Source organism: Manis pentadactyla, chromosome 16, assembly GCF_030020395.1.
Source record: "Manis pentadactyla isolate mManPen7 chromosome 16, mManPen7.hap1, whole genome shotgun sequence".
Classification (NCBI taxonomy): domain Eukaryota; kingdom Metazoa; phylum Chordata; class Mammalia; order Pholidota; family Manidae; genus Manis; species Manis pentadactyla.
Window position 1 is genome coordinate 52,859,602 of NC_080034.1, and position 71,468 is coordinate 52,931,069.

Consider the following 71,468-nt stretch of genomic DNA (forward strand, 5'->3'; position numbering starts at 1 on the left):
CCATGTTTTCTTCCGCCTGCTACTTCTATAGCTTTTCTTCTTCCTTCCTAATTACAACCCTTAAATAGAATTCGTGCCTCATATCAAATTTACCAAGTATCGTAATTCTTCCAAGTGGTAAAGATACCTCAAGACAAATGCTGGGCATAGAAGCCACAGGGCATAAATATGCAAAGAAGTAAAAAGCTAACCTTTTCAAACAATAAGGCTTCTCTCTCACTTACCAACTTTACATTTTCCTGTATGGCCCCGGAAGATGACTGGTTAGCCAGAGACGGGTAAGATTCCTCAAGGGAGGAACAACCTAAGACAGACACAGTCGCAGGGGGGCCATCAGGTGAGAAATTGGGGATCAACAGAGGTGAGGCTTAGAACCTCACCCCCCCTGTTCTGAGAGAAATCTTCTGCATCCGTGGATATTTTATTGCCCCGGTCTAGCTTGGATTAACACATAGTCTACAGGCACACACCTGATCATCTACATTTGCTCTCTTACAACACGAAACTATGTTTTCTACCTTTATCTTGTATCTACCTACCACTTCAGCATTTTATTAAAAAAAATAATAATAATAATAAGAGAGAAATGTGGTATCCACATATAAATCAAGTATAAAAACCAAATGAGTATTCATATTTGAACTGACTGTTTAGAGTTCATAATGCATGAGCAAAACCGAAAGTTTCTGTGATGACTGCCCTTGTACTGTTCACTATGTAACTTATTCATTATGTAAGAATTTGTTCTCCATGTAAGAACTTGTTTGTTATGCCTCAGAAGATTGGAGACTGATGAAAATTAGGCTTGGGGTGTATTAATGATTGTGCATTGAGCATTGACTCCCCTATACAGAATTTTATTGTCGTTAACAACCATTTGATCAATAAATATGAGAGATGCCCTCACAAAAAAAAAAAAAAAAAAGTATACACTTCCAATGGTAAAATAATAAGTAACCGGGATGTAATATATAGCATAAGGAATATAGTCAAGATATTGTAACAGCTTGGTAGGGTGATAGCTGGAACCTAGAATTATGTATATAAATGTTTTATCACTGTGTTGTACACTTGAATCTAATGTAATGTAATACTGTGCGTCAAGTACCCTTCAATAAAAAATAATTATTAAAAAAAAATAATTATCTGTGTTTTATTTATCATACTGCAATATGATATAGACGTTGAACAGCTTTCAGATTTATAACATAGTTAAGTCTTAAGATTTAAAATTAAATTATTAATTGCTTGAGCCCTATTTAGGAAGATAATTAACAAGATAAATTAAAGAACCTCCATATTTTTCCTTCATTGCTTATACAACTCAAAATATTTCCAATTAGTTCCACTTTAGTAAGCAAATACGTCCAAATTGCAAAAGATCCAACTTTTGAAAAAGGAGGTAAACAGCTGTCAAGGAAACATTTCCTGATTTTGTTGCTAGGGAAGATGATTCAGCTCTTGGAATTGTATGGATTTGGGGGACTCTATTAATTTTAGTGATCTGGAGCTTTGGAAATGTCATAGGCAGGGCTACGGTAGAACAAACACAATAATTGGGGTGTATTCAGGCATAGAAACAAGTGTAAGGGAATGACTGAGCTCACTACCTGGTCCAGAATCTAAATTTCTTTACTAACAAGGAAAAAGTTATTTAGAAGTACCTAATTGTTTTGACATTGTTCAAAATACACATTTTTTTTTTTACCTATGGTGTCAATTCTTGAGATTTGTCTCAAGTTCTGTTTCAAGCCAATCAGATTCTATATTAAAAATAATAAATTCTAAATAAATTACTGGTCCCTTTATGCCTACAATTACAATAAAGCTGAGTTTTCCACACTTAAGGCACTGTGAAAAATCTTCTCAATTAATAAAAGGTAATAAAAGTTCCTGGGCTGTTTGAATTAACAATAATACTCAAAATCTTTTCTTCTATTATTTACAATACTAATGGAAAAATCTTACCAAACATTAAGGCAATAGCAACAATTTTTACCAAGAAAAATTATAACTGATATTTAATAACTTTATGCTACCTAGAAACATCATATAATCAAGTTTTAAAAATAAGCAATGAATTTTAAAATAACTGCTAAGGAAACAACATCTACTGCACTGAAATGGGGCCTAAAATCTATTTTTAAATAAACAGGGAACAATTGTAAATCCTCCTTTGCCAAGCTAGCAATGCAGAAATGAGTATTAAAGTTAATATTATGCATAACTCCCTAAACAATAACACAAAATAGAGCTCATGATTTTCATGTGTATTTCTTACTCCAAGAAAAAAGATGAACAGTTCATTGTGAGAGATTTAGAGCAATACAAAAGAAACTTCTTGTAACTTAGTTATTACCAATACAATCATACCTTTGTATAAATTAATCAAAGGCAATATTTTCTAAAAGACTATAAACTAACAGGCATTTAGACTCTTCCAGTTCCTTCAATTTTAGACAAAAAGTTATCAAAAATGATCTACAAGTGAAGAAATCAGACAATTAGAAATTAGAGCAGAGGTTGTCAGAGTGTGGGGTCCCCACACATCACTTGGGGACTTGTTAAAAATACAAGTTCTCACCCACCCCATCTCTTGACATGCTGTGTCAGAGGGGAGTGGGGTCAGCAACCTGTGCTTTAACAAGCTCTCTGGTAATTCCAATGCACACTACAATTTGGGAACCACTGGGCTAAATAAAAACAATCCAAAATTATTTTATAAAGACTATCCTACAGGACAATAGCCCAAAACAGAGTTAGTTAGCACTGTTCAGCATAGAAACCCAAACAGATAGAAACAATGGATATTGAATAAATTGTTATTTTCCTAATGCGCAATATGATCAAAACCATTGTTGCATTAGCAGAATATTTTCTTTATTTTGTTGATTTTAGATTTGAAGCCTCAAAGTTTGTTCAGGTAATAAATGTTTTATTCCATCAAAATGATTGCTGCTTCACTATTAATAAAGTGATATGCAAATATACTGTCATCCTAAGCCTGTTTAGCTCTGCAAGGTGTTGTAGTACATGTATAACTTTTGAATTGGAATTCCTTTGAATGAGGGTCCATTTTGCTAATTACACCACTGGTCAAGCTCTTCACGCGGACCTTTTGCCTAATACATCTCCTTTAAATCAATGGTAACAACTCTTCAGCCCCAAGTGGGAGGACTCCTTTCTAATGCTTAACCAAAACAGCTATTTAATGATCAAGTACAGCCAGGTTTCTTTCATTCTTTCTAAAATTTGCCCTTATTCTTGCAAGTTAAAAACCTCTTGATCTGGGCCAGAAAAACACTTTAATAAAATTGTGGTCTCTAAAGTTGGAAGAAAATACTAGAACTTGAATAAGCATTTATTTTTTATCTTAAGAGAATAAGAAATAAAGCCTTACTAATGTTTAGTGCATGGCTTGACTCTGCCCCAACTTGGTCCATAGGTAATAAAGTCTGTATCATATATAGATAGGTGAGGGACTGTGAGGGGAAAGTAGGAATTCCACCACAAGGATCTGTGGCAGCACCTCACCCCCTCATTCACTTCCAGAGAGCTGCTGTGAATTACCAGTTTCCCAGTACTACTAGTTTAGCCAATTGAGAACTATCTTATGTAATGTTATATAAGCTACCCCTTACTAAATACACAAGTGTCTTAAGAAGATATCCTTTGTTATAGACTGAATTTGTCTCCCAAAATTCACATGTGGAAGTCCTATCCCGCAGAATCTCAGAACGTGACCTTCCTTGGAGCAGGATCTTTACAGAAGTAATCAGGTTGAAGTGAGCTCGTGAGGGTGGAGCCTCATCCCATATGCCTAATGTCCATATTAGAAGAGGAAATGTAAACTCACAAATGGACACAGAGGGAAGACCGTGTGCAGACACAAAGATCTACAGGCCAAGGACAGAGATCTCGGAAGGAGCCAGCCTGCCAACACTTTGATCTTGTTCTAGTCTCCAGAACTGTGAGACCGCAAATTTCCATTAGTTAAACCACTCAGTCTGTGGTATTTTTGCCACAGAAGCCTCAGCGAACTAGAGCATCCAGCCATAAACGAACCTCAGGTGGAAGAAAGACTATTTCTGACATCCTCCCAAGGGAATAACAAGAAAGTGGCAGGGCTGCTGCTTTCCCCAGCCAAGCTCTTTATTAGCCAGAATACAAGGTAAAAACAGCAGTGACCTAATCAGATCTGACCAAAAATGATACCCACCAAAATCAGAATTACAAGACAAAAAAAAGATTTAAAATACAGATGTTGAAAATATGGATGACTCTGAGTAAATTCTTGAATCTCCAAAAACCTGTGTGTGTCCCTCTGCAGGAGAAGCAAGATCCTCCCGTCTAATGAGACCGCCTCTACCCTGCCTGGCTCTGTAATGTCCTTTATGAGTAAGTCTCCTGGCAGCTGTCCTCCTGTCCCTGGCCTCTGTCACACCCCTAAACCTATACAGATTCAGATCCCATGATTCCCCTTGGGAGCCAATTAACAGAACAGCTCCAGGACAGAGTTTCACATCAGAAGGAATGCCTGGTTTGTGGGTGCTCTGAATCCCCGTGGAATGGGTGGGAACAAGGATTCTCAAGAGGCTAGGCCAGAAGGGAGGAGGGTAATTAGTTGGAGCTGAGTCATCCGTATGGTGAATGCACTGACCTACCTGCTGTTCCAGGTGCCAGGTGCTGACAGTCCTTGTAGCCAGAGGATTCTCGCTGCTCACTCATTGGCCTGACTAAAGCATGAACCCAGTGGTGGTCTCAACCAATGAAGCTGAGATGCCAGAAATTGCTGTTATAATGTAGAGGACGGGACCTGAGGACTTACAGAGATGGGACTGGGTAGTGGACTTCCTCAGGGTGACCCCACGGCCTCAGGGAGCCCAGAGGCTGCACCTTGCCTGGAGCCTTGGGAGCCAGCAGAGTAAGGGAGACATCTGCAGCCATGGGAAGTGTGGTTGTCCTCTGGCGTCCCCTGTGGTGGGAGGTGGGATTTGTATTCCAATTCTACAGCTCACCAGCCTAGCAAACCCTGAACTGCTTCAGGTTTCCGTTTCTGTTTGCTCACCTTTAATTTCAGAGGGTGAAAGCGCTCTGCAGGATGTGTTGGAATGTACTCTGGGTTTGCTTTAGTCAGATTCGGGAAGGCACACAGACACCAAAATGATTGTAATGAAGGGAGAAGTGTACACTCACAGAGGTGCACCAAGAGATCCCCGAGCCCATGCTCACGTTCAGGCAGGTGTTCAGCATAAACCACATTGTTTGTACAAACAGCTTAGGCACACTGGGCCACTCTTGTCACCTAAGTGGGAACGCTCCTGAAATCTAAATTCTCAGATGCCACCCAAGGGCCAACCTAGCAAGCAGGCTTTATCAAGGGCTGCAGTTTAGGCTGGCTACAGTCATTCCTGCACACCCTGAGATGCCACAGGTTGTATTCAGGGTCAGGCAAGCTCCCCAAAAGATGGGGATACTGCAGACAATGGGGGTCTTGGAATCATTCTTCTGGAGCCATATCTGCCCCATCATGCAGCCACCTCCATGCCTGACGGATACCTTATTCTTACTTGGAGAGAGCAGAAGTAAAGAGGAAAAATTAGGGTAGAAACAGAGAAGGAGCAGACTTGTTGTTCAGAGCCCAGCCCAGTATTAGAAGTGTTGATGAGTAAAATAGAGAAGGTGATTGGGGGTGGGGGTGGGAGTTGCCTGGCAAGGCTGTGGTGCTGGGTCTCTCCTGGCCTCGTAATGCAGGAGATGTTTTCCTGCACATGCCTCAGACAGGTTATGGTGATGTAGGCGATATGTAGCTGTATTTGTGCAATGACCAGTCACTTTCATGATATACACTCTTTGAAACAATGTAGCAAAATGGCACCAGTGGCATATATGAAATGGTCCCTGGGACCTGAATATTACCTCCCAGTTATGTCGCTTGCAACCCTGTAAGATGACAGTGCCAGAGCTTCAGGGTGACTTGGTTGGGGTTATAGGAGACATGAAAGTCCCCATTTGGAGCTTCCCATGACTTTAAGGACCTGGCCCAGATTGGCAGGATTGTGTGCCCCTCAGCCTGGTGCACCTCTCATGAGGACACTGGGCCCTGGAGAACGTGTTCATAAAATATACTCCAGCCTTACGTCTGTTTACATCTTTGATAAAAATATGTATTTTGAGTTAGTCACATGACTTTTAACACATATAAGATGCATAGTTGGGTGGTCATTTTCTCCACAAACCCCATAGGTGATGACACCTGGGAAGGCAGGATCTGGGGAGGCCCCCCATTGAGATCCGGCTGAACCTGGAAGTCAATCAGTAGGTGAAGATATTGAAATAAAATTGACCACCACTTGGAGGCAGCAATGAGATTTCCAAATCTGGCTGCAGTCAATTAAAAGGATTAAGAAGAAATAAAGGATTAAAAGAAATAGTTTACAGTATTGCTCACTAAGGAACCATGCCTTTGTGTGTGCATTTTCTTCTCCCGACAATATAAAAACCTCTCTGTCTCACATACAAATAAACAAATACTTCCAACTAGAATAGACCTTCTTCTTTGAAGTAAAATAGTCTTTCAGATTCCACAGATCAGTAAAATATCTTTTAAAAATTAAGTAGAGGGGCCTGTCATATACTGTATCAATGATTTCATTAAAACAACACAAAAAATAAAAAGTAAAAAAGTTGGAAGGCCAACATCAATATGATAAACAGCAAATTGATTTTATCATGAAAAACTTACTACATTATACTTATACTTTATAAGTATGAGATGTAAACCCAACCCAAATAAGCTTTGGAAGGCGGGAGAGTGCTTGGCACCAGATCCAAATTTTGCCTTCACTATTTTACCTGCCAAAGGCCCAGTTACCACCAACTCATGAGTCAGTCCATCATCCACAGCAACCCTGAGAGTTATTTACTTAGTCAGCTCTAGGGACACTGGTGGGTTTACAGCTTCTCTAGGGACAAAAAAAAAAAGGTACCTAAAGACCCCTAGAGGCCCTGGGATAACTAAAAAACTCACAGAATGAGTTTGAAATACCACATGCTTACTTGGAAAGGAAGTCACTGTTATCTTATAAACCACATGAGTGCCCAACTACCAACAATTAGTAACTTATTAAACCATTTTCTAATTTTGAAAACTCCAGGGTTTCCTATGCAGTGTAGCATAATGGAAAAGGACTTTAGAGCCAGAGACTTGGGAAGGAGCTGTGTTGCCATCCCTTCCAAGGTCCCCAACCTTCTTGTCATTTAAGCTGAGTCTCAGTTTGCTCATCTGTGTAATGGTGGGGAGTTGATGTACAAAAGAGTTAAGCGGACGTGTAATAAAAGTATCTGCCATAATGTCTGGCAATGATATTAGAGTACAAACATGCGATTGTTTTTGAAAACATGGGACTGGAAACACAAACTCTACTTTATGCAGCAAATAGAATCGCTGCTCGCCCTCTCGCCTCTGCTCAAGACAAATGCCTGGGTCCAGACAGTGTAGTTCCAGAAAACCAGACACGCGAAAAAGTTACTGATGGGGACATTTATGTATTTATTTATTATGTCGTCTGGCTGGCCAATACCATTTGAACATCCTTTCCATGTTTGAGGAAACAACTCAGGAAACTGACTTCCCCAGGCTTCTCTGCAGGCAGATAAGCTCCACCAATCAGATTCCTCGGTGAGAATTCGCTTTAGCAGTACACAGCTGAGGACGCTAGCTTTGTGCAGAACCGCCTTTGCTTGGTGGCCAAGGCATCCAGCCTTCCAGAATCCAAGCCTGGATTTCCAGGATGCAGAAAAGGCTCCAATGCCAGAGTCCATTTATGCTGACTGGCTGGCAGCAGAGCAGGCGTAGCAGCCACGCTCAGTAGTGACCCTGACGGCGAAGGACAGTTTCCTCATCAAGCCAGTTCTGCCATATGGCTTGGAACACTGTTCATGGAAGTTGAGCCTCAAACCAGATTCCTAATCATTCTCTGACCCAATAGCATTATAATTAGGTCTTTTTTTCTGCCTAATTGGCCAGTCAGCTTTTGGTTTTGGCAAGAATCAAGACTAATGCAAATAAAATGACCTTTGTAAAATGCAAACTGATCGTGTTTAGTTTATCACAAGCACAAGTAACTAATAAATTCTGTTTCTTATGTACACACTTATACACAAGCAAAAGAGACCTCTGCCCTCAGCCCTGATCTCCAAGGACTGGTGATATTCCAAATGTCCTAAATATTCAAGAAAATTAAGTTATTAAAGAACATATGGTCATCCCCAGTGCTCTGCTCTGGCAAAACCCTAAGCTCTGCCCTCATAAGCAACACCTCCCAGGCACCAAGGAAATGTTTCTTCAAGTTTTTTCAAATGCATTGAAGAATGCCAAATGCCATGAAGTTTTCTGTACCTCTGCCAATATTAGAGATGGACACAGCTTGGGATATGGGAAGCTGTCTTTACGGAAAATAAAAGACTAATTAACTTGTCCAATACTTAGTCTCAGATAGCATGAATCCATTAGATTCTTGTCGAACAAAGTATTTCCCAGTAGTCCCTCCATCCATTTTGTCATTTCTCTTTGTATCTAATTCACTGGCTTTGGAGATATAAGAAATTAGAGTGTTATTCATAATTGTTGTATATTGCATCTGAGGAATATTTTGCAGTATTAAAACATATTACATATTATTATCAAATATGTATATCTGAGACATAACATGTGAATCATGATTCTAATTTTTTATATTGACAACTATGTGGATGATAAACACTAAAACTGAAATCGTGTTTCAATATAAAAATATTTGTTATGATTGTATTAAATTTTTAAATACTAAATAAAAAGTCAACTTTAATTTTGATTTCAAATTTTTATTTTTATTTTTATTTGAACTGTAATTATTTTTTTCCAGAAATTTCAATATTTTAAAGAAAAACAAAAAAATCATTGAAACAATTTGTTTTAAAATTTTGTACATTTATGTTTTTGATGTAAATTATTCAACTTTTGTTCAATTTGAGTATGTTTTATTTTTTTATCCTTTCTATCTTTCCTAGCCTAAGAAAACAATGTGAAAAGCTTCATTATACCAATACAACTAGAGATTTTGCTGAAATGATGGAAAGAAATTAACTTTATAGAGTACATACAAATGTTTTAACTTAGAAGTCTCTTTTTAGTGTTCATGTAAACACTGCTGGCCCATGAACAGAGCCCAGATGTGCCCAACACTAATTGCACTCATTATCTTTAATATTTTGCCAAATTTTGGTCATGTAAAAACCATATATAACCATGAAAGACCATAGCTTTTACACATATTTCCTATTTTGTCAGTATGAAAGTATATTTGTCAAGTGTAAGAAGAAAAAATTGTTTCACCTCTACCCAACTTAGGTTCACTGGCTGGGGGTCCACAAATTATAGTGACCAAAGTAGGATTTATAAAAGAAAGCCAAACAGATGTTTATTAACATAAACATAGCACACACATGAATGAGTAATGCAAAGAAGGGGGCTTATATAGCATCTTAGCAAAGAACAGTAACTTTGTAGAGAGGTGGCAAGACAAAGGAAAAGGACTTTGAACTTTTAGGGGCAGCAAATTGTGGGAAGACAAATACGTGGGGAACTAATGGCAGATAAGAGCTAGTCTTAGCAAGTTGGTTACCTAAGTTCCTCTGATTCTGTCTCTGGGCTGATAAGGGTCTAGAGTTTCCTCTGTGAATTGACTTCTGCCCTTCCTGATTCAGCAAGGAGGGGGGACATCTTTACAAGTCTATGTCCTGCTTTTATGCAAATAGGGGAAGAGCACAGAACTTTTCTTATATCTGATTCTTCTCAATTACCTTCAGCTCAAAATAATCCTGATGCCAAAGTGGCATATTTTGGGCTGGCATATTCTGTTACCCTTCACTAGGAAGAAGGATAGAACATATTTTATTTGATAGTCTCTTAGCTTGATTTATAAATTCCAAATATTTGGATATGTTGGTAATGCGCATCCATTTGTTCTCTTGCTCGAATTCCTACAAATGTCAGAAGCATGACTGCTTTTAGGAGTAAGGAGCAGAACTGGTGTAACAAAAAATTAGATTATTTCCAAGGAGGAAAGACTTGAGATGGTCAGCGTGAATGCAGGAGAATAAAAAACAAAAAGGACAAAATTCATTCAAAAAGATGGAGTAGACAAGAAAAATAAATGTGATCCAATATACAGATAGTTGTCCCTGAAGCAAAAATTCAGCAAAGGGATAGAAACATTACCAAAAATACAGGGGGAAAATTCTCAGAATAAAAGAAACTTGGAGTCTACAGGTTGAAGACACATTTCTTCTTTAAGATTCATTCAGAATGAAGCATTGATCAGGAGAAACTGGTTATGTCTTAATCTTTCCTTGAATCTTTTAAGTCACCATTGCATTGTCCAGTGGCAATTGGACTGTCACACTCCTTCTTACTCTATCTTACAACTAGTTTCCTATTTTTCCTCCCTTTTAACTTGTTTCTTACCTTATATAAGATTGGGGAGGGGCTAACATATTTAATATTACATGTAATATAAGTAAACAGGCACAGAAAGAGTGTCCAAAGGCCTTTGCTGTGGCATAGAGAGTTCAGGTTCAGTCAAGGTTACTGATGAAGCTCAGAAACACCTCTCACTTCCAGTTTCAGGGAGATGTTCTTAAACTCTGAAGTTGCCAGAAATCTGACTTCCCTGTAAGAGAAGAGGAAGGAAATAGTAAGGAGAACCCTTCTATTTCTCTCAGGTTCCCACCTCAGCACATGGAAGGAACTTTCATTGAGACTTCCACCTCCTGGCAAAGTGCTAAGATAGAGCATCCCCTCCTTCCTCACCCTTCCAACTTACCTATATCATAGAACTGAAATGAATTTCTCATAGACTGCATATAGTTAGGTCATAGTGTGCTTAGACCAGATGTTGGCAAACAATGGCCCACAGGTCAAATCCAGCCCACCACCTGTTTTTGAAACAAACAAGAATATGTAACAATGATTACATGTGGCCCATAAAGAAAAAATATTTATTATGTCGTCTTTTAAAAAATGTGATCAACCCCAGGTTTTAATCATTTACATTTAATGTAATTTTGCTATGTTTGGATTTAGGGCTACCGTTTTATTATTTGCTTTCAGTTTGTTCCCTCTGTTTATCTTCTTTTCTTCCTCCTTTTGTGTTATTTGAATACTTTTTTGTTTTTATATTTTATCTAATGTGTTTTAAATATCTTTTTGGATAGCATGTTTATGGGTTGCTCTAGGCATTATAATATACATATTTAACTTTTCTAAATCTACTTATAATCAATATTTTAGCACTTCAAGTACAATGTAGAAAACTCATTACCTCTATTCTTGCCCCTTATTTTATAGTTATGTCATATATTTATAAATACTGAAAATTCTCCACCAGACAGTTATAATTTTTGCAGCCATTAAACATATTTTTTAAACTATTTTGTAACATTAAGCATATTTTAAAAATGTTTTTCAACCATCAAACATATTTTTAAAAATAAAGAGGAGAAGAAGAGTCTATCATATGTACCTATATATTTACTATTTCTGTCACTCTTCCTTCATCCCTGATGTGAATTCTACCTAGGAAGCTTCCTTTAGCAATTCTTTTAGAACAAATCTTCTGGTAACGTGGTCTGTTAGGATTCCTTCATCTGATAATGTTTTTATTTCAACTTTATTCCTGATGGATGTTTTGCTGAGTACAGAATTGTGTTGACAATCCAGGCTAGGACACCAGAGATGGAAAAAACTGTAAATTTAACATCAGTTCAGTTGTACTTTGAAGTTTCCTCTTCTTTGCTGATCTGCCTGCTACTATTCATTTTTCAGTCCCAAATACCTGCCTTGTGCATTCTGCCCAGATTTACAGCTGCATTGAGTTGGAAAGACAAGGTGGAGTGTATTTACTCCATCTTACTCAGAACCAGAATCCTCTCCTCACACCTTCCTACTCTTCCATTAGGGAGAGAAGCTAATCTGACTAATGGAAATTGATCTCTACTGGGCAATGTTTACTAGTAAATGGGGTCATTGTGTCAAAAGTCACACTCAGGCATGCTCCAGCTACTTTGCTCTCTCTTTGACCTGCCTGCACCCTGACAATGAGCCCTTTACCCTTCAGTCACCACCTGGTTAATACACAAAGGGCAGACCCAGGGCCTCTTCCAGAAACAGCTCTAGCCATCCTTCTCTTTTCTCCTGGTGACCCAAGTATGTGAGGCCTGCCCAGAGTTCTCACAATTGGTGGATTTCAGAGGGTCCGCTCTGTGAAACCAGTTCTGTTTGTGGAAGATCCCCAGGTCTACATGTGAAGAAAGAGTAGGAAGGCCCCACTTTGGCCCCAGGTCCAAGCATATTCTCCAATCAAACGTCAGTAAGTCCTGAACCCTGTAGGTTGTTTGGCCCCTTCCTGAAGCCTTAATTTGTTGATACTTCTTTTTTATTTGGCCATTAGATCTCTGTATCTAGTCTCTCCATTCATTAGACTCCTGTATTAGCCAAGATAAAAGACAGGAACTCTATTCTATCTGGTTTAAACAAATGCAGTGTATTGACATATAGAAATAAAAAAGTCAATTTCAGGCTAAGCCAGGACCAAAAGCATTTCTCTTCACTTTCCAGTCTGCTTCCTTCATAACGCTTCAGTCTCACACCACATGGTAGCCCCAGGAACCCTAGGTTCAAAACTTCCTACACCTAGATATCACAATACAATAAAACATTCTCCTTCCCGACAGCTCCTAGAAAAATCCCAGAATCAAAGCTCATTGACTGACTGGGTGCCATGCCATGCCTGTGGCTGGAGAAAGATTTGCCCACTAGGGCAAACTGCATGGATAGAAAGCAGGGAAGAGCGGCTCCCCGTGGAAAACTGGGGGGCTGAGACCAAAAGAAAAGAGATATCTTAGAAAGCAAGCAACACGTGCTTGTCCAACAGTCTTATCCAACCTTCATTGCAACTTAATGTTTATTATATTTCAACTATATGCCAGGCGCTGTGCTAAGCACTTTACATATATCACTGCATTTAATAGTGAGAATAATAACTTTTAAAACAACATGACAAGATACTCAACATCATTAGTCATAAGGGTAAAGCACATTAAAATCACAATGAGATACCATTCCATAAATATTGACAATACCAAAAGTTGACAATACAGAACTAAAATTCTCATCTATTGTTGGTGAGATTGTAAAGAGGTACAGTCACTGTGGAAAACAATTTGACAGATTTTGTAAAGTTAAGTGGCACTTGTCATACAATTCAGCAATTTGACTCCTAGATACTTTCCCAGGAGGATCATAGAGATGCTCTCATTGACCAAACACTACTCAGGCTCCCCTGAGCTTTTTTCCAATAAGGCCTGCTTTTTGGACTTCTGTGTCCCTCTCTGCATTGCCCAATTTTTAGCAGGGTTCCTAGTAAGTCAGTTTAACCAGGATCCCCCACCCTCCATATCTGTTCACCCTTGATACACGTCATTGGTTTCCTTATCCTCCACTGTTTTCCCGGTAATGTCTGCTCATCCTGGCCTGTCTTCAGCAAGAATCCTGTTACGTTGGTTTAGCCAGAATCCACCTTACTCCTGACGTTTCCTCTCAGAAGTTTCCCATCCACTGACCCCAGCCCTCCTCCTCAGCTAGGAATTCCCACCCTCCATGCTGTATTCTGAGTTGCCCAACCTCTCTCCCCAAGAGCAACATTCTGTCACAGTGTCCCTATACCTATTAAGATAGTACCCCCTCCCTTGAATAAAATCTTCCTTAATGTGTTTTAACAAGTGTCATTGTATAACTTTTTCCTTAACCAGGATAAGGACGTTATGTCCACACAAAGACTTCTACAAGAATGTTCACAAGAATGTTCATAATACCCTAATTTATAATAGCCAAAAAAACTGGAAACAAACCAAATGCCAACAATAGGAGAATGGATAACCCAACTGGGGCAGTCATACAATGGCGTACTTCCTAACGTAAAAAGGAACTAATTCCTTATACAAGACGGATGAATTTCACAGACACTATATGGAAGACACGAGACAGAAGGAAGTCAGATAAAAGACAATGTTCATTGTATTATACCATTTATATGAAGTTCAAGAACATACAAAACTAATCTGTGATGATTGAAATCAGGGAGGGGGAGGGGTTATCTAAAAAACTGGAAAGGGGCACAAAGGAACTTTTCTAAAGTGACAGGAATGTTCTGTATCTTGTTTGGGTGGTGGTTACACGAGTGTATACTCAATTGTTGAAAGTCCTCAAAATAAAGTTTAAGATCTGTGGGTTTTTATTATATGCAAATTATACTTCAACTTTAAAAAATTACAAAAAGCTATCATTAAACAAAATTTGTGCCATAGTGTAATCATTCCTCTAATGTTGGACTTTTTTTCCACTTTTCCACAACCTTATGATACAATGAATATCTTTGTGCATATATTAGGTTGATCCATATGAAATTACCCATCTTCAACATTTTGACCTATAAAAATGACAAGTTCATAAATCCCAATCTAATAGATTTTTAATATTTTAGATTATTCCCTTAGGTTAAATTTTCAGAGTTGGGTAACTTGAGTAATTTAACATAAAAAGCTGTTTGTATATATTGCTAAATTGCTTTCCCTACCAGTTCTACAAATACCTAACTCCTACTAATCTTTTATGAAAGTGTCTACTTGCACCTTACTATTTCTAATTATTTATATTTTGATAGCCATTTACATCTCTTACACAACTGTACGCACTCTCTTCTCTTCTACCAGCACTTTGTAGCTGTCTTATGGCTCATAACTTATTTTTCTTCCATCACGTATGTGCATACGTATTGGGTATTTAAGAAAACAACTGGATGACAAGAACAATCTCAGTGTTCTTTGTATCTCTTAACCTGGTGCCCTGTGCATTTCATTCATTCATTCAAGAAACGCCTACTGAGTTCACACAATGGACCGGTAACTAGGTAAGTAAAATGGCATTCAAAAAGTTCATTGAACTTAACACTAGTTTCGGATATCCTTTTATTGTATCAGCAGGTCTCATATAACGTGCATGCCCCACGTTTTAAATTCCCAGACTGAGACTTTCTCATTTTCATGGTGCACTAATCCGGAAACAAAAGCTCTGAAAGTTTAAAAGGTATTGACTGTGTGAGCGCTGGTCCCTCGGCCCTGTTAGTAATTCTTGAAAATGCACCTTGTGTATTTTTACTAAAGTCCGCCATACTTTGGGGGACTTCCGGACGGGAAAAGTTACTAAAATCAAGAGCAGCCTCGGGTTGCAGGTTTTTCACGGTATTCTGAAAGGCGCCAGGGTAATTAAGGTCATTTGAAAGACACCAGTGTAATGAATATGCAAATTTTGGCAGCGAACAGCTCATTTCAGCACTGGGCACGCCTATCGGTCCGCCCTGCTGCCCACAGAGCCTGAGGCAGAACCGCGCCGGTCCCCGGGCCCGGCGTCGCCAGTTAGGCGGCGTCCAGAACCCCGCCCCGCCCGGCGCGCGCCCGAGCCCCGCCCGCCGAGCAGGACAGGGCGGGCCCAGCGCCACCGCCCACGCGCGCTCCCGCCGTCGGACCCGGTCGGGACCGCGCGTGCTCGGGGCCGCGCGTGAGCAGTATAAGCGCGCGTCCAGGACAGTGACGGCCTCGGGGATGGACTGCGGCTCGGCGGCGGGCGAGAGGCAGAAGCACCCGCGGGGCCGCCGGCGCCTTCTGCTCTTCCCGTTTGCCGGCCTGTGCGGGAGCCCGGGCGGCCGCTACCTGTCTGCGCCCCCCGGAGGTCTGGGGGTGCTGCGCCGCGGCGGCGCGTCACGTGTCCGCCCGCTGCTCCTCCTGCTCTCGCCCCCGCCGCCCGCAGACTGGGGGCGCTCGCGCCCGGCGTCCTCCGCTGCCCCGGCCCGGCGCGGCGGCGCGTGGAGCTGCCCGCCGGGGCTGGTTCCGGGCGTCGCCTGTGCCGCCGGCTCTCCCCGCCCGATCCGCGGCCGGGTGTCCGCCCTCGCTTCCTCAAGGAGAGGTGAGGCCGGGCGGCCGGAGGAGGGGCTCGCCTCACGGGGCCGGAGGGGCTCGGGCGGGAACCTAAGGCGGTGCGGAGGCCCGGAGGGCGCGGCAGCCGAGGTCGCCGGGCGCCTCCGGGCGTGGGGGCGAAGGCCTGTCCGGTCCGCCGTCTGGGCCGCGGTAGCCCGGCCTTGTCGGTTGGGACGGCGGGACATACACGGAGTCCCCGCCGGGAGTGTGGCCGCCGGGGCGGGGAGGTGGCGCCGCCGCTAGGCGCCGGCGACCGGTTTCTGCCTTGTCAGGTGCGCGGCTGGGCGCGACGCGCGCGGAGGGGTGTGCACGGGGCTTGCGAGGTTGCGCAGCGCAGCTCTGGGAAACGGAGTGCTGGTTTTACAGTTTCCTTTCAAACGCTAGTGGGCTCATCAACTCATTCATTAAGCACTAGTGCCTATTCTGTGCCTGGCACTTTATAGAAACTCGGGCTGTATCAGTCAACAAATTCTTTTCCTTCTTGGAGCTGAAATCTAGCAAAGGAAGTGGTATATGAATATACAGATAGAGATGTAACATATATATACATAGGTAATGTACATAATCCATATACTATATACATAATATGATAAATATTATAGGGAAAAAGTAAGACTTAACGGGTAGGAAGTGTCATGGGCCTCCTGTTACGAATTTAGATATGGTTATCAGAATAGGTTTCATCGAGAAGGTAGCCTTGATAAAATTCTTGAAGTTAGTAAGGGCAGTCAGTGCCCTGAATGAAAATTAGAATTCGACACAGGGTCGATTTACTAGATAGAAATTGTTTATAAAAATATCATTTTGGGTGATCGTTATTAGCAGACTTGGCAGTAGTATCACGGGGTAGTCTGTACATATCCATCCATAGCCATCAGTAACTACACTGGTGGCTGTTTTACAGATTCTTTTTTTTCTCAATAGAAATACCCAGTAAATACTGGCTGCATCTGGAAGTTAAGAATGCCTTTGGCTGGGGGAGCAACGAGGCGAAGGAAGCTTTATTTACAAAGGGTGGGGAAGGAGGGGTGAACTGTCAGTGTCCTGAGTCAGAGATGGCGTCTGTCCCATGCTTTGCTTTTTGCTGCCTTTTTTGACAAGTTGGTAACTTGTGATTTCTTTTCCCCTCATAATTCAAGATGACGGGGCAAAAAGGGGAGAGTGTTCTTTCTCACCAGTTTTCGGATGTATCAGAAACATACTCCTGTGGAATTAGTCTCAAAGGATCTCATTCTTTTGAGTGAGCTTGGATGCATAAATATGGGGAAATACAGCCAAGCGCTTGTGCCCATTACCCATCAGTAAGTGGGTTATGTTCCTTTGTCTTCAGCCTACTGGTTGGTTTGGTGCCCAGGCCTGTTTAGACTTAAGGAGGTTCTGAAATAAGACGTTTGTACTTGGTTTCCTCCTCTGGCCAAGGCTAACTTTGGGCTGCTTTTGTGTGAGTTTTTAATGTCCCTTTGGTATGCTGATGTGTCCCCCCCCCCCCCCCCCCCCCCGCAAGGAGAATCACATGTCAAGCGCTTTCAGGTCACTTGGTTTACTTACTTCCTGGTGATTAGCGGGAATTCGTAGTTTTGGGGCCTCATTTGTTGTCACAGTAAAGGAGGAGAAATGAGTCAGAAGTGTTCTGATGCCAGAGTACTGCTGCCTCCCAGGCCTTACCCTTTGACATTGACCAAAGGGTAGATGCATCCACCTTGTCAGCAGATGTTGGAACGCCAGCCCTTTTCTCCCCTTTTCAGACAGCAATACCCTGTAGTCCCCCTTTATCTGCAGAAGATATGTTCCAAGCCTCCAGTGGATGCCTGAACCACAGGTAATACCTAACCCTATATATACTTTATTTCCTATACATGCATAGCTGTGGTTCCATTTAATCTATAAATTAGGCATAGTTAGAGATTGACAACTAGCAATAAAATAGAGTAATTATAACATCATACTGTAATAAAAGTTAGGTGAATGTGGCTTCTCTCTCAAAATGTTACTGTACTGTTCTCACCCTTATTGTGATGATGTGAGCCATGATGTAATGAAGCGAAGTGAATGGCCAAGACCTTGTGAAGCAGTCCTGGGCTGTTTTTGACCTGACAGAATGTCAGGAGGATCATCTGTTGGTAGATCTCCCTAGAAAGCAAAACATCTGGTGAGGGACACTACTGTATTTCTTTGAAATAAGCTTGCAATTGAAAAAAATTCCAATTGATTTTGGAAAAGAAAAAAACCTCCAGTAGGAAAAGAAACTAAACCTCTAAATTGGGATTAGCTCTTGCTTAGAAGTTGTCATGCCAGTTTGTTTTGGGGTATGTGTGCGTGAGGAAGGTGTTTTGTTTTAAATCATATGAATGATATTTTGTTAATAGAACAAGGAATTTGGGACTAGAATAATCCCATCGCTCCTCACAAGCCAGTTCTAGACCCAAATGTTTTTGAGCTCCCTAAATGTGGAACATCCAGAACGGTTGTAAGATGGATGGGGTGCCTGTAGGGAGTCCTTGAGAGCTGCTCTCATTTATTCATTCACCCTCCCCTGTTTCTTAGCTAGGTCTCTTCTGTGTCAGTAGACATAAGGGTCTTTTCTCATGCAGGTCAGTTTTTGTTCCAAGACTGAAAATAAAGGATGAAAAAAAGAGGTACCAGACTTAAGTGAGCTCATTTGCATAGAAAGGAAAGACCATAGGTGAAGAGGTGTAAGGAGATCATCTCAGAATTTCCTTCTAATCAGTCTCATGATCCAGATCTTAGAAGTCTTACAGTTGAGTATGTTTTTAAAAACTATTTTTGGCCTACAGTATGTCAGGCTCTCTGCTGCTAGATGCTAACAATACAGAAATCATCAAGACTGGCTGCTCCTGGGGAGCTGAACTAAAAAATATTACAGATATGGAAATAATATAGTAAATGCTCTGAAAGAGCTATGTGTACTGGGCTGAGTATATACAGATAGGGGGCGATAAAGGCTGCTTCTGACTCACAGACTCCAAGAAGGGACTAACATATGACACCAAAGCACAAAAGGGAAGGGGTGGAGGAGGGAGGGTGGAGAGGGAGGGAGAAGGGGACTGAGGGATGTTATGATTAGTACACTTGGTGTGGGGGAGGTCACAGGGAAGACAGTGTAGCACAGAGAAGACAAGTAGTGACTCTGTGGCATCTTACTACACTGATGAACAGTGACTGCAATGGAGTTTGGGGGGAACTCGATAATATAGGTGAATATAGTAACCACATTGTTTTTATTGTGAAACCTTCACAAGAGTGTATATCAATGATACCTTAATAAATGTATAAATAAATGAATAAAATAAAATAAAGGCTGCTCCTGCCCTGGGTGGAGATAGCAGAGAGAACCGTGCAGTGTAGCTTACTGTTCTTCCTGAACCATAGCTTAGCAAACTGTCAGATTAAATGAAGAGGGATAGAAAAGATACCTAAAATTCACAAGTTGAGAAAGGGGAGAAGGCCAAGCTTAAGGATGGAATACCTTGGTATGAAAGTGCAGGACACAGAATAGCTTAGGTGGCTAGAAAGAAAGCTGAAAGGGTAAGTGTGGGCTAAATTCGGACGAGCTTTGTATGCCTTGCCAAATATATAGCCTTGTACTGTAGGCTAGTGGTTCTTTAAATCTAAGAGCCCTTTTTCCATTAAGCACACACAAACATACAGTAGTTGCTACATTTTCTATTTTGCCAGTCTGCAAGCAGTGCTTGGTACAAAGTGATTATTGGATCTCATGCACTTACCTTGTTGCTAATTGTGACCACTGCCACCCTAGTGCTCTAAGTTGCTAGTAAGCTGGGAACCACTGCTATAGGCTTACAGAAGCACCAGATATGTAGGGTGCTGTCCATATCATGTTTTTGCTTAAAAATTTCATTTAAAGTGTTTAGTAATGAAGGGTTGAGAATAGGAGTCAGGTGAAGAATCTTTTACTCTGAAACCTACATAACATGAAAGAAATTTAAGACCTAAGTAAATGGAGAGGCATCCCTTGTTGACGGGTTGGAAGATTCTAATATTGTTAAGATGGCAGTAGTCTCCCAAATTAATCTACAAATGTCATGCAATCTCTGTCAAAGTTCCAGGTGGCTTCTCTGCAGAAAATTGATAAAGTGATCCTAAAATTTATTTGGAAATGCAAGGGACTCAGAATAACCAAAACAAGTTGAAAAAGAACAAAGTTGAAGACTCACTTCCTTGATGTCAAAACCCACTACAGAGCTGTAACTAATCATGGAAATGTGACACTGGCATAAGGACAGACATACAGGTCAACAGAATGGAATGGAGAACCCAGAGACAAACCCTTATACTTACAGTCAGTTTGACTTTTGACAGGAATCACAAGACAGTTTAAGGGAGAAAATAGTGCCAGACAACTAGACATCCACATGCCAAAGAATGAAGCTGAACCCCCCCATTTTGCACCACGTATAAAAATTCACTCAAATGGATCAAAGACCTAAATATAAGAGCTAAAACTATAAAACTCTTAGAAAAAAGCATAAGTATAAGTCTTTGTGTACTTGAATTAGACAGTGGTTTCTTAGATATGACACCAAAGCACAAGAAAAAAAGGAAAAAATAATTGGACTTCATTGAGATTAAAAGCTTTTGTGCTTCAAAAGGCATCATCAAGAAAATGAAAGGCAGCCTGCAGAATGAAGGAATAAGTTGCAAATTGTAAACATGGTGAAGAGGTTGTAGCTAAAATATGTAAAGAACTCTGACAACTCAGTAATAAATAGGCAACCCGATTTTTTTAAGTGGGCAATGGGTCTGAGTAGATATTTCTTCAGGAAGATATACAAATGGCCAATAAACCATGAAAAGATCAGGGAAGTGCAAATCAAAATACAATGAGATACCACTTTCCACCTACTAGGATGATTATAATAAAAGACATAGAGCTGAAGATATGGAGAAATTGGAACCCTCATACACTTTTTTGGGAATAAAAAATGGTGCAGCCACTTTGGAAAAGAGTCTGGCACAACTTCATAAGGCTGCACATAGAGTTATTATATGATACAGCAGTCCATGCCTAGGTATAAACCCGAGAATTGTAAACATGTCCACACAAAAACATGAACATGAATGTGTCTCGTGGCCTTATTTGTAACAGCCAAGAAATGGAAACAACTCAGGTGTCCTTCAACTGAGGAATAGGTTGAAACAAATAGTATATCCATACAATGCAATATTATCCAGCAATAAAAAGAAAAAAGGTGCTGACACATACTACAAGATGGATAAGCTTGAAAACGTGCAAGATTTTTCTCTAAGTGAAAGAAGCCAGTCACAAAACGCCATGTACCTTATGATTGTATTCATATGAAATGTGCAGAGCAGGCTAATCTACAAACAGGCGGTAAGTGGTTGCCTGGGGGAGAGGGAGCAGGGAGATGGGGCATGACAACTAAAGGCGATGAAAGGGTTTCTTTCTGGGATGACGAAAATGTTCTGAAATTGATTGTGGGGATGGTTGCACAACTCTGTAGATACACTGTATTGTACACATGAAATGAGTGAATTGTATGGTATGTGAATTATTAATCTTAATAAAGCTATTATAAAATACAGGTCTTTGAAGTATGCCTTACTGTGTCACTGTGCTGAGTTGCTTTTGTTTACCAGTAGGCCCTGTTCTGAACCTTATTTTGCTTTCTATTCTAGAGATAAGCCTCTCTGCTGGGAGCCTGCAGCTGGAGTACAAAGCAAGAGATTTCACCTCTTCTGGGAGTAGGAAGCTCTACTTTGACACTCATGCCTTAGTGTGTTTACTCGAAGAAAATGGTAATCTCTCAGACTAGGCACCTGGTCCATGGAAGAATGCTATAGATAATGATTTATCTAATTTCTCATATTTCTCTTTCCCTTTAAGTCTACAGGTCATCTTTTGGTCAATCCCATTTTTTAAGTCCTTACTTTTTGTTGAAGGACATTTTGCTTTATCAATATAGTTAAGACTTTTCACACACACTTTCTGTTTGTCCAAGTGAAGTGTATTTTTATAGTATTACTCTGGAAGTATAGCTATAGATAAAAATTTAGACACCTGTTGGCAAGACTGAGAAATGGTCCCTGTGGCAACTTTCAGGAGCATAAGAGTGATAGTTCCATTATGTGCATCTTGTGTACATTTAAAATTTTTAGGAAATTAAAATGGTGCTGAGCACCAATTATTGATAATTTCAACTTACTGTTTTCTTTTTTTAAATACTCAAACTAACATTTCCCCTTATTGCTGTTAAGTAATATAAAAGATTGCTCTGACATGTGACATATGTGTCTGTACTGTGACACATACATTTTCAAAATCAGAGCCTCAGAATAACAGTTACGCCTTTGAAAAAATCTGTTTTTACATTGTATATATATTAGCCAGCTGTACATGTGCATGTCTGAAAAGCTGCTCTCTGTGGCTTTGCCTCACAGGCCTGGGACAAGGTGATCGAGTGGATTCATCTGTCCTTATATGGGGGAGTTAGAAGCTCTGGGTGCAGCCCCTGCCAAGTTCCAGCTGTGAAGCCTGGATGGTCCTTTCTCCCTACTCTGTTTCTGTCTGCTCCTCGGTAGCATGGGCATGAAGAGAATCCCCAAAGGCCTTTGGAGTATTAAGAAAAATAATATACTTGAATGCACTCTGAAAAAACTGCCAGCTGCTGTATGATTTTTACAGCTTTTCTTCTTAAACTTGAAAAAATAGGCCTCTTCATCAAAATTTATTTTGGGGCATCTAAAGTTATTTTGATAAGCAGAATTATTCTTACTTTTTTTCTCTTTTTCTTTTTGTGGACCTTGTGTTCTTATATTCAAAGAAACCGGTTGTAAAAAGACATTATTAGCAATAATGGGGGCATTCAACATACACTAGGTGTTGGATATTAAGGGAACATCTTAATTTTGTTAAATGTGACAGTCAAGGTGGCTGCAGTGGACCCAAGATGGCCACAGATCCTCCCGCCACCCCCTTAAAATTGTATCATTTTTGACAAATAAAACTTGTATATGTTTAAGATGGTAAAGTGGAGGAACTAGGTCTTTGGAGGTTTGTTTTGTCTCCTTCAACTCTGTCTTTGTTTTTTTCTAGTTATAGCCCTATGCTTATTGTCCAAAATGTGTTGGTTATAATTTTATTCACACAAATTAAACCATCAACAGATTCTTCTGAAGTTCTTACAGATAGAAGTATTTAATATAATTACTTTCCAGTAATTCCAGCCCAACCCCACATTTTACATGAGGAAATGAGCTCAGAAGTGTCATAGCTGTTCAGAGTGACAGACACGTCAGCATGTGAGTCTCGTCTCCTCATCTTCCCACTGCACTAGGCTTTCCACCTGCTTCTGATGTCAGACATTGTGTACATTCGCATTTTCTCCCTTTTTTATGAAGGGATTTGATTTTAGGCATTTCATTAGAATTTACAGTGTGAAATGTAAGTTACTACCTAAAGTTATTAGAGTAACACTGTTGAATCTTTGTATAATTCAATTCAGCAATATTTATTGAGCATTGGAGAATATATTTTTTCTAATCTGGGCCCCCTCACTAGTGACTAAAGAGAACTATGGAAGAAAACCAAAAGAACTGACTTTGTCTCTTAACATTAAATAAGTTAACAGCTAAATTATTATTCATATAATACATGATTTGACTGATTTTTGCTGGATATAAAATAATTGAGCTTTCCCACTTAAGTGAATGATTTTTTACTAACATATACATTTTAAAATTAAGGAAGTCATAGCCATTATAAAAATTAACTTTGAAAAAAGTAAAAATTACCTAGAATCTTTGTTTGATTACAAAAGCAGTAAGTTTTATCCATGATTTTGAGTCTTGCTTTTTTTCCCCTGACCTTGCATTGCATTGCAGGCATCCCCTATGTCTTTAGACAGTCTCTGAAAATAGGATTTTTGACAGCTAGGAAGGACGTTAGCGATCAGCCAGCCCAACCCCACATTTTACATGAGGAAATGAGCTCAGATGTGTCATAGCTGTCTAGAGTGACAGACACGTCAACCTGTGAATCTCGTCTCTTCATCTTCCCAGCACACTAGGCTTTCCACCTGCTTCTGATGTCAGACATTCATCCCAGATGTGTACATTCGCATTTTCTCCCTTTCTATGAAGGGATTTTTTTTCTGGCAGAGTCTCCTGAGTGTAATCGTTTCTCTGTGTTCACTTAGGGTTTACTACTCAACAAGCGGAAATCATTGTATCTGCATTGGTCAAGACCATAGAGGCCAACATGGACATCGTCTACAAAGACATGGTCACCAAGATGCAGCAGGTCAGCTGTCAGAGCAAATTTTAAAGCTAAAGGTGGGATGCTATTTGTGATACAGTTTTCTTTTGAAAAACATGTAATTTTAACCATAGTCGAGAGGCAAATGGTTACAGTGGCATAAATATTTATTCAAAGCTATTTAGCCAACTATTGTAGAGTCCTTATGCTTGAAAACTTACTCAGCCTGGAAACTGACCACACTAGTCAATCCTACGTAATGAAATAGAGGTGTGGCCAGGATTACAGCAGTGTGTTTTTGAGCTACTGGCCCTCAGACTGCCACCCTTTCAGCTGTGATCCACTGGACAGTGACACTGGACTTGAGATTTTATTCTTTTCCTCGGAACCTCTTTTCTCATGCCCACAGCCTTCTAATTTCTCATTAAGCTGATCGAAGGTAGGGGCAGTGGGAGGGGGCCCTCCTTGGCTGGACTAGGTCATACGTTTTGTTCTTTTTCTAGGAGATCACTCTTCAGCAAATAATGTCTCAGATTGCTAATGTGAAAAAAGATATGATTATTTTGGAGAAGAGTGAATTTTCAGCCCTTAGAGCAGAAAATGAGGTAAAGAGCTGCTCATACTTATGAAATGCTTTCTATTAAGACATTGAGACATAATGTGCAGAAAGTGCACAAGTATTCATCTTGATGCATCTTGACACAATGTACCCTGCCAGTCAGATCAGGGAGGACATTACTAGCACTCCAGGCCTGCCTACGGCCCTTCTTGGAACCCCCTCCTCTGAGGAGACCGGTATCCTGGCTCACTTCAACATTGACTGGTTTTGAGTATTCCGGAACTTCAGCTGATGGGATCGTACAGTGTGTCTTAGAGCAGTAGATCATTCTTTTCCTTTGTCTATCATATGTGAAATACGCCACATTATTCTAGTACGGTGCACATTAGAATTGTTTCCAGTTTTGGGTTATGAATAAATGCGGCTCTAAAATATCCCTTAGTTTCAAGTATGGCAGATGGGACCAGCATTTAAATAAGTATTATCTTCGCATCTTACTTTTTGTTTTCAGTTCTATTTAAAGTTCCAAAACGTAAGTTCACTTACTGCCTGTTGATCTTAGTCTTATAAGAAAACTTTTAAGGGAAGATCCCTTCTCTTCATGAAAAAAGGTAAAGCTGAAAACTCTCAGCATTGTCCTTGAAGTCAGCTATTTGAGGGCAGAATCAGTTAAAAGAAAAATCGAAGGAGGTAGTTAAAGAAAGAGCCTCTGAAGGTAAATGTGTGTTAGAAACAGTCGTGCCGTCCTGGCTTCACACTCATTTTTCTGCTACCGAGACCTGCAGTTGATGTTGTATTCCCAGCGTAGCCAAGATCGCTGAGGGAGGGATTTGAAGAACTTATACATAGGTGCAGGTTCTAATATTTGTTACCAAGTTTTATATTTTTCTTCTAACCTTCTAAACATATCCTTGACTTGTTTCTTCTTAATGTGTTTTTAGAAAATAAAACTTGAACTACATCAGGTAAAACAACAAGTAATGGTAAGATCCTTGATCCTGTTTCTTGCTTGTTTGCAATTACATAAGCTTAGTAATAAATAAATGTCAGAGATACTTTATATGTTCTTAAAATTTTAATACTGTGTTAAATATTTCTGTAAGATGTCTCAAAAGTACACAGTGGGAGATTTAGCTAAGAATACAGCCAATTAGTAAACTACTGATACCTGTAACTAAATTCATTAAGAAAAATATGTTCCAGGAGGAATTAAGTCATTTTTAAATGGAAATTTTCTAAAGTAGCCATGTGGAACCCTTTGATTGTCTTAGAAGAGACTATCTTTAGAGAATGACACAGGGTGTTAAAATGCTTACGTGCCAGCTGTTTTATCTCTTTCTAAGTGGGAAGGACATGATGCTGAAAAGAAGAAAAGATTTTGCTGAGTGTCGGAAAGAAGGCTTTATTTAAACCAGAATGTAGTATTTTGCATCTTTGAGTTTATCTCTCCTTTGAGTCCCAGGAACAGCTTTATTCATAAATCCACAAGGAGATTATATTGTAAATTTTGAGGTTAAAAGCAACAGTAAAGCACTCGGGACCGACTTCAGCATAAAAGGGGGTTATTTGTGTACATGCCTAGCAAGTCTCAAGATGGAGCTGACCTAAGACGTGTCTGCTATGCCTGACTTTGTTCTTGTCCATTGCTGTCACCAATAAAGGCATGGAAGAACACACACACAAAAAAAACAAAAACAGAGTTGGACTGAGTCTGTGGTCAGACTGGGTCTTTTTTTTTTCATTGCTTCAGACCTTTCAAAATATTGCATGTGCAGGAAGAAATGTGAGAAACTCCTGTAAGCAGCTTGCTGAGTCCCAGGGGTGATACATCAACTCATTTATAAGGCAGAGAAAATGGCAGTGTTTCAGGATCTTTCAAAACTGGTTCATAAAGAACAGGAAGTAGGAGCCAGCTGATGGAGGAGAAATAGCAGCTATAGCATCATTTGCCCCTAGTTCCACTTCCCTGCGAGACCTGGCCCTGCCCCTTCCCCGGGCTGCCCCTGAGTTGGAAGCAATGGAGGCAGTGTTTCCAGGCTTCACATCCTCAGAAAGTCTGGGTTTCTTATTTTGGGTCTCTCTTTGTTGTTTGCCCTCTTACTAGGATGAAATGATCAAAGTCCGAACAGATACCAAATTAGACTTCAATCTAGAAAAGAGCAGAGTGAAAGAATTGGTATGTTACTTTACTGGTATGTTACTAATGGAGTATGAATTAATTTTTTTGCAGGATGGAAAGCTTGGTCCAGTCTGAGTTCATATATAGTTTCACAAGTGCTGTTAAATATTTGTATGTCATTACTAATTTATTTTTCTAAATATTTGTATGTCATTACTAGTTTATTTTTGGATTAGGGTATAAATTTAATACTTTCAAAAGTAACATTATAATTAAAATCTTTGTCAAATAAAGTTTAAATCATTTTTTGTCTCAGAGGTACTAAACTATATGTCACTTAGACTTAAAGAAATTAAACTCAAATCTTGATCTATTTAATACTGACTTAAACCTCCACAGCACCTGATTCTACAAAAGTTAAGTTGGTTATCTGACTTAATATTAAATTAATATTAAAATATATCCTGAAATACAAGATCAAAAAAATATTTGCATAGTTTTATTTTATTAGTAGAGAAATCTCAATGACTTTATTGCGTTTTCTTGAAACGCAAATTCTAAATGCCTCTACGTTAAATAGAAATTTTCAGGTAGGAAAAGTAGTGCTATACATTTGTTACCAAGAAGAGATCACAAAATGTTTGTTGTAAATAATTAGGCTGAGGGTATATATGCCTGAACAATAATTTGTAGGCTCATGCACAGGACCTAAGAAAGCTTTGGAAATACTGGTCTGCTAGCCTTGCTTTTTCAAAGATAATGCACATAAATACAATTATTTTCCCTCAGAGCTTCCACAGTAACACTTTTTTTTACTTTTTTTAACTGAACCATAATTGACATATTAGTTTCAGGTATACAACATAGCAATTCATTATTTGTATGTATTGCAAAATGATCACCACAGTAAGTCTAGTTAACATCCTACACTATAGATAGCTATAAATTTTTTATTCTTGTAAAGAACTTTTAAGATCTACTCAATGTTAGAAACTCTCAAATATGCAATACAGTATTATTACCTATAGTCACCATGCTGTACATTACACCCCCAGGACTTACTTATTTTATAACTGGAAGTGTGTACCTTTAGACCCTCTCCACACATTTCATCCACCCCCACGCCCACTTCTGGCAACCCCGCATCTGTTGTCTGTACTTATGAGCTTTGTTTCTTTGGTTTTTTTTTTAGATTCCATATATAAGTGATGTACAGTATTTGTCTTTCTCTTCTGATTTATTTCAGTTAACATAATGCCCTCAGGTTCCATCTGTGTTGTCACAAATGACAAGATTTCCTTCTTTTTTTATGGCTTAGTAGTAGTAGTGGTGGTAGTAGTAGTAGTAGTAGTAGTAGTAGTAGTAGTAGTAGTAGTAGTAGTAGTAGTAGTAGTAGTGTGTGTGTGTGTCACATTTTGTTTATGTGTTTATCCCTCAGTAGACATTCGGGTAGCTCCAGTGTCTTGGATCTTGTAAATAATGCTGCAGTAAGTATAGGGATACAGTAATTGTATGCTTCAGGTTCTCTGTTGGAAAAAACGTGTCAGCAGGGAAGGCAGTATAGCACAGAGAAGACAAGTAGTGACTCTGTAGCATCTTACTACTCTGACAGACTGTGACTGCAATGAGCTATGTAGAGGGGACTTGATAATATGGGTTAATGTAGTAACCACAACGTTGCTCATGTGAAACCTTCATAAGATTGTATATCGATACCTTAATAAAAAAAAAGATGTGTTGGGTTGCCTCTAGTGATGTTTAACCCATCTACATGTTCAGGCCTTATTTGGGTTTGATAATATTAATTAGATATCTTTTTTATTCTTGGCATAATATGAAATAGAGCAGAGAAAAGCATTTTTCACTAACAGAGAACTGGATATACAGTTGATGTTTGTTGTTCAAAACCATTATTATGCCCATATTATCTGTTCTCCTATTCACAAAACACTTTTCCACAGTGAAGATCAAACCACTTACTAGCACTAAAATAATCACTAGCATGTGACATGTAGAAACACTTTCAGCTACCTTTGTCCTTATAGGTGTATATTTAGCAAAAATTATGAATTCACTTGATTTAAGAAGATGCCTGTAGCTAACTAAGCTGGGAAGCATATATCTAGGAGATTCGGAAATAGGGAATGTGAACATGGATTAAAGCCAATGAATTACCAGCCGAGAAGTTGCTCTTGGTAATCCTAAACTTGAATTATTCTGAAGTGCAGGACAGTATAGTATATTGTTATGCAGCTAGCATGTATTAAACATGCATTGATAAAGATGAGTTATTTGACCCTCTCATACCCTTATATAATAAAGTTATAATATTGTTTCAATTAAATGAACTGTGGTAATTGTTTGAAAAGCAGGATGGCCTGTAAGCTGCTGTGGGGTGCAAGGAGATGGAGCCACATAGATGTGATGTTAAAAATCATAGCAGTGTTAGAATTTAGGCCTTTCTTTTCTCTTGGGACTGAATCAACATTGATGTTGTAAAGACGAGTTTGAAGGCTCACAGAAAATGCAGTTGCATCCTACCCTCTGGTGGTGATATGATGCATATAGCTCTCTGCTCATCTGAAACCCTGACACTTATAAAGAGAAAGATGAACATGCTTTGGTCCTAATACTAGTCCTTAGTTTGAGGTTTGAGGTTTTTTCATCCATTCTGTTACTTCTAAACAATGCTTAGAAGTAATGATAATCTACTCCCCTGGTAGTTCCAGGGGAAATTTTATAACCAGGAAGGTTCTAGATATTTCAGAGGCATTAATTTTCCCCCAGTACAATGTTAGTGAAGAATTTTTAATTACTCACTTAAATTACAAATTTGAATCTTCTCAGTTAAAAGCTAATACCCACCACTGAAGAGCTATGTCTGATTTTGGTTTCAATGTCAACCAAATTGCCTAAATATTTGCATAGACATTAATAGCCAAAGGCAGGATACCCTTTTAATTCTGTGTAGAACTAGTCAGTTCCTTTAGTAACACTGCATTGTGACTGAGCCCAAGTGTTTTTGTTTTGTTTTGTTTTTCAAATTAAAGCCAACAAGTGATGCTTTAGTGTAGTTGTAGCTACTGATTTACATTATGTTTTATAATCACAAGGCAATATCTGTGTCACAGAATAATATTCCTTGAAACTATTTTTTTCCCAATTTTATCTTTCCTATCTTTTGTCTAAGCCCCAAGTAGTGACCAGTTTTGTTTGTAGTTACAGTGGAATAACCCCTAAATTAAACTGTTTCCTACTCTTTTCAACACTCCAAAGCCAAAAAGCACTTGACTCAGCCTCCATCTAAATTGGCCCCAGGGAATGAATGCTATTTTAACAGTGAGAGGAACCTAGACTTCGCAGAGAAGAGATGCGGAGATAAACATGTAGCACAAAGGTGAAGGCTGACAAAAGGGAATCCAGATGCTGGAGCAGTGAGTGAACATACAGAAGAAACCTCAAGAAGCAGATCCAAGGGAGAGGGGCGAGTTGGCTACTTTATCTCAAGGGGTGGGATTTCTAGTATTACATATTCTTGGAAGTACTGAGACAGAATATTTAAGGCACCAGAGAAGAGGAGAGAGAAAAGAATAAATCAGAATCTGACCTACATTACTTGTTTGTTTCAGTATTCATTGAATGAAAGGAAGCTGCTGGAAATAAAGACAGAAATGGTGGCATTGGTAAGAAACGAGACTTAGTCGTTTTATTCATCTTTGCTTCATCTTATGCGGTTACTGCTGTGTGTAATGATGTGTTGATAGATGTATGCAGTTTAATGTCACAGGTTTTTTTAAAACTGAAATACATAAAAATTACCATCTTAGCCATTTTTAAGTGTACAGGTCAGTGGCCTTCGGTACATTCACGTTATTATGCAGCCATCACCACCATCCATCCACAGGACTCTTCTCATCTTACAGGACTGAAACTCACCTATGAAACACCAACTGCCCGTTCCACCCTGCCCAGCCCCTGGCAGCCACCCTTCTACTTTCTGTCTCTATGGTTTGACTACTCTAGGGACCTCATACAGGTGGAATCATACAGTATTTGTCCTTTTGTGGCTGCTTATTTCACTGAGCACAATGTCCTCCGGGGCATCTGTGTTGTAGTATGTGTCATAATGTCCTTCCTTTTTTCCATTGTGTGAACATAACCACATTTTGATTATCCTGTCGATGGATGCTTGAGTTGCTTCCATCTTGTGGCCATTGTGAATAATGCTGCTGTGAACATGGGCCTCCAAATAGCTGTTAGAGACCCTGTTTTCTATTTCTGGGGGGTATATACCCAGAAGTGGAGTATCCTAAGTTTTTTTGCACCTAACAAAATATTTGATTATCTTAATGAGAGTTTAAATCTCAGTGCTTGAGAATAATAAGGAGTGGAGACTTCTGTGTTTTTGAGTTATGGCATGCATTACTTCTTTTCTACCCTGTATTACCTGGGACCTCTGAAACCTAAAAGAGCCTTCTGTGAGAGAATACTGGAATATTCCTCTTGGGAAGGACCTCTGGGACTGGCAGAGCAGAGGGAACGCATCCAAAGTGGTTTAACACTAATGAATCTCTGTTTTAAAAGCATGCCCAGCAAGATCGTGGTGTCACCCAGACAGACAGGAAGATAGACACGGAGGTTGCTGGCCTTAAAACTATGCTCGAGTCACACAAGCTTGACAATATTAAATATTTAGCAGGTGAGCTTTTTTGTATCTAGGTAGTTAAAACAGGTGAAAAATAAGTTTTGTAAAATAAGTCAAAGACAAATTTGCACTTCGTTGATTCTAACCTAACTTTTCTCTTCTTTTAACATCTCTGAAATTAGAAAACATCTTAACAATTTCCCGCCGGTGATTGGCATTTTTCCTTTCTTAGTGGTAATTTAAAAATTAAATACTTTATAATTGATGGAATTGGTAATGCATTATCTTTGAGCTATAGCTATTTGGTTTTTTTTTTTGAGAGGGCATCTCTCATATTTATTGATCAAATGGTTAACAGTTAACAACAATAAAATTCTGTACGGGGGACTCAATGCACAATCAATCCACCCCAAGCCTAATTCTCATCAGTCTCCGATCTTCTGAAGCACAACAAACAAGTTCTTACATGGTGAACAAATTCTTACATAGTGAATAAGTTCTTACATGGTGAACAGTACAAGGGCAGTCATCACAGAAACTTTCAGTTTGATCACGCATCATGAACTACAGACAATCAGGTCAGATATGAATATTCATTTGATTTTTATACTTGATTTATATGTGAATCCCACATTTCTCCCTTATTATTATTATTACTTTTAATAAAATGCTGAAGTGGTAGGTAGATGCAAGATAAAGGTAGAAAACATAGTTTAGTGCTGTAAGAGAGCAAATGTAGATGATCAGGTGTGTGCCTATAGACTAAGTATTAATCCAAGCTAGACAAGGGCAACAAAACATCCACGGATGCAGAAGATTTCTCTCAAGACAAGGGGGGGTGAGGTTCTAAGCCTCACCTCTGTTGATCCCCAGTTTCTCACCTGATGGCCCCCCTGCGACTGTGCCTGTCTTAGGTTGTTCCTCCCTTGAGGAATCTTACCCGTCTCTGGCTAACCAGTCATCTTCTGGGGCCATACAGGGAAATGTAAAGTTGGTAAGTGAGAGAGAAGCAATATTGTTTGAAAAGGTTAGCTTTTTACTTCTTTGCATATTAATGCCCTGTGGCTTCTATGCCCAGCATTTGTCTTGAGGTATCTTTACCACTTGGAAGAATTACGATACTCGGTAAATTCGATATGAGGCACGAATTCTATTTAAGGGTTGTAATTAGGAAGGAAGAAGAAAAGCTATAGAAGTAGTAGACGGACTATTTGGAATTTTTTTTAGTGAAAGTCAAGACGGAATATTTCACAGATAGCATGAACAAGCTTTTGAGTTGTGATCTTTCTGCTTCAATTGATGACCCTCCTTCTAAGGAGTTACTTTGCTTTTGCAGTTTTTGAGCCATAAGAGGGAATGAAGATTCATGTACCCAAAAAATAGTCTTTGTGTTTTAACTCACATTTAACATTTTGGATTGATCAATATTTTTAAATTAAATAGAAGTGAAATTTTGCTCAAAGTTTCCTCATAAAGGGTGTGTTCCTGTGTAGTACATATACATATATTTTATGACCACGGAATTTTTGTGATTCTAAACTTTTATTGAAAAGTTTTCTTGCATATTGGATACATTTGTGCTTTGAAAATGATTTCAAGGTGTGGGGATTTTTTGATAGGCAGGTAGTTCATGGACTGTGGTACATTAGTGAGCAATCTAAGGTTTTTGGGTTTTTTTCACTTTGCTATATAATAGTCCGTATGTTTTCTTAATAAAAAGATGTTCCCTCAAGTAACTTAATAAAACTAATGCTGTGTTCAATTATTTTTTTCTTACAGGGTCTGTGTTTACATGCCTAACAGTAGCTCTGGGATTTTATCGCCTATGGATGTAATAAATTCTCTATTTAAAGAGCTCTCTTAATTGTTTTGCCTTAAAAATACCATGTTGTTGTGCTTTTTATTTTTCTCATTTCAAATTTTAATGCTGATTTTGATTTAATTTACATTATTTATTTTATGCAAATTATAGACATATAACCAAGGCAAAAAAGTCAGGAATTTCATAATTGCCCCTTTCACCTCTTCTATTTAATTGACTTCATAACACTGAGTGGTTTTGGACAAAGCATTGAAGACTCCACGCAGCTGGACCAGTGAGCTTGGTCTCACCTGTGGGATATACCAGCTGTAAATATTGTATAACTCTCTTTAATTTTAAATCTTTTGTCACATGGAGAATTTGGGGTCTCCACTTAAAAGGCACAATGACTTTACTAAGTGCCAAAGAATCATCGAAACTAAACCAAGAGCAGCAATTCCTCCTCACCTAACGGCCCATCCCTGAGGGCAGCCAGTCTCTGTCTGAAGAGGATCGTGTTTAGTGGTTGGTATGTTAATGATACAGCTGTACTGTACACTGAAAGGAGTATTTTTCTTTAAATTTCTACTGTCTTAGTAAATTATTATTACAGTTATTTTTTATGTGACTTCCAGTAGAAAATCTTGTTGCTTAATCAAGTGTTGTAATTGTAATGGGAACTCTCTTTACCTCTTAGAGGGCTAGGCTTCTCTCTCCCTCCCTGTCACTGGTCCTTCTCCTCTGCCTCTGAACTTGAGCGCTATAATGATCCTCCACTTGTGGCATTGCCTGCCTAGAGAGTCTCGGCATGGATGCCTACTTCAGTTTGTGGGACAGCCTCTACTTCCCTGCTGGTCTTCACTTGCTTCTTATACAGGGGACGGCACTCCATCCCTGTGTAGCAGTGTGCGGATAGTTAATGTGCACGCTCCTTAGAAATGTCTTTAATCAATACGCTCTTGCCCACTACATACTCAGATCATAGGCTTTCAAAATTAGAGAACTGTTGTGCCAGGTATCATCCTAGTCTAGGTCGATTTCTTTGGTGGTTCAAGACATCCGCATACCTGCCTGCCTTCTATATCTAATACAAATTCCTAGATGCACCTGGGGTTCTTTTGGAGCAGTGCCATCTTATTTAACTGGCAGCTGGGAGAGAGTAAGCATTTGGAATCAATGGCATTGATAGCAGCTTTTCTGCCTTTCTCCACATGGATGCATGTGCCCATCATCTGTGTGGTGGAGAAACCACATAGAGACTTCTAACCAATCTGATGGGATAAATTACCCATCGTCACGGTTCCAACCACATAAAAAGCTACCTCTTATCCTTTGGATGTCCCTTCTAAGCTTTGGCAATTGTAAGTTGGTGCCTTTTCTTAAAACATTTGTGTAGCACAAAAAATTCTGAACTTAAAATGTATGGAAATCAAGGGCCTGGAGTGTAGCTACTCCAAAATAATCCCCAAGTGCAGAAAATACTGAATGCAATTATGTTTCAAAGCAAACACTAACTTGTATAGTTTAAAAACAGAGTGAAGTGACCTTCTGTCCTGATAAAAATATAAATAACATTGAGTGGGGTGACATTCTTTCATCTGCCAAAAGTATTTCAAATGGCATTCCTGGTGGTGACAGTGGGCTGCATCAGTCTGTACTTAATTTGGGCCATTGGTTTTATTGAAACGTTCCTTGCAGTACAGAACAGCCTTCCTCCCCACCCACCTGGGGAACAATGAGCACTCCTCTCAGTGTTGTGGATTGCGTGCATACAGGGACATTATGAGGGCCCAGGACTGTGTTCCATTTATTTAGTTAAATGTACTGTCTTTGAAAAGCAAATGAGCCAGATATACCAGTGCACCCTTCCCCCTGCTGGCCCGGAAGTCTGAACTGTGCACAGTAAGCATGCTATATTGGGACACAGTGTGACAACTTCCTGAGCTAGTCTAGCTTAGAAGGATTCAGATCACTTTAGGAAATTGGGATCAGCCCTCAGAAGCGGGAAGATGCATGGCAAGACTTAGATGACCTGTGTCTACCACGTTGCAAAAATAACCATAGCTGCATGTTGAAAGCCCACCCCTCTAGGCACAGCTTCCTTGGGCACAGAGACCTAAAGCACAACATCAAGTGGACAGAATCTTTGCATTTCCTTTCCCTGCCCTGATCACTCTGTGAGGAGTCCTCTGCTTTCCCACTCTTCTACCCCCCACCCCACCCCATCCCTTTTCCCCTTCCCCTGCCTTTTATCCTTTTTAAAGAGCCAGAACTCTCCATTATTAAGCAAAACCTGTTTGTGTGTACAGGAAACACGAGTTCAGTTTGTGTGCTGGTCTTACTCCTCAGCTGCTTTAATAGCTTAATATCTAATAAAGCTAAATCTGAGTGTATTCATTTTTTCCCTAAAGTATGCCAAGTACTTCATTCAGTTGAGAAGTCACAAGTTCAGAAAGAAAAGCTTGACTCAAACCAGACATCTTGCTGGACTTTGTCTCTGAACACTTTAAAAACAAATCCCAAGCCACAGTGAGCGTGAGTGTGTCATGCCTGGGTCGTCTCCAGCTCAGCTCGTGCTTTTCTCTCTGCAGCCACACTTGGTGACATGATCTTCCCTCTTAGGCCTGTCTCCTTTCAGCCTCTCTGCCTGTTAGATAGCCATGTCAGCACTGGCAGGCATCACTCTACCCGCGCCTCGATACCCTATGTTGATGCTGATTTCTGAACCAATACAGTGTAAACAGTACTGCAGAACCCACAGCTCGAAAACTTTGGCTTTAACATATGTTTATCCTATTTGTTGTGGCTGTTCTGACACAAAAGCAAAAACATGTTAACCAGAAATAATTTTTTCTTTACATAAAATGTTAGAGAATATTTAACCTTTTATTGGCATTTTACTTGGGAAATATCTTTTCAGATTTACAGCTATACTCTGATTTAACCCAAATCATTTCTTAAAAACCCATTTATTAAGCAAATATTCAGTTATATTTTATTATATAACAGTAGATCTAACATTTTTATTGTCTAAAGTGAAATATTCTATGTGACTAATATACTTTCCTATTCATTCTAACTGAATATGAAAAACTAGGACAACTTAAGCCTATGCTGCATTTCAACTGTATTCTCTCCAATTGTGTATGATAAGTCTAATACCTAAAAATCTGCATTTACATAGATAAATTTGAAAGTGATTTTTCAACTTACAAAATAAATTTTTATTCAAAAGAATTATTTTAGCATGCTCATGTAAAATATTTTAACTACTTGTTTGAGGGGAAATGAGGTTTATACACAAGGTTTTAGAAATAACTGAGGACTCAGGTTGCAAGAGATAGAAATCCAGTTCAGATCAGCTTGAGCAAAAAGGAACATGCTTTTTTTTGGCTTGCATGATCAAAGCTCAGAAGGGGCAAAACTGAAATGCCATCAGAACTTACCTTTGTACCTCTTACCTCCACTTATTTGAATGGGCGTAATTCTCTCAGACCAACCCCCTGGAAGCACCCAGCTGTGCCCTGTGGCTAGTGATTGGAGAGCTCCACTCGGGAAACGTCTGGGAGAAAGCATTCCAAACAAGGCCCTGAGCCTGGCCAGTGGAAGGGTCCTGAGGGCCGCTGTGGTTCGTTGGTGTGCACTTCTTCCTGTGGGCCTGTCGAGCACATGTCCCACCTCTGGAAACTGACTTCCATCCATCAGTCTGTCACTGTGAAATGTCTACTCAAGAGGAAAGCAAAGGAACACCTTGGGAAAGCGGATAAATGGGATAAATGAACTAGAAAGATAGCCTGGAAATTAATTTTAGGTACATTTCATTTTCTCCAACCAGAAATCTTTTACTAAGGTTAGAGAGTCAAACCAGATTTGTGGGTGGGCCATAAAGTTCCTCAAAGGCCCTAAGTGATTTGCAACCAGGCTTCGTGTGCAACGTGTTAGATGTTGGTCGTCCATCCACAACTTCTCCCCTTGGTCCCACATTGACATCTGTGGTCTGCAAACAAGCTGAAAACTTTTTCTTTGTCTTGGGTCTGAATTCTTTAAAAATAAAACTGCTTTCTCTCTGGAATCCAAACCTCTGGCACCCCACAGCCGGGCCTGCTGTTCCCTGTGCTGCCGACCTTTCCAGCTTAATCCTGAAGCTTCCTCCCCAGGATCAGACTGCCGGGTGATGGCGAGGGGTCTGAGCATCAGCATCCTTAAGTAGAGCACAGTAAGCTTTTGGTCTTTTGCATATTACAAATATGCAGATAATGCTTTTTAGGCCAATACTCTCAGGAATAAGAAGTTGAAATATGTGGCATTTTACAAGGTCCTAACTTCCTCTCAGTTTAATCTTTTTTTCCCTAAGTTTCTCATGATTCTGAAGCTTCAGGTCAGCTTTAACACTAAAGCCCAGGAAAGCGGCCATCATGCCTGGAGCTTAGCATGTCATTCCTGCCATTGTCTTTTAGAGGTTTTTTGATTCCTCCTCAACCTCCTGAGGCTCCACAACACACATTTTTCCAGGAGAAAGAGCTGCTTAGTGGCATCCTGTTCCATAAGGCATGAAAGTCAGTGTATTTACCTAACACAGAAGCCTTTTTTACTATTTCTTACTTTTATGGTACTTGATATTTGTGAACCTCACAGCATTGTAAGAGGCACTGTTACAGGCAGTGCCTCTATCACAGAATTGCAATCTATAAAAAACTGGTAAGGCATTGCAGGGAAAACCCTGGGGATCAAGATTAAGTGAACCCATGAAAACAGATTTCTCTACCAACTGCAGGTAACATGAAACTAATAGTGTCCCATACCTGATGACTTTACTTACTTGAGTATAGAAATAGGTGATTCTCAGTGTTGGGTTGGCATCTCAGTGTTACCTTCAAGGGCCCAGTTCATCTTTCCATTCTTAGCTTGCTCTGGGGTAGCTTTCAACTTCAGCCCTGGGGTTACCTGATCACAGCATGGCTGCCACAGCTCCAGGCATCATATACTCAGAAGGCAGCTTCTAAAACAAATGAGGTACAAAAGGGTTCTCAGGTTTTTCTCCTTTTGATAAGGGAGAAAGATAACACCTGCCCTCACTTATACACACACAACATAAAAGACCCTGTGTCCCACAGGCCAGGTTTAGGTCACATGGCCGCCTATGGCAAGACAGTTGTCAAAAGGAATGTTGATCTTTTTCAGCCCCTCTGGTAGGAGGTGAGCAAAGAAGGAGGCTGGAAGTGTTGTGGGGTTGGCATCCAACAAGTCTGGTTACAATGTTGATGAGGAAAAAACACAGGCTGCATACTAAAGAGAACCATACCAAAGCTGTATGGTACCATCCCTTACTGGCTAGAAACCCTTAAGAATGTCCTTTCCCTTTAGGTCCAATAACAGGTAATTTTTTTCTCTGTAACATAATATTTTTACTGGTTCACTAACTGAAACTTCAAAATTCTTGTTTTATTTTATAACTAGTTCCGGGATCCCCACCATTGTTCCAAGTAACTTGCACACTTGAGGAAAAATACAGCTGTTAACTGAACAAAGTCACACACATACTCTATTTCAAAATCCCTCCTCTATATACAAGGTTATACACCCTTAGCTTTGCCGTATTCTTTTAGCCAAGCACAGCATAACCCAGGTGCCACTCTCTTCTGCTCAAAAGGAGCAGGGGAACTGGCCACAGGTACTGTGCTTGGCGGTTCCTGCCCCGGTCACCTAGGCTGTGTGGCAGAATATTATCCTGCCCTCCCCCTCTTTCCAGCTTCCATGCCCTCTTCTGTAACTATCTCATACAAGAACAACCCGGAGCATATATACTTAATCTGAAATTCACATGGTTGCATGAAAAGTGTAAAAAGTAAGTCTGTATTTGGTTGAATTCAAGGTTGGGGAGGAGCGACTATGGCACAGTCAGTGGCCCTCAGACTTGTTTTGGGGGTGGTGGACATCACGTTCTCTCCTGAACAATAGGTTATTTGTGGGGTGTTGAAATTACTGATCAATCCAGGTCCTTCCTGTGACCCCAGATGAGTGTCCCTGCAGAAAGCCTGCCCATGATAGGCATATGCGATTAGACCACAAAGTCGGGTGTTCATGAAACAAAGAAGCCATTGAACCACGCACCGTCAGTTCTGAGATTTCGCCAGTCGTATTTGAGGGGCTGCCTCTCCGTGGTTATGAGCTCCAGCGAGCACGAGCAGACAAAGCAGTAGCAGGTCCCCAAAGGCAGACGTTTAAGATGGAGGAAAGCCTATTAACTTCTTCCTGCCAATTAATAAAACCATGATTGTTTTGTTTTAGCAGCTGAGCGTCCTGGTCTGGTTGCCAAACACCAGTTTTTACAGGCAGATCATTTCACAACCATTAATACGATGAGTCAGGAGCCCTGGGTTCGGCGCCCAGCCTGGCCACTTGTTAGGCTCTTGGGAAACCATTTAACTTCCCAAGTCTGAGTTCCCACATTTCTAAAATAATGCTAATAATGATAATGAGGATAATTATAGAGCATTGCTTACTATATTCCAGACACTGTTCTAAAGGCTTTACACGTGCACTTAAGCTTTATGACATCCCCATTAAGCACTAGGACAATCTCTTCCCAGATGAGGAAATCAAGGCAGAGAGTTGAAGTAACTTGCCCAGGAGTGCCCAGCTAATAAGAGGTGACCCCAGATTCAAACCCAAGCGTTTAGACTTAAAGAAATAAAGACCTTACCCAACTAATAGCACATGGTAAGGCTCAAATGAGGTCCAAAGTGTGAAAATATTTTGTAAATTCTAAAACCACACGTTCACTGAAAATATAAAGTAATCCTCATGCTGGACCACTCACTCTAATAAGTAATATTACACCAATAGCCAAGCAAGTACATTTCCCTAAGTTGCTCCTTAGCAACCACCCAGAGTGCCAAGACACATGAATTTATTGAGAAAGATGGGTTATCCCAGCACAAAACCATAATCCTTTGAAAAGCTAGTGTTAACAGCCCACCAGTCCTTATATAAATTCCAGGCTGATTGTGAATGTTCGTAATGTTTTTGGAAATCTTTATACAAAGGAATTCATGTTGGTATGGGGGCCACTGTCTAAGCCTTATATTTATCCAAAGTTTAGACCTTAAATAATTCCTTATCATTCAGTTAAGTACCATTTTTTGTGATATGATCATTAATGAAGATTTCATTCATAATCAAGTCAGCCATCTCTAGCACTACATGTGAAAAGAAAACAAGTTCTAGCCTCTTCTCAAAAGCTGGGCTTCTAGAAAGCTGGGTTACCCAAAATTATTTGGGAACCAGGCCCTTGGGAACATTCACATCTCACGAAGCTTCCGTTTTGTTTGTACAAAACCCTGCCTGCCTGCTCCCAGCCTTCCATGGAAACCGTGTGTCTCCCACTCTTCCCCAGCAAAGCAGAACCTCAGAACTCAAAAGAGGTGGGAAGAGAAATGGGCACACTTGACAGGAACACCATGCTTTTCACCCCCACCTCTGTATTTTTTAAAAAGTATGTAAATTGTGTGTATACACACACACACACACACACTCCTGCACCAGAATAGGCAACTCCAAGGGAAGGGACAGAAAGTAGACTGAAGTTGCCTTGGGCTGGGGACCAGGTGGTGGTAATAGAGAATGAGTGTTATCCTATGAGTTTCTGTTGGGGTGAGGAAGAAGTTCTAAAGATTGACCATGGTGATGGCCGCACAACTCTGAATATGCTGAGAACCACTGGCACACTTTAAATGGGTAAACTGTATGTTAACTCCATCTCCATAAAGCTGTTGTTTAAAAGCATGTCCACTCCACACCTTCGGCTTCAGATGGGCAACCGTGCGGCTGGCTGCGTGGATGGCGCCCCTGGCGCCCTGCATGGAGGCCCCTGTGCGGTCTGCGGGCCCAGCTCCACCTCCAGCCACGTCCAGGCAGTCGTGCGACTCCTAACTAGTCTCCCGAGGTGATTCTCTGGTTATGTTAAATCCTAGATTACCCTTTACTGGCGCTCACTGATAACTAAATGAAATTACCCAGTTATCATCCCTGTATTTAAAATGCATTAGGAGGGGCTGAGCCTCCTCCCGGTCAGCGCAGGGAAAGAGACTGGACTTGTCCGTTTATGCATTTTTCTCCCTGTTGGCAGTAGACGCCCCTGCGGCAGGGTCAAGTCTTGCTCATCTCACCCCCAGTGGCCGGCATCGAGCTTGAGGAAGCCCAGTGGGTGCGGAGGCCGCACATCGCACCAGCCGAGGCCTCTTCTAGGGAGGAGTCTGTGTGCAGCTGTAACAGGCAGCAGGGCCCTGAGGGTGGCCGAGGAGCCCAGAGCGCCCCACTCCATAGAACAGCCCTCTGACAGGACCTCAGTGTGCCCCAAACTCTCAACTGATGCCACCTTAGCTAATCTAAGCAAGTCTCAGAATGTGCCTAAGAATCCCCCACCGGTGAACCAGTATCCTCAGCACTGCCGGCGTGGTCCCAGGCCCAGCAGGTGGCTGCCTGCGGGAGGTCACGAGCAGGAGGGTGTGGGGTGGGGGGAAGGCCTAAACTGAGAATCAGGAGGCTGCAGCCTGGTGGTCTGGGCACCACGGGGTGTCTGTGAGCTTTAGTTTCCTTGTCTATACAATACGGAGGGCGAGCCAGGTGATTTGATTGTCCTTCCCACACCTACGACTCTGCTTCTAAAGCACCCTGTCTTGGAACTCAGGGCAAGCAGGGCCCCCAGTACTTGGGATTCATAGAATGGTCAAAGTCAAGCATTTAAGGAGGAAACTTTCCATTACAGAATGCCTGTTGCCTTAAAAGTAGCACAGGATAGCAAAGCAGGCAGCCCCTTCCTTAAATCCAACTCATTCTCATTTACTGTCAGCACTGCCCTGAATCTCCATCATTCTTTTGTCAAACTTACCTCCTCCAGGGCACTGTCTGGATCAGCCCCATCCTCCGTGTGTTCCTCCCTGGTAGCACGCATGGCCTCCAGAGCTATGCTGCTTCCGTTTGCATCCGGTGTGACCTTGGGCAAATGACCTAACCTCTCAGGGCCTCAGTTTCCTTATCAGTGAAGTAGGGATAATAACATACCTACACCATCAGTTCATTATGAGGATTCAATTCGTGTATATATGTAATAATTTTGTGTCAGCACGTCTTATTGAGTATGTGATTTTCTACATGTTCTATGGTTGTTTCCAAACATCATTAGAAGGAAGGCCCCTAATGAGTGTCCTTTTCCATGCTGAAATAATGCCACGTGTATGGAAATAGTGTTGCTTTTTGTTTCCCAGAGCAATCTGTTTCAGATTAGGAAAAAGTCCTTTAATGGGATTTTTATCAAGGATGATCTGCCCTTATTTCAAACTCTGGATGATTGTTGGAGAAAAGAGCTGTCTGCCTTCCTGTTTGCCTTGTTCTCTAAAACCTGTTTCATGTTTTCCCCGAAAGTGTCCCTTAGCCACAGCCACCCTGGTACCTTGGGACTGCTCTGTTTCGGCTTCAGATTACAGGTTAAAATTAGCCACCCCCTCTGTGAAGGGGGTACCAGGAGAGGCAGGACTGTGGTGGTAGTGGATGAAGCAGACCCACAACAGAGACAGCGGTGTGGTGGAGCAGAGGCCAGAACCCCCCACAGAAGTTGGTGTCCACTGAGGGGTCACAGAGTCAAGGGAGGCCAAGGTTATACAAATCCTGAATTCATGCCATGACATAAGTCTCTTGTGCAAGATCTGCTGCTGCTCTGTTTCAGCTGCATTGACAACTGAAATCTTCAAGATTGTTCCTTTTGTGATTATAAACTGTCTTCGAGTAGCATGCTGTAGGTGGATGCTGTTTATAGAAGTACTTGGACCAATCAGCCTAATCCTCAAAGAAATATTTTCTTTACACTCTTCCAGGGTCATTCTTACAAAACAGCTTAGTATGTCAATCTGTTCTGGGGGCAAGGAGAGAAGAAAGGACACCATTCAATTTAAGGCCATGAAGAAATACCAGTGCACAGGCCACCCAAGAACAGAATTCAGCAGGCATTACCTGTCTTTCATGCAACCTCCCTCCTCTCCCTGGACTTTCTCATTTCAGGGCATCCCTTCTGTGAATGCCCAGGGCTGTCATGTAGTCTCAGTACCCTGACCCACCAAAAAAATACACAAAACATGCTACTCTCAGGAAGAGAGCAAATCCCACCCTTTCATGGCTTCATTGACAGGGCAAGCTTTGGAGACCTGGCTTCAAATCCTAGCTCTTCTGCTTCCTAGTCATCTGGACCACTGCATGCTACCGAACCTCTCCTGTGTAAAATGCAAGATAAAAGGCAATGTGCTTTCAGCTGCAAGTAATGGAAAGCCAACGCACATGGGTTTGACCAATAAGGAAATTGGCCCATAAATTGAAAGTCCCGACGTGCAACACTGAACCCTGGTGTCAGAGGCCCTTTCTGCACCTCTGCCTTCCACCTCCATTGTCCACTGCTTCTTAAGCTTGGCTCCTTTCACAGAGTGGCCGCCAGCAGAAAGATGGGGCCCCTCCTGGACCAGCAAGTAATACCTGACACCAAGGGACTGTTGGCTGCTGACTGGCTTAGGTCTGGGCTCCTAAACCGATTGCTAGCAACATAGGGACAGGATACCATGATTAGTAAATACACTGGTGGTTCTCAGACTTGCACATGCATCAGAATTACCTGAAGGATTTAGTAAGCCACAGACAACAGGGCCCCAGTGCCAGAGTTTCTGATTCAGTGGGTCCAAAGAAGAGCCTCAGAATTTGCCTTTCTAACAAGCTCTGTAGTGACACAGATGCTGCTGGACCACACGGAGAACTACTAGCATAGTCAGATCAGGAGGACTCCTAAGCTGGCCCCTAAACCTAGTGTGATATGGCTGGGATGGCTGAGGGCCAGCAAGGCATCTTTTTCTCCACTCATGTGGCCTTCCTTGGGCTTCCTTACAACGTGGTGGTTTCAGGAGAACTGGATTTCCTATGCGCCAACTGACTCCCTGGAATGACCGCTCCAGGATGCCAAGGCAGAAGATGTAAGGCTTCTCCTGATCTAGCCAGAAGCCACAGAGTGACACTTCTGCCTGATTCTCCTGGTGACATGTGAGTCACAGGGCCATCCCTGTTCGAGGGAAGGGCACCATACAAGAGCATGAATATGCAGGGGCAAGGGTCATTGAAGGGCCACCCTGGGGACCAGCTACCACAGGGATTAAAGGAGATCATTCATAAAATCCTGACTCTGAATGTAAGCACTGACCATAAGTAAGGGCTCAGGAAATGAGCATTATTATCATTGCAGTTCTTTTCAGGGGACTTTGTTTCTGTTATTGAGGAACTTAAGGCTTTCTCAACTACTAAAGAATTTTCAGATACTAGCCCGCAGATGAACCAGTATTTCCTTGGAGTGTTTCTTTCCAGTAGTCCCAACACCATGCATACAAGCAGCTATTACCTTAACCAGGAGCAAGAACTGCTCTCCCAAATGCATCTGCTACATGGTGGAAATGCTCATTTCCTGTTGGCTTCCACCTGGTTCCTGTATTAGAACCATGGGTTTTGGTGAGAGGTTTTTACCCAGGCTCTTGCAGATTGACTGATTTTACTAAAAACTATGACAGCTCTTTTATTCTGAATCAGGACTTAAATAAAAGCTAGTCCTCTGCTGTTCTGGCTTACGCTCCCGTTATGGGAAATCTCTAGAACAATAGCTTCTCAAGTGACTCCGCATCACTCCCATACAGCCGCCTCTACTCCGAAGACAAACACAGCTTCCCAGTTTGAGCAGAACTAGGCGTCACTGAGCTCCAGAATGCTCTCACAGACAGCATGGTGTTCCTTATTTCTGCCAAACATGCACACACACACACACACACACACACACACACACACACACACACACACACACACACACACACACACATATATATCATTACCCAGAGAAACGAGGGGTTTTCCATTTCTGCATGTTGTTGGGGGTGGGAGAGGAGCAGGTGCAATCTGTAAGAATCTTCTGGTTCAGAGAGAAGAGGCCTGGGGAGCTAGAGTATGTTGTCTGTCACCTACTGTGCCCAAGCAGCCCGGCCAAGCTCTGACGTTGTTGAGACTCGAGCTTCAACGGGAAGATTGCACACAGGCAAGCTGCTGGAATTTGTTCCGTAGTCTGAGGAGGATGGGGTGTTTGCACCAGGCTATTTCTGTCTAACAAGCTGACTGGAACCATCTGAGAATCCACTAGCCACTGGGGTTTACTATGACATACCTTCCAGTCACTCCATTGTATCATTTCTCCTGTTTTATCCTTGAGAGAATGACCGTGTGTGAATGGGTGTCCGTGTGACTGTGGGCAGTGTGTGGCCCAAAGTTCCGTTACCAAGGACAGTTAAATGAACCATTTTAGCCAAACACAAAAATGCAGTTCCAGAGTCAAAGCTCGTCTTCTACGCATCGACCCCGTCTGTGGGGACACACAAAACTTGGTGGCGGTAGCTGCCTCTGGAGAAGGGAAGCGGGTCCGTGTGCTGAGGGAGACTCCCTCTTCCCCACGTGCTGTTTTAGTTTTGTTGTTGCTGTTTTTCTACCATAAGCATGGAATACTTTTTAAAAATGAAAACTAGAGTTTAAATGCCAAGGCTTCCCTTGGAAAACCTTTGCTGACTCAAATATCCCCTTGAGACCTGCCCTCAGCTCCCCAGGAGGAAACTGGGACAATCTGAACAGCCAGGGGCTGCCATGGGGAAGTTCGCTGCCTGTCCCCTTGGGCACATACTTCATGTCCTCAAGGACGCGCTCTTCACCCCTATCCACCGCCATGGGGGAAGCATGTTCAGAGCAGATACTATGTCTGTCACATTCAGAATCAGTGATGACTTGAAGCCATTCATCCTGGCAGTATGGCAGAGAAAATGCAGCTGGTGGGGAACGGACAGCCTGCCGATTGCAGGGAGCTAGACCCGTACAGCACATGATGCCTGAATCGCCTGCCACGCCAGCACAAAACAGCTCATCCAGTTTGGACAGGGAAGCACCATACCTGGTCATGTAGAAGAATATCAAACACTTCCGTAACGTGTCTCCACATGTTTTCATTCCCCAGGAGATGATGGCTCAGACTTTGGAAATCACCTTATTGCATATTTGTTATATTCTCTTTGCTGAGCTGGTGACCCACTTCCAAACCCAGAGAACAAATTACAAATGAACAGCCCAATGGCCTTTCTTTTTCCATCTTTACTATACTGGGAGTCCATTAAAATAACCAGTGTCAACACAGCACCTCTCTTTGCCACTATACATGCAATGTGGGCTAACTGGATTGAACTAGACAGAGTTCTATTCATTGGGAATCGTTAGCCAGCTCAAGAGGGAGGAAAACAGAATAAAAAAGAAAAACGTTGCCCATCACAAAAATAACTTGAGAATTGTGCAATCTGCCAACCTTGGCCATTTGTGTTGAACTTGCTTTCAGCCCACAGTTAAATACACCACACCCTACCGCTGAAGCAATTACTGCCTTCCTTTTGAGCAGCAAAGTAATGGGAACTAGAGAAGCTCCTGTGGATTTGGCAAGGGTTAGTATATACAGTTTCCATTAAATCTGGGAGAGGCAAGGATGGGACTACTTATGCTTTGGTGCTTCCTGTTCAGCTCCCTTCTGGAGATGAAGCCATGTGTTCCTGTGCAGGGGTTAATGCCTCGACCTAGTACCCTTGGCCAACAATATAATTTTGCTGCATACGTTATTGTTGTTTTGTTCCAGTACGGTTGAAATTATCATGGAACTTCCTGTAATGCTGAATGTTTTCCCACAGAAAATATTTTACTTTGCACGTAGAGCTACCCAGCCTCAAAGTTTCCTCCTGAGGACATTGTGCTGCTCTATGGAACACAGTGGAGCAGATGTTTCAGAGGATTTCAGTATAATCAGGAGAAATTTTCTGACTCCCAGCCATGTGCCAGACACTTTTATATGTCTTCATGTGTCATTGACAGCCGCTCTGCAGGTCAGCTGTCACTGACTGTGCTTTCGAAGGGAGGACGCTGTAGCACAGGGAAGTGAGCTACTTGCACAGGGTGCCCCACTGTGAGTGACAGAGTGGGGGGTGCACACCCAGGCCCTGCCGACTCAAATGCACACTTCCTTCCCTGCAGCATGAAGCTGCCTTTTGATGCCCTCTTTGATGCTGAAGGTTAAGGTGAGGCTCACTGGTTGGACATGGCTTTCAGGGAAGCTAAGCAGACGTTGGTGGGACATAGATGAGAATGGGGACTTGGACTGTAGGGGAGGTTCCAGCAATCAACAATACAAGGGCATTTGGAGAGTGGGAGATGGGATTCCTGCTAATCTAGCAGCAGATGGATAGGGACTGGGCACCAGGGGCAGGGTGGCAATCTCTAGAAAGACTGAGGGGAAGATAATAAGGCAACACTGAGTCATGGAGGAGATCATGGGAGCCCCAAAGGCAGTGACTCAGAATCAAAGAGATCAACGGGGTCAAGGTGGGAACCCAGAAGGCAGGACTTTTTGTCACAGATGGTATGACACTGGCCAATGACTAGCATCAGGTCAGAGCAAGACCAGCACCAGCCTGACTTGGTGGTGAGTCTCTGCTATGTGGCAGGTGCTGTTCTAGTTGCCATGGAAATAGCAGTGAACGAAATAGGTCAAGTCCCTGCCCTTATGGAGCTACAGTACTATGAGAGAAATAAACAAGGAAATATACACCAAATGATGATAAATACTATCGAAAACAATTCCTCTGAGTAAGGGGGATACTAATACTGGTGACAGTAGTGCCTGCTATTTTCCATGTGGTAGGCAGGGAGGGCCTCTCTCCACAGGCTATTTGAGCAGAAACTTGAAGGAAGTGGGGAGTGAGCTGTGCCCCTGTCTGGGAGGAGAGCTTTGCAGGCAGGAGGAGCAGGAACGGCAAAGCCCTGAGGCCAAGGGTGCCTGGAGTGTCAGGAGCAGCCAAGGAGTCATTTTCCGAGTCAGTTCCTGGAGGCAGCCTCTGAGAGGGTGATTAACAGGGCGTTTATTAGGGAATTCTCTGGGGCTCAGCCTGGGGGAGGGGAGGGTGGGAGGGCAGGGACACTGGGCAGGAGAAGGAAACGAGCTGTAACACGGTCCCAACGAAAGCCTCGGACAAGCCCACAGCGAGTTCTGAGGATGGGATGACCCCTCCAAGCCAGCCCACACTGGACAGAGAGGGCTGGGCCCTTGCATCCGTCATTCAGCAGGGGCTGTCACGGGGATTGTTGGGGGTGTTGGGATGGCAGCTCCTAGCAGGAAGTCCTCCTTTGTGAAGGGTGCACCTCCCGCCAACCAGGGCATGCTGGTGCGACTGGGGCAGAGGGCAACGAAGCAGGGGCAGAAAATGAGCTCAGAGAGGCATCCGGGCACCAGATCGTGCAGGCCCTCCTAGGCCTCGATAAGGACTTGGGCTTTTGTTCCACATGGAATGATGGGGAGCCATTCAGCATTTCCAAAAAGCAATGTTAATGTCTAATTTATGTTTCAACCTGATCCCTCTGGCAGTTAAGTGGACTAGACTGTAGATGAACAAGAAGGGCAAGTAGGAAGACATAAGAGTTTGAAGTTGGGAGAAGTCCCAACTGAAAAATAAAAATTCGATAGCTTTCCTGATATGTCTAAGGCCACGTGAGCAAAGCTACCACCTAGTGAGGGAGTGCAGAGGAAGAGAGGAGTCTGAGGAGCAAGTCCCAGAATATCCCGGGGTCTGGGGACTGGGGACATGCGGGGGACAAAGAGAGACAAGTGAGGCCGGAAGTGAAACATGACAGTGTGATGGTCCCGAGGCCGAGTAACAGTGGCTTTCACAGCAGAGAGTGTGACCATTACTGAGAGGCTGAGATGAGGACTGAGCAGTGCCCACCCGGCTCAGCCAGTGACCTTGACAAGGGCAATTTTGGAGGAGTGCTGAGGGGGAAGCCCGGTGAATGCAGGAGAGGGACTGGAGACAATGGGTACAGACAACTTTCTGAAGAGTTTGGTGGAAAGAGGAGCAAAAAATGAGGCAATAGCTGGAATGGGCTTGGGATCAAGAGAAGACTGGGGAGCCTAGGGTCCTCCGGGGACAGCTCCAGCCCCAGGGTCTGGCTGGGTGTGATCTGTGGGCAGGCACAGAGGGGGCCCCCCGCTGCGGGTGACAGCTTACAGGGGGAGGGAGGGAGAAAAGAGCATGACAGATGTACCTGTCTATGCAATAAACATCTTCCCACAGAGGCTGAGAAGCTGGATGTAGACTGAATTTTTTTGAAAAGTTGATCTTGTTTCAACTACACTGGGGAAATTATTTCAATGAAACAAAAGGTGTTTAATGTGAAAAATCCATTCCAAGTATAACTGTGTACGAGAATGTTAATGTGTCCATTTTTCTGAAGGTTGGGTACACCTATAATTTTGGTTCTCTACTACATCTGGTATGAAACTAAATATAATTATATAGTTTTTTTTTTCAGAAGGTCTTAAACTTTTTTTAAAAATCTGAAGCCATCACAGTATGACTGTGAGATTATAGAATGGCATGTGGTTTAGAAAAGCTAAAACATGGGGCAGGAAAGTTATTTTCCAGGTGTCACTGAAATAGCCTGGCCAACCCTGGCAATGAATAAGAAAACAGGAATTCAGGGCCAGAAGGCCAGTGGCCCTCGGGGTCCAAGGGAGATAGATACACACCAGGAGCCAGAGGAACGGATTCAAGGCTTCAGGGAGGACCTTCAAAATTAAAGGACCAGCATCTAATATCAACAGGACCCTGGATAGCAGCACAGAAGAGGGGCAGAAGGTATGCATACCCCAGAAAGGCTACAGAACAGATGGGGTAACAGCTCTGGCTCCCATTAAGGAGAAGGTGCCCACCTGTGCTTGGAGATTCAAGGCTATAGGCTGTCATCTTGAAAGCGGCATCTTCACGATATGCAGGCCACCTTAGGGCCTTTGACATGCTGTTGCCTCTGTTTGGGCTACTCGACCCTTCCCTCCACCTTCACCGACTCTTGCTCCCCCTTCAGACCTTGTCTGAGATGTTCCTTGGTCATCAAAGCCTTCTCTGAATCCCCCAGCCAGCCTCATTCCACCTGAACCCAGTTGTGGGGTCAATTAATTTGAAAGCCTCAAATATGTCTTTGGGCATAACCTTAGAATAAAATGAGAAACATTCTCAGAGAAAGTAAGCATCTCATTAAATAAGGGATCCCTGATGCCATTTAAATGCTTTGTGAACTGAACCAATTGTGTGGACACTGAAGCCCAATGGTAAGATAAGATTCTGGCCCTCCCAGGTCTCCTGTGATTAAGGTCCGAGATGTCTCTGCCTGCTGTGTTCTTCCTTCAGGGGTCTGCAGATCCCGCTGCCCCCCGCTTCTAGGTCTCCGCTCACCATCGGCAGAGACAGCATTCCTGAACGCTCCGTGCAGACTAACACATGAACCCGGGCCACACCATCTCCAGCCCTCTTACCTGCTTCATTGTTCTCCGTAGCATCTGCTGACATCTTCACACATTTGTTTATTGGCAGACCCAGGGCTTGGCAAGTAAGAGGTGCTTGACAGAAATCCGTTCGGTGAAGGAGCGGGATGGAGCCCTTCAGCAGCACCCTTCCGGAAGGGATGCTCACCTACTTGCCAGTCATGCTGTGGACGTTTTAAGGAAGCTCTTCACTCTCCTGACCAAATAGTGACTACCCAAGGTTTCCCTGCAGACAGTATTCCAAATAATCATTGAGAAGCACTTTGCCTTGTGAAGAGTGGCCCCCAAAGCTTCTTGTTGCTCCAGGGAGACCTCCTGTGTAGGATTTTGGGTGCCCTGTTTTGATGAGGTTCTGACTAAGGCCTGAGGAGAGAATGAACACATGGGAAGAATCCACAAGGTCCTGCATCGTTTACTATTTCAAATATTCAACGAGAAAGGGGAAGAATGAAAGCAAGAGGAAAGTGGGGGTCTGGGTGGTCACCTTCTGAGGCTCCCATAAAAGCTCTTTGTTTTCCCTCGACATGATCAGGATGAGACCCAGGCCGTGTGCCTTCCTTAGAAGGCCATCCTCCAGACACAAAGCTGGGCCACACTTTTCCTAGGCCTGCCGAATTCTGTCATGTTTTCTTTCTGCAAAAGACACTTCAGACCCCATCACCCAGATCTCCTTGGCTTTGATGGGGACCCTGAGGCTGCTTCCTGCAATGCCAGGGACCTCAGACTGCCTTCACCCACCAAGGCCACAAGTCACTACTTGTTTCCACTTTAGGAGTAGAGGCCTCAGCTGCCACCAAGCCATCCTTTGTTTACTCCTTGAGAGCTGTGCCACATGCAGGTATGAAACATTGCTGTTAATGAGGAATTAAGAAGCCTCACTCTTGCCTCTGCGGCAGACGTCACTGTTATCTTACGCTGGCAGACGTCAGAAGTCTCCTTCCTGAAGGCCGTCAACATAGCACCATTTAGTCAGCATTGGGTGCTTTTCTGAGTGAGTGTTCAGTCAGCTTTGAGTCTAGTCTGAGGACACAAACTGTCTTTATCCATTGTTATACACTCAGCACATAAGCAGGGCTCCAGGCACAAAGAGACCTGATAAGGATTTGTTGAATGATTAGATAGGTGGGTAAATGAAATTTTATGAATGATCCTTGGTGATAGATAGGGCTGCAACCTACCACCGAAGTAACTGTAGGGAATTTAGAGAACTTCTCCAGGTCTCAGTGTCCCTGCATGTACATGAAGGTGGGAGCAATACTCACAGCAAGGTTGTTTTCAGAGATTAAATGAGATGGACAACATGGCACATAACACACTGGGACGGGGTCCAGCACGTGGCGAAAGCTCAGTACAGTATCCTTATTACACAACCGTTTCACTTTCAACCCTACTCTCCTCATAAGACCTGAAACTCATCATATTCATGAACTGACAGCTACTATTCAGGAGGTACTCCTGTCTTTTCTCTGTCTTCTGTGATGTAAAATGGGATTTAGCTGAAACAGTTTTTCAGTAATACTTTCTTGTTGAAAATGATTCCTTGCTTATAAGTGATTGCCACCTAATCAACAAAGTTCTGATAAACAAATTCACATAGTGTGTTAATGACTGTTGATAGCATTTGCACTTTAAGAAGTAGTGTTCATAGTGGCATTTGAGGCAGGTAAGAGTGAACTACGGGGTAAATATTTTTCTAAGGCATTATTGTTTAAAATGTCATCCTTGGACCAGCAGCACTGAGATCCCTAGGGGCTTGTAAAATACAGACGCTCAGGCCAGCACTCCAGACCTACTGAATCTGAATCTCTGGTTTAACAAGGGCCCCAGGAAAGGCATATGCACTGTAGCGTTTGAGAAGCGCTGGTCTAGGTGGGGCGCCATGATGCTGGAATGCTCTATTCCATCTCTATGGAAAACATCCTCTATTAGAAACTGGACGGGACAGACGGATGTAGCAAGACTCCTACTGAGAAGTGTCCATTTCCCACCAGTTTCTGTTGCTCCACCTCCCTACCTGTTTAAAATCCACTTGTTGTCATTACCAAGGCCCTCCTCCCACACTTACACACACCTTGTCTGACTGCTACACATAAATATACTACCAGTGCTGAATATTATGAACCTACTTACCTATTTTTGCATTCTTATGGTTCATTTGTAATGAAGATGGATTAAAATAAATATGTTGCTGATTGGCTTCAATTTTTATAATAGAGGAAATAAACTCAGTTTCTCTATCATTCTTAACAAATCCCCACTTTATAGTCTACTAGGTCTGTTCTCCCTGAGTTGGACTAATCTAACACAATTCTAACATCTGTATTTTTCACATGTATTGTGGCATCAACTGGCCAATCTCCCTGATATCCAGGAGAACTGGAAAAAAAGAAATTTGTAAGACTGGGTGGCCATCATGTTACAATGAAGAAAATAGAAACTATAAACATTTCTGCAGGGTTCTGTGATGCCTGCAGGGTCTGGAGAACAGGAGTGGGCTTGCTGCATTTCTGCACAGTAACAAGGGGGACTCACAGCTCCTAGAGAGTAAAACCGGAGCCACGCTCATAGGAGAACATCCTTTCTTTGATATAAGATTGGACTAATACTGGACCCTGAGGAAAATTGTCTCTGTAATCTGTTTACTTCATAAAGAACTTAGAGAGGAAGCCATTCCATAACCCTTACTGGTGGAAAAAATAGATTAAAATTAGGAAGCTCATATTCAGCTTCAGTCACAGTTTCAGTAACACCCTGTATTAGTCAGGGTCCTCCAGAGAAATAGAACCACTAGAAGATTATTGAGTGCTTGAATTGCTTCACAAGGTCATGGCAGCTGAGAAGGCCCGAGATGGTCAGTCAGCAAGCTGGAGACCCAGGAGAGCTGAGAGCGGAAATTCCAATCCCCAAACCAGCAACTCAGGACTCAGGAAGAGCTGATGTTTCAGTTTCAGTCTGGAGGCAGGAAGAGACCAACGTCCCAGGAAATCAGACAAGAAGAGTTCCCTCTTGTTTGAAGGAAGGTCCACCCTTTGGTCCATGTGAGTCTTCCACTGATTGGATGAGGCCCAACCACCCACATTGGGGAGGGCAAACTGTTCTACTCAGTCTACTGATTCAAATGTTGATCTCATCTAAAAACACCTACACAGATCACACAGAATAATGCTTGTCCAAACTGCTGGGCACCGATGGCCCAGTCAAGTTGACACACAAAATTAACCGTCGCAGGAGTACGGACTAACAGTGAGGCAAAGAAGTGTGTTGGAGGCACTACTTGAGTTCTCTGAATGGCAAGGCACCTAGGAGAGAACTCTCCTCTTACAAACAGGAGTTTGCCTGTCTTCCTGAAGACTGTTCCTGGCTGTTCTCTCTCTACATGCTGGGTGGGCTGGAAGGGCGGTAGCTACTGCCCTGGAGGGAGTGGTCCTCAATAAATGATTGGGAATTGGTCAATACCCGAATTTCATCACCCCTCATACCAGGCAAATGTAATGCACAGTCTGTGCCATCTCCCAGAGGACCTCAGTGGGACTGATCCCAGATATCCAAAGATAACCCCCTCCTCTTTCAAACATCTTCCTCCATTACTTTTCTTGTCTTAACTCCCAACTCCCCTACTGGGGCAATCTGACATCACCCCCAAAATAAACTACTTGCACTCAACTCAGTTCTCAGGCTATGTTTCTGGGGCAACCTGGCCTAATATACGAGGATAAATTGGACTGACTGATACATTCCCTTTTCTTGAGCTAAGGATAGGAATTCACACTACATGGTCCCCCCAAAAAACCTGTACACCAATGAACTGTACACATGTTCACATACAGCACTAATTCATTTATAGCAGCATTATTTGCAATAGATCCAAACTTGGAAACTACTCAAACATCCATCAACAGATGAATGAATAAATACATCATGGTGTATTTATTTATATATATTACATGTATTCACATGAAGAAATATTATACAATAGGGATGAACAATTTAAAACTATATTCAACAACATGGATGAATGAATCTCACAAACATAGATTGGAATGGAAGGAGACAGACGCAAAAGGACAGGCAAAATGATTCTTCCTATAAAAAGTTCAGCAACAAGCAAACCAATATGGATCAAAGTCCACTCGGTCACTCTGAGAGTGCACAGGAGCTGGAAGAGAGCTTGACAGTCGGCGGTGCTCCTGGGTGCCGGTAATGTTCTGTTTCTTGATCTACCTGCTAACTGCGTAGATGTAGTCGGTTCTGTGAAAATTTACTAGGCCAATCACTGTGACATAAGCACCCTTCATCTGTATGTTGTACTTCAATAAAAAATTAAAAACATCTTAGAACTCCTCATAAGAGTGACTAAAGGAAAATAGAAGAAAACAGTTACTGAAACACACTATGAAGTTACAAGAATGCAGAAAGTATGGTATTGGCCCAAGACGAGGAATAGAGATCAATGGAACATGTTAAACATGTTCCAAGAAATATACTTTGGCACATGAAAGAATTAAGTATGTGTTCTAGATGGTATTTTGGATTAGCAAGGAAAAGGAGAATTACTAAAAATAGTGTTGAAGCAATGTATTAACTAGTTAGTGGGAAAAAAATTAATACCTTCCTTAAACCATCACTAAAATCAAGTGCAGTTGAATTCAAAGTATACATATATTGTGTGTCTTTAAACTTTTGTTTGCTTACATAAAAATATTTATATAAACATGAAATCATAAAGCAGTAAGAGGAAAATGCAAGGTGAGGCTTGTTGGTGACCTTTGTGATAAGGGAGGAGGGAAACTTTTCTCACCGTAAAAAGAGATGAAAAAACTACAGGCAAAGCTGTATACGTACAATGTAATTTATAAAATTAGAAAATACAAATTGAAAGATCACTTACAATGGCAAAGGACTGACATCTTTAGATATAAAGAGCTCTTTTGAAATAATAATAATAATAAAATTAATTCACTCAAATAGAAGTACATATAATGTATTGAAGTGGCTCAGAGCAGGCTTCCCCAACATGTACCTCACTGGCGTGTGGATTATTTTGAGTTAAAGGCAACTGAGACCCCATAGGCTTAAGAGAGACTTGTGCCTATCCCTTAACTCTCCAGAAGAATTTAAACTGGAGTCTTTCACAAAATAGGAGTTAATACCAGAAACACATTTTCTCTGAGTGATGATGTATCTGTATGGTAGGGCAAACATCTAACTGCTCAGTGCATTGCCCGCCTCCCCTCTGCGCCCCAGGCCCTTATCGGATTCTTTAGCCTAGGATGGCATCGATAACTCACTTTACTTTTCTATCTTTGAACCTCTCATGTATGTGGGGTTCCCATATGTACAAAATTAAATTTGATTGTCTCCTGTTAGAACAAGAAAAAAAAAAGGACACTGGACATGGATCAAAGACCTGAATGTAACTCATGAAACTATAAAACTCTTAGAAAAAAACACAGGCAAAAATCTCTTGGACATAAACATGAGCAACTTCTTCATGAACATATCTCCCTGGGCAAGGTGGAAAAAAGCAAAAAATGAACAAGTGGGACTATATCAAGCTGAAAAGCTTCTGTACAGCAAAGGACACCATCAGTAGAACAAAAAGGCATCCTACAGTATGGGAGAATATATTCATAAAGGACATATCCGATAAGGGGTTGCCATCCAACTTATATAAAGAGCTCACGCACCTTAACAAACAAAAATGAAATATCCAATTAAAAATTGGGCAGAGTATCTGAACAGACACTTCTCCGAAGAAGAAATTCAGATGGACAACAGGCATATGAAAAGATGCTCCACATTGCTAATTATAAGGGAAATGCAAATTAAAACCACAATGAGGTATCACCTCACACCAGTAAGGATGGCCACCAAAGAAAAGACTAAGAACAAGAAATCTGGCAAGGATGTGGAGAAAGGGGAACCCTCCTACAGTGCTGGTGGGAATGTAAGCTAGTTCAACCACTGTGGAAAGCAGTATGGAGGTTCCTCAAAAAACTAAGAATAGAAATACCATTTGACCTGGGAATACCACTCCTAGGAATTTACCCAAAAAAAACAACTTCTCAGATTGAAAAAGACATATGCACCCCTATGTTTATCACAGCACTATTCTTAATAGCTAAGATGTGCAAGCAACCTAAAGGTCCATCAGTAGATGAATGGATAAAGAAGATGTGGTACATATACACAATGGAATATTATTCAACCATGAGAAAGAAACAAATTCTACCATTTGCAACAACATGGATGGAGCTGGAGGGTATTATGCTCAGTGAAATGAGCCAGGTGGAGAACATGTACCAAATGATTTCCCTCATTTGTGGAGTATAACAACGAAGCAAAACTGAAGGAACAAAACAGCAGCAGACTTACAGAATCCAAGAAGGGACTAGTGGTTACCAAAGGGGAGGGGTGGGGGAGGGCAGGTGGTGAGGGAGGGAGAAGGGGTTTGAGGGGTATTATGAACAGCACACATGGTGTAGGGGTGATCACAGGGTAGACAGTGTAGCACAGAGAAGGCAAATAGTGACTGTGGCATCTTACTACACTGACAGTGACTGCAATGGGGTATGGGGGGTCCCGATAATATGGGGGAATGTAGTAACCACACTGTTTTTCATGTGAAACCTTTATGACAGTGTATATCTATGATACCTTAATACAAATAAAAAATAAAAAAATAAAAGGGACTTACACCAAGTCCCACAGCAACCTGGGATGATAACTAAGGAGCTGATACTCCTCAATGGCAGGTAACAAATCCTACCATTTGCAACAACATGGATGGGGCTAGAGGGTATTATGCTCAGTGAAATAAGCCAGGCGGAGACAGACAAGTATCAAATTATTTCACACATCTGTGGAGTATAAGAACAAAGCAAAAACTGAAGGAACAAAAACAGCAGCAGACTCACAGAACCCAAGAATGGACTATCAGTTACCAAAGGGAAAGGGACTGGGGAGGATGGGAGGGAAAGGAGGGAGAAGGGGAAAAAGGGGCATTACGATTAGCAGACATAATGTGGGGGGGAGGGGCATGGGGAAGCAGTACATCACAGAGAAGACAAGTAGTGATTCTATAGCATCTTACTATGCTGATGGACAGTGACTGTAATGGGGTATGTGGGGGGGGCTTAGTAATGGGGGAATCTAGTAACCACAGTGTTGCTCATGTAATTGTATAGTAATGATACCAAAATTTTAAGAAACACACAAAGAAAATAATATTGGGGTTTTGGTGCTGCAGAGATGATGTTTTGGGGTGAGAGTTGCAAAGCAGCTTTCCAGAGCGTCCAGACTGCAGCAGCTATGAGTGGCATCATTCAGCTGGCAGCAACTGGGTTGGGCTCCCTGGCACCATGAGCAGGTGCTGCTGAGGTTGGAGCAATGGCAGCTGGATTGATCATCGATCCATGTGCGGCAGGACAACGACCCACAATGGGGTATCAGTTGGGGGACAGCAGAATCACCTGTGGGGAAGAGGAGAGAGAGAGAGAGAAAGTCACCAAGAAGCCGCTGGAACTGGGGGCTGAAGACTGTAGTTTCCCTCACTCATGGGGTTGGCCAGGTTCCTTGTCTTCTCAAGCCCACCCTTGTCCTGCTGGCCCGAATCCCACTGATCCCCCCGCCAGGTCTGCGTAGGGGCACCATGGAGCGTGATAACATCAGGCTTCCAGAACCTGTCTTTCCTGCATCAAGCCCCAGAGTGCACTCTGCCCATATCCTGTCCTAGGCTCCTCTGTCTCTGGTCGGAAGTCCACTCTCAGCTCCCTGTGTACCTACTGCCTGGCCAGGCCCTTGGCCTCCCTTCTCAGGCCTACTCGAGCGTCTCCTCTCCCCTAGGCACCTGGCTCTGCTCTACCCCACTCCAGGCCTCACAAAATCACCTTCCCCGAGAAGCTCCTGGCAGCTGCCACCTGCAGCTGTGCTTCCCCTCTGCCTGGGAATCCAGCTCCAGAGCCCAGCTGGCTTGCCAGACTCCTCACCACCAAGCCCCTCCCTTGTCCCCAGCCTGGCCTGCATGCATGCAAAGCCTGTGACCCTGCCCTGTGTGTCCCTAAGCTCCCACTGTCCCTGGTGCTTTTCTGCTTGAGAGCTGTCCACTCCCCTGGCCTAGCCCCTGACCTCTTTGCCAGAGCAGAACAAACAAGGCTGCCTATGTTAGTGCGTGAAAGGCCACAAGGGGCCCAGCGACACCCCGTCCTCTCAAGCCCACTGCACATTTGCAGACTCTCCTCACCCATTCCCCCACCTTGTCTGTCATGCCACATTCCTAAGGCCAAACTGGGGGCACTCTGGCCCTACAGCCCCCAGAACACTGGACCTGGAGCTCCCTTCTCAGCACCGACATCAGTCTTCTTGTGCCCATGGGGAAGTCCCAAAGAGATGAACTGTTCTCTCTTGGGCACATTCTTAACTGTTTATTTTTTCAGGTCAACTTTAGAATCATTTTGATCAAATTCCCTAAGTGTGTGTAAACAGCAGCTTTGGTCCCTGCAGGGAGCTGTAGGAGGAAATGACACTCATTTTGTCTAAAAAGGACCTCGAGAGGGGGTGGTCATGTGAGCACAGCCCTGTCCTTGCGAATGCTCTCACCCTGGCCACCCTCTGAGTCACAGAGTCCCAGGACCAGTTTTCTCTAAGGAGAGCTGCCTCGGAACGAAGGGGATATGATGGAATTTCTTGCCCTTTTGGGGAACAGCCTTTTTTGCAAACTAAGAGTTTGCTGGCTTTTCACCAGGACGGCTCTCTCCTAAGGGACAGGGTGCTACCCCTTGGTCCTTGGGTTGTCCCAGCAAACGTTGCAGAGTGGCCAGTGACAGGTGCAGGGCAACAGCTACAGTGTCCCTACCCCAGGAGCTGCCTGCGAGGAAGCAGACACTGTTTTCTCTTTCTAGAGCCCTGTGTCACCACAGATGTGCCCCGTGGTGATTATGTCATGTTGTAATAAAGGCAAAACAGGAGCGCAGGTGAGAAGGGCCCTAGACAGGTGCTGATACCCCAGGCTGGGCGGGAGGGGGACAGGGGCAGCCGGCTCCTGCCCCACAGGCACGGGCCCAGGAGGCCTGGCTTCTGTGGTGCTGAGGTCATGGGTGCTGGGCTTCGATCACTGGGCGCCACTGTACAAGCCACCATCCTGGCCCTAGAGGCCTGGGAGAGAGAAAAGGCCTGAGGGCCCATATTCCCCCCACCAGCAGGCTGGTCCCAGCCCCCAGGGCTCCCCCTTGGCTCTGGCTCCTGGATGCGGGTGGCTGCCCGACAGGTGCCAGTCCGTGGTTCGGGCAGAGCTTGTCGTCCGCCCCAGCAAAGCTCGGGTTTCACCGGCCCTCAGGTGGATCGGGGAGAACAAACTGATCGGCACGAGCCCGCACAGGTCAGGGAAAGGCGGGGAAGTTCTGTGCCAAGTTCTTTCTGCCATTAACACTCCCCGGAAATATGAGTGTCACCTGCTGCTCTTGCAGAAGTCCCCTCAGCAGAGTGAGGGAGAGAACGGCAGGGTCCCTGTGACCCACTGAGAAAGGGTGACGGGCGCCTAGAGGAGGGGCCTGAAGGAACCCACCACCCCCAGGAAGAACCAGGGCCCCACCCAGTGAGGAGAACCCAGTCCTGCAGGGCCCAGAGATGGCAGGGGTGGATGGGCACTCGGTTGGCAGGTACTGAGGAAGAAAGAGCTCTGTGCGCACCTGGGCTGGGCCTCCCTCACAGCCTAATGCCACATAAGATGTCCTCCACTCTCCCCAGCCTTGCTGCCCCCAAAGGCCAACCCCACTGTAGCCCCTCTCTCAGCCAGGATTCAGGGATGAAGGCCTGGGAAATGCAGCGCCACATACCTGAGAGCCCAGAGGAGGGGACCGGGTCCTGAAACCTGAGTCACTTCACCATAACTCCCCTGAGTCCTACGGAAGAGCCTCCAACACACAGGCCTTTGGGAATTGAACAAAAGACCTTGTTTCAGTGGGAATCATAGCAGTTGCTGAAACAGGCCCGAGTTGCTATTTCAATGAAAGAGGCCCTTGGTCAGGCTCTGATGGGAGCACGAGAAGGGTGTCCTCTGTGTGACACTGTGAGTCCCACATCTTATAGGGGGTCCCTCTCTCTCTCTGCTCAGGTCATGAGGGCTGGAGGGTGTGGGGGGATCTCCCTGGGATGCGGGAGGCCTCATTGTGAAGGCCAGGGTGCCTGCAGGCTCTGACACCATCACAACCAAACAGGACCTACCCCGTCTGGTTCTGGTGGCAGCTTCTGGGAAATAGAAAGTTGGAGTGATGAACACAGGGTGAGAAGGGCTCTAGCTCAGCCACGCCCCCAGGAGGGGACCTGCTCTGCAGCAGAGGGACGGACCAGGGCCTTGGGTGTCCCTCTGAGTGCTCACTGCGTGTGGGTCTGTGGCCGGCTGGCTCCCCCTGCCTGAGTCCACACTTCCCTGTGGGTCCCCGGGGAGACATGCCTCGTCCTGGGACAGGTGTCTACCAGGTGGTTCTCATCAGCAGCCTCTATGTCTTATGAAGACAAGATATCTTCCCCTTCCCTTCCTGCTCTCTCCCCTTCCTCCGCACACTCTGAACTGCCCCTGTGCCCAGCCCTGAGGGGAAGTCCACCCAGCACCCTGGCTTCCTGTCCTCATGTCCCCAGTTTGCAGACCTCAGGCCTGCCGGCATCTTGCTGGCGCTGACCTCCGCCGGTCCTTCCTCCCGCAGGGCTCCCCACACCTGTCCTTGGGAGCCCAGCTAGCCAGGCCTCTGTGCCCACCCTCCCCAGGGGCTGCCTCTGGCTTTGCTGTTGCTCCGGTTAGGCAGGACACAGGACACATGCCACGAAGGTGACATTTTCCCCCGGTACCCCAGGGTCCAAAACTCGTCAACACACCAGACCTGGAGCTGCCATGGCAGGAATGAGGTCACTTCATTTCTGTCCCCTGCCCAGCATGGGGCCCAGCACACCCTGGTGCAGGACAGGGCTCTAGAGACGGGCAGAGGCCATGTCTTTTTAAAGGCATAGCTGCCGGAGTGGAGAGGAATCCTGGGGCACCTGGCCCTCCCTTTGGGGCCATCCCTGCCCATGCAGGGTCTCTGTTTTCCTCCAATCCACAGTAGAGGTCTCTCCCCTTTCAGTCCTTCAGAAGCCTGAGTCAGGGCCTGGGGTCACTTCTCCTCAGGGGGAGGGCAGCTCACAGGTCCCCTCTCTGAGGCAAGCCTGAGGCACAAAGCCCCTTAGAGGCCAGCTGTACACCCAGGAATGGGAGGGCAGCTCTGAGCCACCATGTGCTCAGGTGATGACCTCGGAACTGATGGGAACCTTCCCACAGGCGGAATCCTGGGGCAGCCAGGAGTCCCGATACTTTGGGGGGCTGGGGAGGGCCTGGGCCACAGGGCTGTGTAGTCAGGAGTCACCCACACATTTAATGCAGTCAGCAGATACAACAGCACAGCAGCAGAAAAAAGAGCAGAATCCCGAGAAACACAGAGCTGTAGAGAGAGATGGTAGTGAAGAAAACTTGAAGGGAAGACTGTTCATCCAGGGAAATATCCTGTGTGACTTCCAGCTCAGCAATTTGAACGACATGTTGTTGGGCAGCTGGTGGTACGGCATCCAGTAGGGCAGGTGGGGTCCCCTCCTGAAGAAAGCACACATGTTAAGTCCTCGTGCACCTGGGCAGCTTCCTGTGGTGCCTGTCACTTGGCATCCCACCCCACACCTCCAAACCTCCTTTCCCCCTTACACTCTGATTGCCCCACTCTGAGAGGGCACGGTGGGACTAGGAGCCCAGGGCTGGACCCTGAGGGCCCCTGAAGAGCCCTGGGGCACAGACCCTGCTCAGAGGCTCTGCCCCAGAGCCCCGTCAGGGAGTCCGGTATCCTCCGTGCTGGGCCACAGGCAGTCCCCACTGCACAGCTGGGCTGACAGCACAGGGGCCTGGGGAGGAGCACACCAGTGACGGCACACAGGGGGTGGAGGGGGGGCTGCTGGGGCTGGGATGAAGGGGGATTGCAGGATCAGGGCAGCACCCTGGGTCTATCTCCGCATAGCCTTGCCCTCCCTGCCCCCTTCCACAGAGCCGCTCAGCCCCTCTGAACCTGCACTTCCACATCTGCAGGAGCAAGTGAGGGGACACCTGTGAGGTTTAGAGTTCATAGCATGTCTTAGTACAGGGCAGGCCCATAAGGAATGGGGGCAACTGTCCTGTTGTTAGTCATAGCCAAGGAGAAGTTCACTACATCTGTGCACTCAGGTGCTGCAAGGCCTGAACCGTTCAACCAAGTGAGATGGTCAGAGAAGTGGGAGAGGGACAGGGCAAGGTTGACTCAGTGCCCAGGAGGCAGGGCCGAGGAGAGGAGAGGCCAGGCCAGGGCTGGGGGAGAAGCCACTGTGCTGGGAGTAGACACCGCTTGGCTCCTGAGTTCTTTTCCCAATGTGCCTATTGAAGGGCGGTTGTCACCGGGTGGGACTCCTGATGGGCAAATGGGTCAGTTCTGTCTGCTGATCTGTGAGCAGACATCCAGGGATAAGTATAAACAGACATGCCCAGGAGTGTCAGTGCTGTTGGAAGCCAGGTTTGGGGGCAGGAGCTGTGATGGTCACAACTGGGCTCAGGGCTGTACCCACAGCTGGGCTAGAGCACCAGTGCAGTGGAAATTCACCTCGACTGTGTAGGGTCACAGGTGTCCCAGCCTCCAGGGCTCCTGGGTCTGGGACCCCAGTTCGAGGGCCTGGACTCTAGCTCCCTGCACACAGCCTCCAGCCTCCACCCCTCACCTAAGCCAGACCCAGAGGGAGCTCTGAACTCCCCACCAGGAGAACTAGGCCAGGGAGGCAGCAAGGTGGGAGTCAGGGGGCTGGTCTCAGCACTGTTCCGGAGTCTGCTTAGAGCTCCAAGTGGTCGGTGCCGTGTGCCTTCAGGGACCCTGGGCTTGCAACAGGGCAGAGGAGCTGCATGGCCCCAGACGCTTTACAGAGGTACCCCCAGGGCACTTCTGAAGCCTGAGTGGGGCACAGCTCCCCAGGGAAGGGCTCAAGGGGCTGTAGTGGCTGTGACGTGCTGCACAGGTGCCCAGCTGCACAAGCTACTTGCTGGGCCAGCCCTGGACACTGTTCCTGCCTTTTGCTTCCCAGTGCGTGTGTGTCTCCGTCCAGTGAATGGACTCAGTATAGTCCCAGAGGGAGGCAGCAGTCTTACCCTGGAAGTCACACAGTTCCTCCTGCTGACATCTAAATCTGTCTTGATGAAGGTGAGGCCATTATCCAGGCTGATATCGATGAAGACGGCCCTAAAGGACAGAAAGGGCAGACGGTGACCAGCAGCCCAGACAGCAGTGCGTGCACTTGGCTCAACCTGCAGCCCAACAGTGGTCCTCTTTGTAGTGGCTCTGATCAGTAGGCATTCAGGACACCACATAGGAGGTGGCACGGGACAGGAGAGCCCAGCCCAGGTGAGATGAGGTCAACCTCTGCAATGAAGGCTGAGCGGGCCGAGGAGCCCTGCATGGCCCAGATGCCCTCGTGGCCATGGGCTCTGTGGCCAGGCTGGCTGTTTGGTGTCACCTTCCAAACTCTTTTCTATGACACAGTGTGCTGACTTGGCCCTGAAAGGCTGCCTGGGCCAAAGGGACCATCCCTGGGGCCCGTCACCTCCTGCATCCTGCCCTCCTTGATAGAACCTGGGTGATGGGGGATCACAGCCCCTCAGGGGACCACCTGCACAGGTGGGTGCAGAGGAAGCCCTGAGTCCTCCCAGAACAGGTGTGAGCAGCTCCGCCAGAGGAGGCATCCTCCACGCTGGTCACACCATAGTGCCAAAAACTGACCACTGTTCCCTGAGCTTTTCACTTACTGGCCCGGATTATTTATCTTTGGTCCTGGGCATGTAACGGAGGTATCTTGCACAGACACTGCCTTTTTTCCTGGAAGAAATTTACATGCAAATAATGTAAATGGACATGTCCCCACATCCCCGTCTCCCCTCCTGTGGCCCTTGGCAAGCAGAGCTCACCCTTTGGCAGATGTCAGCCTCTGTTCTCTGCCTCCTCAGAGCACCTACCTCACACCAAGTGCCAGGCTGCTGACTCGACTGTCAGATTAGCTATGACCTTCTGAACATTCTTACCCCTTTGTCGGAGCTCATAATGAACACTAAATGCTAAGTATGGTCAGGGGAGAGGATTGGTGTCTGGGTGTGGAATGGTTAGGATTGAATGGGGAAAAAATCCCCAAAGAGGTGCAAGCTGACTTTCCCGTTGGATGTGCACCGTCCAGAGAGGAGAATGATGGGATGGCAGCCCAGCAAGCAGAGAGGCCTGGACAGACATGACTGACTGGAAAGGAGTTTTCAAACCAATATTACACACATGGGATGAATTCCCAATTATTAGTGTCCTCTTTAATTTCTCTTAAGAGTGTCTTGTAGTTTTCAGGGTATAGGTCTTTCACTTCCTTGTGTAGGTTTATTTCTAGGCATTTTATTCTTTTTGATGCAATTGTGAATGGGATTGTTTTCCTAATTTCTGTTTCTGCTAGTTCATCATTAGTGATTAAGAATGCAACAGATTTCTGTGTATTCATTTTGAATCCTGCAACTTTGCTGAATTTAGATATTAGCTCTAGTAGTTTTGGAGTGGATACTTTAGGATTTTTTATGACATCATCTTTCAATCTCAAGGGAACACACCATCCTGGGAGACCTGGCCGAGACTCAGAGCCCTGGGGCTGCCTCAACTTCCCTCCCACAGACTAATGGACTTGAGTCCTTGCCTCTCAAGGGAAGGGAGAGCCCAGGAAAGGGAGGGGCATGCAGCTCTTAGGGCACACTCACCCCACACCCAGCCAGGGCTGCAGGAAGGCTGCTCCCAGGGGTGTGATGGTGCTGGGGATCGATTAAGTACTGGGCACTAGTGGCAGGTGTCCAGGCTCCCAAACAGTTACCCCTTCCACTGTCTATGTCACTTGTTTTCGGTGTGTACATAGCGAATGGTCAGCACGGGCTTTGAAGGCTTGGCTTGCTGTGGGACAGCTGTCCCTGGAGGAAAGGAGGGGCTACTTACGGATGGTTCTCTTTCCAATTCGAAATTGACAGATAACTTGATCTTTGTCTATGTTTTCAAAACCGTTTCCAATAACCCTGACTTCATTGTTACCTGCAAGAGTAATATCCAAATGTCTCTGTGAGGAAGCGCTGAGTTATCCTCCTCAGACCACAATTATGGCAGGCCGCCCCCAAAACAGAAACCCCATAAACTCTTGGGAGACTGCAGCTATAGCTGCAGCTGTAGCTGAACCCACATCTGGGCAACCCCCTGGCCAAATCCTCTCCTTTTGGTCACTGAGGGCCTAGTCCCAGGAGCCTGGGCTGGGCCTAGCCTTGGGGGCCCCTCCCCACTTCCCATGACCCCCGAAGCCCATTAAAGGCACCCAGCCTAGTTCTCTAGGGGCAAACCAGCCACGGGTTTCTGCTCTGAAATACAAAGGTGCCCCCTAATGGGCACAGGCAGGGACCAGGCAACCCTTACACAATTGAGAGGAGCCAAGACATCCTGGTGAGTCAGCCCTGGGTCATGTCTGAGCTGCACACACACACCTGGGGACCTGGAGACTTCCTGCCACCTGGAGTCAATTCTCTATTCCTCCTCCCCCACTGTCTTTCTGGGGGCCTATGGCAGAATGGAAACCAGGGAAGCCAAGCCTGTTCTTGCGGAAAGAGAATATGGGGTTTCAGTAGGGTACGTGGCTTCCCCCACCACCTGGCAGGCAGAGGCTCAGGATCTGATCTCAGGGCCCAATCCAGGACTGCACAGGATACCACTTCTGCTCTACACCCAGCTGAATAGCTATCACGCAGCTCCTCTGTAACGCCCTGGGCTCTGGTTTTCAGCCTCTAGGGGGCCCATTACAAACCTGGGCAAAGATGTCATCACATGCCCAACCCCAGCACACCGCAGGCACCCGTACCTCACACAGACTTACATACATACCTGACACAAACATTCTATGGACCCAATGCACATTCCAAACCACAGTCCCCCCACAGACACCACATACACGTACACACAGCACATTATACACATTCACACCACATGTGCCACACACACACACGGTGCGCCCAAACACACCACACAGACTGGAACCATGTACACCACTCCTAGCACACACATGGCACATGCACAAAACAAACACACACACACTCCTACGTTTACAACAGCGACCCCAGTTATTACCTCTAGTGCAGATAGAGGAGAAATTCACAGATATAATCTGCACACAAGACCTCTCTAGGAGCTGAAATAGAGAGAGAGGAGTGGCAGGGTCACGGGAGGGAACGGCGGGGCACGGTGTGCAGCCCCCTTCATCCCCCCCCACTCACTGGGTCAACGATGTCTTCGAGTCCGCTGTATCCAGTGTCCACTCCAAACACATGACCCTCTTCGCCAGCAATTTCCAGTAGCTGAAAGGGAGAGGAGACAGCCTGGGCCCACAGCCAGGGGTGATGACCCAGAGGTCCCCATCCCAGGAGACAGACACTGAGGGCTAGACCCTGGCACCCGCCAGCAGCCCGCCCTCAGGGGAGGGAAAGCTCTTCCACCCTCACCTCTGCTGGGTAGGTCTTACACAACAATTGTTATTCATTCTGAAGGGCCAGCTTGCACATCTTTCAACTCCCTGGGCCCAGCTTAAGCAGAGAGGGCCCCCACCCCACTCCCCAGGCACTCCTTGGTGAGTAGAGGCCCATCCTCTGGGCGACCCTGAGAGAGCCGTCTTTGAAGCTTTCCCCAGCTAGGCTCACAAGTGACCCCTCATTACCTGCTCAGAATTACCTGGGACAGCTGATAATCTTGCACACCCACGAAATACAGAGTTGCCCCCAACTGCTTGGATTTTGCAGCCTGAGATAGAGGAAGTGTTGGGTATAATAAATTTGGTCCAAATTTGTGGACCAAAAGGCTGGTAACAATGGGCTTGACTCACTTCAACTTGTGTCTCTGCGAACGATTCTGGCAGCAGTTCTCCACCTGTCAGCACGATGATGAGGCTGGGTACCTTCGCTCCTGTGGGAGAGGCAGGGCGTGACTGGGTCAATGAGAGCAACTGCCACAGGCTTCCAGGACCCAAGCACTGCTCCCCACACCTCACCCTCCTGGGGAGAGGCCACCAGACCTGAGCACCTGCCACCCACATGCCTGGAAGGCTTTGCAGCTTATCACGCAACAAGAAGGGCCCCTAGCCCAGGACCCACTTTGCAGGTGAGGAGACTGAGCCCAGCTTAGGGTTCTTCTTACAGAACTGTCACTTCTACCAGACAGTACAACCTTTGCCCTGAAAGGCAACTCCAGCAATTTCACAGGATAAGCATCAGCCTTCCAGGTGAGCAAAAGCAGGAGTGGGCAAACCTACTGTGCAAGACTCCTGCAGGTCCATGCAGGCCTGTTCCAGCTCTGGGCCTCACCCACAGCTCTCCCGCGGGCACCTGTAGACCCAGGCTCAGGGCTCGAGGTCAGAGGCAGGTGAGCAGTAGACCCCCTCCCCAGCTCAGTGCCTCTCCCTGGGCCACACATCTTTCCTAGACCCTACAGCCAAGATGAAGAGGTTTCTGGGACAGGCACAGTCATTTGCACTACAGGAGACACAGAGCAGGAGCATCAGCCCAAGGGAGGGAGCTGGAGGGAGGAGGAGTCAGGGAGCAGTGTGTGCCCAGCAAGGGGGAAGGTCAGGCTCCCTTCTTACACTTAGGCCGCACTGCTCTAGGACCCTCTGGGTTTCCCCCTTTCTTCTTCATGCAGCCCAGCTCCAGGGCCAGTGCCTCCTATTTCTTAGGAACCATGGCATCACACACGCGACCCCTTGCTGTGCTGTGGAACATCACCGACCTCACTGAGGCCCAGGCCTGGCTCTTCCCCCCGGACACCATCACCAAGAAGGCAGGAAGCAGCTCACTTACCTGCAGCACGTGTTCTTTCGATCTGCTCATTGGCCTGCAACAAAATGAAGGAAAATGTGTGTTGTGGGGACAGTGAGATGACCCAATGATGACCCTCTGAGAACTTAATAAAGCAGAGCCACATCTCAGAAATCTAGATTCTGTACCTTTTTCAATCCATGCTGCATATTTAGGGCTCCTGTAGGCAGCACATTGAGCAATTTGACAAGAGAAGTGCTTATTTTTTTTCTGAAAAAAAAAAATCAGAGCAGGTGGGAGATGGAATGAGGGGTTGCCTCTTACAACCAGCCTCTGGCTGTCTTTGTCCATCTGCACATGCAGCCCTGTTGGGACGGGAAAGGCCAAATCAAGGAGCCCTGTCCCGGCCCTCTGTCCTGTGCCTTTGGCATTGGCTGGCCTAGTTCCCACCTTTCCAGTCCCCTATCTGGTAAGCAGGGTGGCAAGGGGACGCTGCTTTCTAGCCTCATAGGTAAGGCCTGGGCTTCTCTGTGCTCAGCTCTGTCTAAGCTGTGCAGAACTGGGGGCCTCACCCAGGGGTACACGCTGACTATCCATGGTGAGTATGGGGAGATCCCAACTGTGATTCCATCACAGTGTGACTGGCAGCATGACCGCCCCCCGGGGGCCCTGGTGAGGGCACACTGTACCCCCACACTTAAGGCAGAGCTTGGAAAGGTCACCATGCTCACCACTGGCTCCTCCTGTCCACAGACCCTGGGACCCTCCAGTGCAGTGTCCTTGGGCTCTGTCTGGTGCTCCTCCCACTCTCAGGGGGGCTCCAGTCATTTTCCTACATGAGAAGCTAACCTCCCTGCTACTCAGAAGCTCCATGATGTCCCACCTCCCACCTAGACCCTCCTGAGATGCAGGCCCACGGTGCCTTCCTCCAGCACCCTGTCCATCTGGGGTTCAGAACCCACTCCTGGGCTCACCTGACCAGACTCACTGGGAACATGTTCCCCTCCACTGAAGCACCCACACTTGGATGACACCCATCCCTTTCTCCCTAGTTCTGACTGTCTGCCCCTTTCCCCAGCGGCCCAGGGCAAAAAGTGACACACAACAGCAGGTGCCGGGCTATGTCCCAAAAGGCCCCCCACATCTGCTCCACCTGATCTGGGAATCTTCACAGTCAGCCTGCTCTAGGGAAAGGGTAGAGCACAGAGGGAAGGACTCGGGTGGGGTGGAGGGCTGGGCTCTGAAGGGAGGAGTCTGTCTACTAGTACAGGGTCCAGCCAGTGCCAGTGCAGAGGGGGCCAGGGCTGAAGGTCAGGGTGGGCAGTGAGGGGAGGGTCCAGGACAGCCGTGCCTGCACACCAGTAGGTTCCTCAGTGTGGGATCAGGGGCCCCCTCTGCTCCCTGGCCTCCCTGTGCTCTGATCGCTGGGTCTGCTTTAGGGGATCAATGGAACACTTACCTGTTCGAGGTCAGCTTCATATTGATGTGGCCATGTGTCGAGTAGGTAATGAATGACATACGCTGTGTGGGGCTTGGGAGGAAACATGGGCTTGTGAGCAACTATACACACAGGCTGGAAGTGATGCTGATATGTAACAGGGAGGGGGTGCCCACCAAGTTCCCTGTTCTCCATTCTGTCTCTTTTAGTGTGGAGTCCATTTCCTGGACTCCAGAAGTTCTCATCACTTTTGTGAAGGATCATGAGGCCTGGAAGGTGTGCAGCCCAGCACCCTGTAGATCCAAATCCCAAAAGGCTGTTTGCTCTCTCTACCTCTCTCACACACACACGTGCACACAGGGCTGCTACATGCACAAGGGGATAGACAGCGACATGCTCTTCCACGAGGGCCCTCCCAAGCTGGCCTCTCCTCTCCTGTCAAATTCTCTGTACTTTCACTTCTCCTCCTCCCTGGGCTATCTTTCCCCACCTCCCTCCCCTCATCTCAAAGAAATCGTCCTCCCTCATCACCATTCATATTCTCCCCTCCCTTTTCACCTTCTGGCCCCTCTCTTCTGATCACCTGGCCCTCGTTATCCTTTAGTTACACTGTTCCCACAGGTCCCTATATGAGCTCCCCACTGGTCCTGGCTCTTGCCCGCCATTATGAGACTTCTCTGCCTAGAGTACAGTTGGAGTCTCACCAGTCCCCTCTGATCACACGTCACCCAGAGCTCCCTATAGCCCACAGCAGGAAATCCAGGCCCTGCTTCCTGGCATTATTGGCCTCTTTTGCCTTGGCCACAAGTGGACCTCTCGCTTCATCTCCCAGCCTTCCCATGTTAACCATGTTCAGCCAAATAGACCCCTTACTGCTCAAATGACCTTCATAGTTCTTGTTACCCTGTGTTTCTCATCCTTCAAGATCTAGATAAAATTTCCACATCCAGATGTTTAGTTACAGTGTTAAGGAGTTTGCCTATTTCCTAGTCTGTGAGGTCCTCCAGGGAAGACTATGCCCCTGAGAACAAGGCCTGACCCCCAGGAAGGAGCCAAGCAGGGCTGCAGAGATCTTAGGAAACAAGTGTGAGCTGTACTTTTCTCCGGCTTCAGAACACTGCCCTGAGCTTTGGGACCTGAGGCAGTCCCATGTCTGCTGCATCTAAATAGCAATGTACTCAGTCAGAGGAAAACGCCCCGCAACAGAGCTGAAAAGCCGTACTTTTTAAA

At 44.5% G+C, this 71,468-nt stretch overlaps 2 protein-coding genes across 5 annotated transcripts in view; one reads left to right on the forward strand and one right to left on the reverse strand.

Annotated features, from left to right (window-relative positions):
* Window positions 1–15,574: 15,574 nt before the first annotated feature.
* MCUR1 (mitochondrial calcium uniporter regulator 1) lies at window positions 15,575–33,505 on the forward strand. 4 transcript variants are annotated; one of them, XR_008994248.1, is made up of 9 exons: window positions 15,575–16,060; window positions 21,751–21,870; window positions 24,270–24,373; window positions 24,832–24,933; window positions 25,829–25,870; window positions 26,992–27,079; window positions 30,636–30,689; window positions 31,591–31,705; window positions 33,431–33,505. XR_008994248.1 is itself a non-coding variant. In XM_057493649.1 (9 exons), exons 1-9 carry the CDS (start codon window positions 15,700–15,702, stop codon window positions 33,484–33,486), a joined length of 1,008 nt encoding a protein of 335 aa, XP_057349632.1. In that variant the 5' UTR covers window positions 15,582–15,699; the 3' UTR covers window positions 33,487–33,505. The 4 variants fall into 4 exon arrangements, 3 of the variants coding, with proteins under 3 accessions (XP_057349632.1, XP_057349633.1, XP_036747310.2); XM_057493649.1 differs by having other exon boundaries at window positions 15,582–16,060; window positions 25,829–25,852; window positions 26,992–27,063; XM_036891415.2 differs by having other exon boundaries at window positions 15,594–16,060; window positions 26,992–27,063.
* Window positions 33,506–62,298: 28,793 nt separating this feature from the next.
* Window positions 62,299–71,468, reverse strand: part of LOC130681194 (anthrax toxin receptor-like) — a 26,561-nt gene continuing 17,391 nt past the window's right edge. The window contains exons 2-13 of the mRNA XM_057493677.1: window positions 71,461–71,468; window positions 70,260–70,331; window positions 68,989–69,070; window positions 68,843–68,876; window positions 67,873–67,952; window positions 67,722–67,790; window positions 67,271–67,351; window positions 67,125–67,185; window positions 65,955–66,047; window positions 64,748–64,817; window positions 64,094–64,184; window positions 62,299–62,533 (exon numbers count right to left, since the gene is read on the reverse strand). The exon at window positions 71,461–71,468 is cut by the window's right edge and continues 64 nt beyond it. Of these exons, the coding sequence (XP_057349660.1) occupies window positions 62,327–62,533; window positions 64,094–64,184; window positions 64,748–64,817; window positions 65,955–66,047; window positions 67,125–67,185; window positions 67,271–67,351; window positions 67,722–67,790; window positions 67,873–67,952; window positions 68,843–68,876; window positions 68,989–69,070; window positions 70,260–70,318 (927 nt within the window). The 5' untranslated portion in view covers window positions 70,319–70,331; window positions 71,461–71,468 and the 3' untranslated portion in view covers window positions 62,299–62,326. The remainder of the gene's footprint in view (window positions 62,534–64,093; window positions 64,185–64,747; window positions 64,818–65,954; window positions 66,048–67,124; window positions 67,186–67,270; window positions 67,352–67,721; window positions 67,791–67,872; window positions 67,953–68,842; window positions 68,877–68,988; window positions 69,071–70,259; window positions 70,332–71,460) is intronic.

What these genes read in the sequence shown, in the direction of transcription:
- MCUR1 (XM_036891415.2), top strand. Translation starts at nt 15,700, where the DNA reads ATGGACTGCGGCTCGGCGGCGGGCGAGAGGCAGAAGCACCCGCGGGGC. An exon ending in CCTCGCTTCCTCAAGGAGAG is followed by an intron (nt 16,061 to 21,750) that starts GTGAGGCCGGGC and finishes TTTCTATTCTAG; the next exon opens with AGATAAGCCTCTCTGCTGGG. An exon ending in AGGTAAAACAACAAGTAATG is followed by an intron (nt 25,871 to 26,991) that starts GTAAGATCCTTG and finishes CCCTCTTACTAG; the next exon opens with GATGAAATGATCAAAGTCCG.